The sequence below is a fragment of the Lepus europaeus genome, chromosome 10 (genome assembly GCF_033115175.1).
Source record: "Lepus europaeus isolate LE1 chromosome 10, mLepTim1.pri, whole genome shotgun sequence".
Classification (NCBI taxonomy): Eukaryota; Metazoa; Chordata; class Mammalia; order Lagomorpha; family Leporidae; genus Lepus; species Lepus europaeus.
Window position 1 is genome coordinate 88948549 of NC_084836.1, and position 72089 is coordinate 89020637.

Sequence of the window (72089 nt, forward strand, 5' to 3'; positions counted from 1 at the left end):
TTAGACCAAATCCCCATCCTCAATGAAACTACAACTTCCTAACTGTTCTGAAGCTTCAACTCGCTTGAAAATTCTTGAAATCACAATGTCGAATCTATGAATGTCAATGCTAAGAACTGGTAATATCTCAAACTCCACATTAAAAAAAAAAAAAAAAAAAAGGACCTCATTCCATGCCTTTTAAGCTCAGAAAGCCTTCAAAGAAGAGAGCTGCCTGGAATAAGTGGAGTTTGTTTTTCCACAAGGATCCAACATAGATTCATGGCTCATATCTCAGACACACACTCCCCATTATTTTGTTTTGTTTTGTTTTTAAATCCAAGAATTTCCTCCTACAATACATGTAACAGAGATTCCTCCTGCATCCATATCAATATAAAGAAACCACTAGGTAACTCTATCTGGACATACTGTCAACTGTTGCTTCAGTATGCCTTTTAACATTTATGCCCTGATGTTTAAAAATGCCACCAGAAAATGACTGAAAGCATCCTAGAAAAAAAGGTAAATAAACTATATGCATTAGAAGCATGCTCACCCAGCAGGTATAAATGTTATAAAAGAATCATCCAATATATAAAAAAAAATCAGTAATGGAAATTGGACTTCAAAAGGGCAAATAGCTACCATTAAAATAGAGGAAGCAATATTGCCTTGCGATTGGGGGAAGAAATAATCATGCGGTTACTGGTAAGCAAATATCCTATACGCAGCATTTTCTTTTCCGTATCTCCCTTCTACTCTTGGAAGAAAATGTGCTAAGGAATGTGTGTGCTGGGAGAACTGATCTGCAAGCCTAAGAAAACAACTTAATGGAATTTAAAAATAGTTATTTGTAACTAGTCAGGTTTTATTACTAGATGGCATATCAAAGCTTTGAGAATGTGTGTGGCAACCAATGAGAGAAGGTAATTCTGCAGACTTTGGATAGGATATATGGCCAGATAGATTGGAGAGGATTTAACATTAACAATTCTGTGTACATTTAAGGACTTGTTCATTCAAAATTGAGGAAAATAGATTAGATTAAAAAGTGGTGAAAATCAGGGAGGGATATGTGAAAAAAGGTTTTGTCATCCTGAATATTTCCCTATGATTTAACAAATTTAAAGAGACCTTACTAGATTGTTGTGGTACATTAGCTGGGCTAATGGCCTCAATTTATCACAGCTGCCTTTACTCATGCTCTTGAGTATCGATACCCTAAGCAGGTGACTCTGCTTACCATGTGATTCCCTTTCACCTAAGGGGCAGGAGCAGTTCCAGCACCGTAGAGGCCTGAAAAGCACTTATATGCTTTCTCTTTCTGCCTTGGGTTCCTGTCACCATCTTTTTAATACAAGCCCAAAGCCACAGGAACTTAACTATCCCAGCCTATTGGGGTTTAAACCCACAAGCGGGAGCAGGTGTTTAACCTAGTGACTATGGCACCCATGTCCTATAAAAGGAGACTTTTATAGGAATTGGAACACACGATTATGGATGTCAAGATATGCAATCTACAGGCTGGAGTCCCAGAAACCTGGTGGTGTATTTCAGTTCAAGTCTGAAGATCCAAGAATCAGGGAGCCAATGATGTAACTGCTTATCTGAGGTTGAAAGCCAGAGCATGAGAAGGTCCACGAGAGTAACCTCCCAAGTTTAAAAGCCCAACAATGAAGGGCTCCAAAGTCCCAGGGCAGAAGAAGTTGGGTGTCTCAGATCAAGGAGAGAGAGAGGATTCTCCACTCCTCTGCCTTTTTGTTCTATTCAAGTCTCAAAGCCCATTCACATCAGTGAGAGTAGAGCTTATATACTTAATCTAGTAATACAAATGTTTCTTCCAGAAACTTTCTCACAGATACACCTAGAAATTATATTTTATCAGTTATCTGGGCATCCCTTAATCTAGTCAAGTCAACATATAAAATTAACCATCACATATCAGCAACTAAAAAGACATATTTGTTGAATGAATGAACAAACGAATGAATGAGGGATAAAAAACCATGGAACCAGGTAAGGTCACTTAGGAAGAAAAAACTAGAGGAAAGATCTAAGGGCTCAATACCAAGTGCCTTAGAGATACTCCAACTTAGCAGTTGTATAGAGATGTAAGAATGTTTTTTATTTTTAGTTTTTTTAAAACTTTAGATGTCATATTTATAGACTAAGTTCTTTTATCTTAATTTATTTATTATTTATTTGAGAAACAGAGACAGAGAGCCCTCATTTACTGGCACACTCCCCTAAAAGCCCACAACAGCTAGGGCTAGGCAAGGGTCAAAGTTAGGAGCCAGAAACTCAATCCAGGTCTCCCTCATGGGTAACAGAAAAACAATAATTTAAGCCATCATTACTGCCTCCCAGGGACTGCATTGGCAGAAAGCTGGAGTGAGGAAGGAACTTGGGATTAAATTCAGGATTCTAATGTGGGACATGGGCATCTTAACTGCCCGTATTAACCTTTACATTAACTTTGCATGCCATACACTGCAGCGTGGCACTGGGTTGATGTTGTCAATAGTGTATACTCATTCAATCACCTCTATAGTCAAGCGCAGAACACTTACATTATCCCCAAGAGATTTGTTGGGTCCTATTGCCCCACTGTAAGCTATTCTTCCTATTATCATGGCTCCAGGCAAGCATGGATCTTTTTTTTTTTTTTCCTGTTTTGTCACTATAGATTAGTTGTCACTTTATATAAATAGCTTTGTGGACTGTATACCCTTTGGCTCTTTCACCCAAGATAATGAATGATTTTTGAGTTGATTCATGCTTTATGTGTATCCTTTTGTAACACATAAAAATCTCAAATATTTATGGGGTACCATATGATGTTTCAATACATGTCTACATGTCCACACTGTATAAGGTTCAAATCTGGAAAACATGACTATCTTTTCAAACATTTCTTTTGTGGTGAAAACATTGAAGATCCTTTCTAATTTTATGTGTTTTTTTTTCATATACAGTGCATTATTGTTATCTACATTGTCACAATATGCTACTATGCAAGAGAAGAAACAAACAAATTCTTCCCCAGAAGCCCTCAAATATCAGTCAAGGTACATGCCCATCTAGAGCCCATGCTTCAACCTCTGCATCATGCAGTATTTAGGACCCTGGAATTCTCTGTCCTTGACCTCAGCTGTCTTCCTTCCCAAGTACAGGCCATGCCACCAGCATATGCACTCCTAGGTCCCGAGGGCAATTCTTTGGTGGTGGTTTGGGATGGACCATGTTGAATGTAAGAGCTGGGGAGAACACACATGAGCAAAGAGATTCTTGTCCTGCTGAAGTCAGAGGTAGGAGAAGAAAGGTTGTGGGCAATGGGCAGGAGCCCAGGACATGGGGACCATCTCTCCTCAACCACCACCTTCCCAGGCGTAGAACTCTGAGGGGCCAAGAATTCAGAACTTGAACTTAGCCTTCCAGGTTGCTACAAAGTCATATTTGTCAAGGTAGAATGTTAGAATATATTTTATTTAGCCACTATTCGCTCAACTAGGGTTCTAGGACATATTTAACAAAGCAGCTTGCTAGCTTAATTTATAAAATTTTAACATTTAGATAGTATAGAGGTAGACATTTGTAGAAGTATTCTGGGTCCTATAACTGTTAGGGTCAGGCATAGATAAATGGAAAATTTGATGTGGAAGGGGCAGTGCTGCTGTATCCAGAAGTCAAACTATTTGAGACTCAAGTCCAACTCATATAAACCCTTGCTGCACTTGCAATTAAAATTTGCTAAAATTAGATTATGTTGCCACCAGGGGAACTGTGAGAATGTCCTAATGAAATCATATCTAAACTTCCAGGCTTCTCCCAGATATGATTAACAAAGATCAAGAATTTAGAATGCTTTTCTATTTAATTAGGAATTCTATGAACTAGGAGTCCTCACTGAAGCAGCTAAGCATAAATATCAGTCCTTGCATTAAAGGGGCTGCACAATTTAAGTCTGAGAATTCAGGAGTGCCGCATTCATGAAAACCCTCAGCTATGTTACACGACACCAGGGCCAGGTTGGTCACAGAGACCTCTGCATCCACAAGAATATAGAAAACAGGCCAGATTTGCTTTCAATCCTGTTCAGATGGAAGTTGTCAGAGGACTTTCTGTTAGAATTGCAAATTAAAGGGAAAAGGATCTCTACCCACAAACAGCTTATGATATATAAGCAATTTGGTGTAATCTCCATCACAATTTAAAATCATTTTTATTACAGAAATTTTCAAACATGCAGAAACACAGATTGTACCCTGAAGCCCATGTTCTCCCTCACTCAGTTCAATGATTATCAACATTTTTTTCCACTTTTTGTTTAGTGGTCATTCTAAACTGTCTCAAATCGAATGATCTTCTCGATGGAAGACGATGGGGTTTCTCTTGGCTTGGGTTTGCTCTTCTTTTTCTTTCTTTATCTTGCTACTGGAATGACAATCATCAAGAATGATGGGGACCTGCTCTCCCAGTGGATACCTGCAGATAAGTAAGTGCATTCATCCCAGTTATACATGCTGACAGCATTCATGTTTGACCACTGTTCTCCACTGATTACGGTGCAAAGGTTTCCATTGTTAGCCAGAAAGGAAAATGCTTGTGGAAAGAAATGGAAAAAAGTGACTTCCATTTAACATAGCCTTTTGGGGGTTAGCACAAAATGAAAGAACAGCAGGAAGCAGTTGAAAAAGCTTCCCCTGACAAGAGAAGCCAAATGATTCTGAGAGCTGCTCCCAATCAGACAAGGTATTGACAAGAGACCCACTCCGATAATGACCTATGAAAGACTGCATTCTGTCTGCACACCATAATTTGTTTTTCTAACCAGGGTGTCTTAGTGGGAGATTAAGAATACTGCTCCAACCCTGTGTAAATGGCAGTCATATGGTAAAGCCCAACAAGTGGCTCCTCCTTATCTAGGCTGTAAGAAGCCACATGACCTCAACCTTCCCTTCCATCTCCATCACAGTGACAACCTGGCATTCATGGGCTTTTCCACCAGTCATGTTCCTTCCTATGTGCCCACATGTCATGGAGAAGCCTTGTGAGATGTGTCTTTCTTCAAGAGAAGGGCTCCCCAACTCTGAACCTTTCCTGATGAGTGGGTTGGAAGTAAGGCAGACAATGGGTCAGGCTGCCCAAGTTCAAGGGTTGTAGTTGAAGGTCAGTGTGCAGCAGTGGGAATTCTTCAGTCCACCCAAGGAAAGCTGACCCTGTTCCCTCATCCTTCTTCCAAAGGCTTTTTGTCTCAGGGGTGAGAGTGTGGCTCTCCCTCCTGCCCACTTTGTTCTGTCTCTCCTAACCCCATTCTTTCCATGATTTATTTTGCCTGTTTCTCTCCTGTTTCTATCTAGGTCACATCCATGTCGATTTCTGGAGCTTTCCTGAGTTGGAAGCCAAGGTGACTTGCATATATGGCAGACTTGGTTTTAATGACCTAAGAACTATTTCCCTGAAAGGTAGCTACTTTCCATATGACCTCAACATTCCCTCCCTTCTGTATCACAGTGACAACTTGGCATTCATGGGCTTTACCACCAGTCATGTTCCTTCCTATGTGCCAGTTCAAGACCTGGCTGCTCCACTTTCAATTCAGCTCTCTGATATGGCCTAGGAAAGCAGCAGAAGATGTAGACGATGGCCCAAGTCCTGGGGCCCCTGCACATACATGAGAGACCAGGAAGAAGCTCCTGGCTCCTGGCTTCAGACCAACCCAGCTCCGGCTGTTGCAGCCATTTGGGGAGTGGAAGACCTCTCTTTCTTTCTCTCTCTCTCTCTGCCTCTTTTTATAATGCTACCTTTCAAATAAATAAATATTAAAAAAAAAAAAAAGAATGACAAGAAAACCTACCACAGACATCCAGAGAACACTGCTAGGTAGAATTTTCTAGTGCAGAGAGTAAGTCTATCCATATGAACCTATTAGAAATAGAAGCAGCTACCTCTGCCTGATTATGCTTTCTTTACAGGGATATGGACTCCTTTATAATGCAATGGGAGTAGGAAGCAAAGGGGAATGGGAGGCTTTAACATGCTACAGTCGGAAGAGGGCTGGCCTGCAAGTTACTCAACTGCAGCCTTGGTTTCTGATTGGAGTGGATGACAGAGCTAATCTTTGGGAAGCCACCTTGTCACCTGCCTCCCATTCACGCTCAATGTAACTGCCAATCCAGATTAATCCTATGCTCATGGAATTTGATAAAAGGTCAAAGTACTAATTGGTGAAAAAGAAAATATTTAAAATACATTACAGTCATTCTAATTATTTTGACACTTATTCATTTAAGGAAAATAAATATTAGAAACCTAAACAAATGAAATAACTTGATCTGCCTCTCTTTTAATTTCTGATAAATTTATAGGGCAAATAAATCTCATATTTGGGGAAAAAGTGGAGTGACTTAGAAAAGCTCTCAGCATGGGGTTTCTGGTTGGTTGCTAGTGATAACTAAGCATAATTCCTCAGAATGCTCCCTCCTGGCAAAACGCAGATGTTGAAATCCTAACCTCCAAAGTGACAGTATTAAAAAGTGGGGCTTCTGGGAGATTAACTAGATCATAAGAGTGGAGCCTGTGTGAGTGGGATTAGTGCCTTACAAAAGAGGCCCCAGAGAGCCCCCGTGTCCTTTCAGGCCTTCAGGACACAGTGAGAAAGTACCGTCTGCTAACCCGACAGTGGGCCCTCACCACGCACTGAATCTGCTCACCTGGTCTTGGACTTGTAGTCTCCAGGGCTGTGAGAAATCCATTTCTACTGTTTAAGCTTTCCAGGCTGTGGTACTGCACTATAATGGCCCACACTAACTAAGATAGTGAGGAAGGCCACAGCTGAGACATGCTAGCAGTTACAACTTCTCAACTCTTGGGTGGAGAAAGACAGCAAGAACACAGCCAAGGTGACCTTCTGGGGCATTCGTGATGGAGGGGTTCTCCAGAGAGAAAAAGAACCCAAGCGGGAACAAAGGCAGGGCTGTGCTTCCCCAAAGACCACAGAGCAAAGAACTGACTCACAAACGTGGATGTGAGGTGTGAGGTGACACACACTACCAGGATGTAGCAGTATGGAAAAGTGTCCGGGGGTGGTTTGGACACCTGCATCCTATAACGCGGGGTTTGAGTCCTGGCTTGGCCTCTGACTCCAGCTTCCTGCTGATGCAGAACCTTGGAGGCAGCTGGGACGGCTCAAGTCGTTGGGTCCCTGCCACCCATGTGAGAGACCTGGATTGGGTTCCAGGTTTCTGGCTTTGGCCCCAGTCTCTCTCTCCCTCTCTCTCTCTCTCTCTCTCTCTCTCTCTCTCTTTCTCTCTGTCTCTTTCTCAATCTCTCTCTCTCAACTAAAAAATAATAAACTAAAGCCATCCTGTCCTGCTTGAGGAGGGCTTGGTGAAAGGGGCACAAAATGCAGCACAGATTCAGCAAGTCCTCACCAAACAGTCCTTGGGTGATGTGCCTGGGCCACTGGCGAATGGACTTGCCCTAAACCTTGTCATGCACTGAGCTTCAGTATTTTGAATACTATGGGTCAGTCCCAAGACAATGCGTTCTGAACAGAAGAAACGGGAGAGAAGCTCCAGGCAAAAAAGAAGTTGTGTGACTAGGCTAATCCTCCACCTGCAGCACCAGCACACCGGGTTCTAGTCCCAGTCGGGGCGCCGGATTCTGTTCCGGTTGCCCCTCTTCCAGGCCAGTTCTCTGCTGTGGCCCAGGAAGGCAGTGGAGAATGGTCCAAGTGCTTGGGCCCTGCACCCGCATTGGAGACCAGGAGGAAGTACCTGGCTCCTGGCTTCAGATCAGCACAGCGCGTCAGCTGTAGCAGCCATTTGGGGAGTGAACCAATGGAAAAAGGAAGACCTTTCTCTCTGTCTCGCTCACTGTCTAACTCTGCCTGTCAAAAAAAAAAAAAAAGTTGTGTGAGATTTCTGTCTCAGAGGACCCCAACCTATCTCCTTCCTGCCAACCACTTTCTGCGGCTCCTTCTGGACACGGGTTTGACTGGGCTGTTATAGGAAAGGACAACTTTTCCTTCTGGCCCCTTGGAGAGCCAGCACTCAGCTTCCTTTCATCTTCCTGTACCTGGAAGAAGTTCAGACACTACCTAAGGTTTCCTAGGAATGCTCTTCTAAACCATGACGAAAAAACAGAGAAGAAAAGCTCATGACTTTGAATAAGCCTTGACTCGACTGTTGAGGAACAGTTTTTTTTTTTTTTTCATACTATTTGTTGAACTCTGTACCTAGTATAGAATTAATCTTATGTGTGTAAAGTTAATTGAAAATAGATCTTAGTAAAAAAAAAATAAGAATGAGAATAGGAGAGGGAGGAAGAAGAAGGGTGGGAGAGCAGGTGGGAGGGCTGATAGGGCGGGATGAATCACTATGTTCCTAAACTTGTATTTATGAAATGCCTGAAGTTTGTATACCTTAAATAAAAGGTTTTTGGGTAGAGAAAGAGAGGGACAAAGAAAGACAGAAAGAGGAAGGAAGGAAGAAAGGAATATGAGAGAAAGGAAGGAAGGAAGGAAGGAAGGAAGGAAGGAAGGAAGAAGAAAGAAAGGAAAGCTCTTCATCTCCACAACCTGTTCTTGCTTTTTAACAGGGCTTGGTTTCCTGAGTATAATTGTACAGTGATATAACAGTACAGAAGATGAGAATGGCAATGAGGCTGTGACAAGACACAAATACAACATAATAAAGTGTGCACTAACTCCAGGTAAAGGTTCTGGTTTGAGAGCTAGGATGAGGTGGTAAAACAAGATCTGATGTAAAGACCTGCAATGCCAGGAGGGCTGAAACCTGATGGACAACACTCGTTAGGAAAATCAATTACTTTCATGGGGAAAAGACAATGGCCAACAAATATCAAGATATTTAGGCTGTGGGTCTGACACATTCTTCCTCCTCTCCCCTTCACCAGTGTGTTTTGTCCAGGTAGATTCTCTGTGAGTAACAGAGTCCAGGGTCCAAGTTCAAAAAGAGCAGTGTCTATTCATAGGCTCTTCCAAGACCTGTTGCAACCAACTGAATACAAACGTGGCCCAATACACCACCGCCTCTTCATCTGCAGCCCTTGTCGTGCGACTTTGCATTCCTTCCCAGTAAAGAGGCTGAACCTGATTCCTCACCCGGCACACCTGGGCGGCCTTGTGATCTGCTTGGGCCAGTGGCAGTGATGGTTTACAAGGTCTTAGCCCCAGTCTCAAGATACTGTTTCTCCCTCTCCCCCTTGATTTTCTTGTGCCTCCTCCATCACCCTGACATTGCTGGCTGGAGGATGAAACACAACTGGAGTAAAGTTGCACTAGCAGAAGGCAGTCAACTCACACAGAGGTGAGTGAGCCCAGTCAAGGTCCACAGAGCTGCCTAGACAACCAACGGGAGCTTAAATGCACTGGGCCAATGACAGTGACTTTGGGGGCACCTGAGGTGTAGGTGGAAGGCTGGAAGTATAGGGTTTGACAAGCAGAAGCAGATCAACAGAGGTCAAGATCAATATGGAAGGGAGGCAAAGGCTGGCCTTTCTGATTCCCACGGCTTATTTCATGACTAAAGCTTGGAGTCAGCTCAGGATGCCCAGGTTCAGGGTATTAGCACCTGACTGGTTCTAGGAGTGTCAGGAAGAGGGTGCTGAGGCTGTAAGTGCACGTGAGTGTGCCAAAGTTCCAGGACTTGTCTGTATCAGAGGTTTGCAGCCTTTCACACTCAGCTCCATGTAAAAGTGATCAACCCCTCCCCAGACCTCCTAAATGAGAACATCAGGGAGCAGGGGAGTTTCACAGGTTTACTTGGGAAAACAGCAGGGAATCCAGTCCTGAAAAAGTGAACTGGAGTTTACATCCAAGACGCCAGCACCGCAGGGAACTGAGGCACCAGTACTGGCTTCAGGAGGCTGTGAGCCTACAAATGGGGCCGATCCTGGGAGGGGGAGGTGAAGTGGCAGACACCATGGGATCACCCAAACTGTGAGGGCTGCCAGTGCTCCTGGCACACCTGTGTTTAAATTAATAAAAACAGGGCTGGCATTGTGGCTCAGCAAGTTATTCCAGCAACCCATATGGGTGTCAGTTCAAGTCCCAGCTGTCCCACTTCTGATGCACATCTCTACTTAATGTGCCTGGGAAAGCAGCAGAAGATGTCCCAAGTCCTTGGGTACCTGCACCCACTTGGGAGATCCAGATGGAGTTCCAGGCTCTTGGCTTTGGCCTAGCCCAGACCCGGTTACTGTAGTTATTTGAGGAGCGAAGCAGTAGATGGAAGATCTCTCTTTCTCTGTCTCTCCTTCTCTCTCTGTAACTCTCCCTTTAAGATAAATAAACAATTCTTTTTAAAACCAATTAGTCATTCAAATATTTCCTGAATATTTACATAATTTAAAATAAAAATCAAACTTGCTTTCAACGCACAATAAATAATTTAAATATGCATTCTGATTTTAACCTCAAAGTGTCTGAACAAGGGGTTATATCCAGAATTGAATAAGACTGAAGGCAGCAAAATCAGAGCTTATTTTGACTCTAGTTGAACACGTATTATTTACCTGCAAAAAAACAGAGTCCTCTTAGAAAATGTCTCAAAACTTGTTATGCACACATGCATCCAGTTTTATAGCATAATTTTCTGAACAATCCTAGACAATTCTCTAGCAGAGAAGGTGTCTGATGTGCTAGAATCCTTCTACATCAGAGCAAATCATTTCTGAATCTCATCAACATGATACAATTGAAATATTTATTAGAGATTTTCTTAAATGTGAAAATTCCCTAGCAATGGACTGCTTTGTAGTTTTATGTACTCCTTAGCTACTGATCATAGCCATTTCAAAGAACACCAACAGAATGACTTTTTAATAAAATCACTTTTTAATTGTCTGCATTGACAACTTGTTAAAAGCATGTGTAAACTAAAGTAAATTGGTTCATATAAATGCATAGCTGAGGAAAGTACATTGGTTTGGGACCTTTTAGAATCTATTTCACTTGACATTTACATGACACTTTGTTTGCCAGATACCATTGTAAGAGCTTTAGAAAATTTAATTTAGAGGTTTGTGTTTGGCCTCACAGTTAAGATATCCACAACCCACATCACAGCGCCTGGGTCCTACACAAAGTTCTAGCTCCAGACTCCAGCTTTCTGCTAATGCAACCTTGGGAAGCAGTGTTAATGGCTCAAATAATGGGTTCCCAGCCACCCACATGAATAACTGGGACTGAGTTCCTGGCTCCCAACTTTCCCCCTGGCCAAGCTCCAGTTGTTGAGGCATTTGGACAATGAATCTCTATCTCTATCTCTACCTCTACCTCTACCTCTACCTCTGTCTCTGTCTCTACCTCTGTCTCTGTCTCTGTCTCTCTTTTATGCTCTTTCAAATAAATCAATATGATTTTAAAACACAAAAATACGAATTTATGTAGTCATCATTGTCACCCTATAATGAAGGCATGAGTACTACCTCTGCCTTTCTTGAGGGAACTGATGCTCAGAGAGGTAAAGGAACTTGCCAAAGGACCCCTGCAGCTGCAGCCCACGTTCAAATCTAGGTAGAAATCCTGCTCCAGGGTCAGAGGTACTAACCCACACTGTGCCCACTGTCCAGCTTTACCTTATTCCGGAAAGAATGTAAGGCTACAATCAAGAGTAATGAGCTAAAAACCAGCTATCTAGAGTGATGGCAAATGAAAAACTGATTTCCTTTTCTCTCCATAAGGATTAACTTAAGGCGAGGGGTTTCATTCTGACTTCAGCAAGCTCCCTTTTAACTGAACGCCAAAAAGCCCCACCGCAGAAAGAAGAGGAACACCATGGAGCAGTGTAGAAAGTGCAGCCCAGCAGTGAGCAGCGAAGCCACACGCAGATCCTGTAGCCGGGGGGCTGGAGGAGACACCAGGGTAGGAGAGCAAGATGAGGGCAGACTGAGGCAGCCCGTGCCACTGGTGATACTGTATGAGGGAGAACCCTGCAGACCACATTAACTTAGAGTGCACCCTGGAGCCCTAGTCAGGGGCAGGGTGCCCACCTAATTCAGCAAAGGAAAAGCACATTTCTTTCTCCCCATCCACCTACAAGGGTGTCCAGCAACCAGCAGGGAAAAGGCACCATCTTGACACCAGTAGAGGCTGCGGCAGCTCTCAGGCACATAACCAGAGGATTTTACCAGAGGGGAAAATCTGCATTTCTACCTGATTATGAGTTGCTGAGAGGGTTGACAGGGGGCTGGGCACCCACTTAGGATGTGAGGTGCCCCATCCTCTCAACCTATCACAGGTCCTGGGGCTCAAACTGTCAAGGTGGAGCGCCCACAGGCAGCTGGCTCTGGAAACGACTCTGCTCTCTCCATGGACAGGGTAAGCTTGCATGGAAGAGAGGGGATCTTCTGCATTCTGTGACTGTCAGAGTCTTGGGTACCATGACTGTGAGGATCCTGGGACTGTGTGATAGGGTGTGGGGTGTAGCTGGGTCTCTGGGCAATCACTGTATCTGGCATCAGAGGCTCAGAGCTCCCTGATGGCCTGGTGTGGGTCATTGCAGAAGGTTCCTCTGGACTGCACAGATCTTTGTGCCATTCATGTGCCAGTGTGCGTGAGGGTTGTACGCACTGTGGGCTAACCCTGGTCATTGATCACCTTGGAAGAGAAGAGACAAGGTTGTGATTACACCAACAGGCATGATCATATCCTCCCCCCTGCTGTCAACACAGGAGATACCAACTTGGGTATCAGCCTGGATTCTTACCCCACCCTTGAGCACTGACCAGAACTCCCTGGCCCTACCCAAAACACACTGCTGTGTTTTCACTGAAGGAGCACACACTCCACTAAGCCACGGGGCATAGTTCAAAGATAAAACCAAAGGAACTACTTCCAGTTCTTCTCAAGCTATTCAAAAAATTGATAGGGAGGGAATCCTCCCAAACACCTTCTCTAAGGTCAGCAACACAAAAAGATACGAATGAGAACTGCAGACCTGCATACCTGATAAACATAGATGCAAAAATCCTCACCAAAATACTAGCTAATCGAATCCAACAACATATCAGACAGACCATTCACCCTGACCAAGTGGGATTTATCCTTGGTATGCAGGGATGATTCAACATATGGAAATCAGTAAGTGAGATACATCACATTAAAAAGTTTAAGAATAAAAGTCATATAATTATCTCAACAGTTGCAGAGAAAGTATTACATAAATACAACATCCTTTCATGATAAAAACCTCAAGCAAAATTGGGTATTAAAGAAATATTCCTCAACTCAATCAAGGCAAAATATAAAAAAATAATAATAATAAAAAAAAAACATGGCCAGTATCCTATTGTATGGGGAAAAACTGGAAGCACTTCCACTAAGATCCAGATCTAAGCACTTCCACTAAGATCCAGATCCAGACAAGGATGCCCACTTTCACCATTGCTAACCAATATAGTCCTGGAAGTTTTAGCCAGAGCAATTAGACAAGAAAAATCATAGGGATACAAATTGGAAAGGACGAAGTCAAATGATCCCTGTTTTCAGATAACATGATTTGAGATATAGGGAAACCAAAAGACTCCACTACAAGACTATTGGAACTCATAAGACAGTTTGGTAAAGTTGTAGGTTATAAATTAAAACACAAAAAAATCAATAGTCTCTGTATACACAGACAATGTCATGGTTAAAGACTGGTCTTGTAAGATCAGTCCCATTCACAATAGCCACAAAAAAATTAAATATTTTGGAAAAAATTTAACCAAAGAGGTAAAAGATCTCTACAATGAACATTATAAAACATTAAAGAAAGAAATAGAAGAGGACACACACACAAAACAAAATGGGAAAATCTTCAATGTTCATGGATTTGAAGAATTAATATCATCAAAATGTCCATACTCCCAAAAGCAATTTACAGATTCAATACAATGATGCTACATTGTCATTGGTTCTATTTCCTTGAAAGAAATTATGAATAATTCACCAAAAAAAAGGAACCTCAACTCTGCTCTTCACATATCGCAGCAGGCTTCCTCCCTGCTTTACCCCTTCCACTGTTCTGTAGCCAATCAGGCTGCTGTGCTAGAGGGGCCACTAACTATTGGCTAACTTGGATGATTCTGCCTTTAAAATACACCCTGCATGTGACCACTCCTCTGCTACTGCCCTTGTTCCCTGCTCCCATTCTGCCTTCTATCCTTGTCAAACGCAGCAGCCAGGACAGTCCTTTCAAGAACATGAGTCACAGCATGTGATACGTATGCTCTGCAAGGCCTCGCCTGATCTCACTCCTGCTCATTTCCTGAGGGGCACACACACTCACCGCTTCTACTTCTACTTCTGTTAATTTCCACCATAGCTAATTTCATTTTCACATAGGATGGGGTATAGCTTCTTCTCTTCCTCCTCCTTTCTTTGAACTCTTGCCGATTTACCTCATCAGAAAAGGGTTCTTTCTTCCCCTTCCTTGGTGTCTTTTGTGAGCCAAGAGAAAAGCTGTATTAAATCTAATAAACCTACAAATAATTCTAGAGAGTTAACAACGTAGGGGCTCAGAATGAAATTAAACCAAGATCGAAGGAGCTGGTACTTTTGAAGTTCACCAGAATTCCACCTGTAGAGTTCGCTTAAGAATCTTCACAGATGTTTCCATTCCCTTCTTCTCTCCTATTTAAATTCACTATTCTTTGAAACCCAGCCACCTTTGAGTTATATAACCTTTCTAAAATCACTTCTTAGGATTATCATTTTTATGTTTGCTTAGGTAATAGAGAAAAATGGAATTTTCTTTTTTCTTTCTTCTGTAACAAAGGCTTTGATCATATGCATGATTAAATAGGCAATTGTGAGGCTAAAAAAAATTATGAAATTGTAATAAGAAGTGTATAGTCCTAAGTAAACGAAAACAAAACAAAACCCAACCGCAGGGACGGGAATTTGGTGCAGTGCTGAAGTCACCACTTGGGATGCTTGCATCCCATTTCAGAGTGCCTGGTTCCAGTCACAGTTCCTCCACTGCTGATACAGCTTCCTGTTAATTTACTTCCCAGGAGGCAGTAGATTATGGCTCAAGTACTTGACACCCTGACACCCACATGGGAGACTCAGACTGAGTCTGGTCTGGTGTGAGTTCAGCTTGCCCTAGTCCTGGCTGCTGCAGGCATTTGGGGAGTAGTCAGTGGATGGAAGTACTTCTCTCTGCATGTGTGTGTGTCCCTGTCTCCCTGCCTTTCAAATAAAAATAACTAAAAATTCTTGAAAAGAAGCCCTGCTCCCTACTTGTAGAGTCTCCATCCTTCTCTCCACTTCCGGCCTCATCTGCATCAGCTCACCACCCAAACTCTTACTCTTGCCTCTGATCTGATCCCGGGTATCAACACAGAATTTAGAAAGTTTCTAAAACACAAAACTATTGTCTCATCTGCACTCAAATCTCTTCAGTGTCACTGTTGTACATTGTGGCCAAAAGCCAGGTAAACTTCAGCCTTATACCTGAGGCACCTGCATTACGCTCCTGTCCCTTACATTGTCCTACTCCAAACCTGACACACAGTAGCTGGCCTCATTCTTCCACGTGTTCCCTCTACTTCAGTTGTATTGGGCTGTTCGCCACTCTTATCTCCTGTGCTACTTCTCCTCCAGAATTTCCTATTCCTTCCCCATTCTGCAAGGATGATTTGCAACACAAATCTTCACCTAGATGATTCTAAGACACCAAACCTAGCTCTAGCAAGCACCATCTCTTCCAGGAAACCTCCAGTTCCACCTCGAGGCTGATCTGAATAGCTCTTTTCCATGATCCTATAGCAGCCACAAGCATCCACCTGTCCTTACCTCTACTGATTTAAGAGTGGGGCCGGTGCTGTGGCGTAGTGGGTTGGACCGCCACCTGCAGTGCCGGCGTCCCATATGGGCACCAGTTTGAGACCCAGCTGCTCCACTTCTGATCTGGATCTCTGATGTGCCCTGGGAAAGCAGTGGAAGATGGCCCAAGTCCTCAGGCCCCTGCACCCATGTGGGAGACCCGGAAGCAGCTCCTGGCTCCTGGCTTCAGATCGGCACAGCTCTGGCCAATTGGGGAGTGAACCAGCAGAAAGGCTCTCTGACTCTCCTTCTCTCTGTGTAACTCTTAAATCTAAAAAAAAAAAAAAGAAAGAAAGGAAGGAAGGAAGGAAGGAAGAAAGAAAGAAAGAAAGAAAGAAAGAAAGAAAGAAAGAAAGAAAGAAAGAAAGAAAGAAAGAAAGAAAGAAAGAAAGAAAGAAAGAAAGAAAGAAAGAAAGAAAGAAAGAAAGAAAGAAAAAGTGTTCCCTGGGGTTGGTGCTGTGATGCAAATTAATCCTCCCCCTGCAGTGCCAGCATCCCATATGTGTCAGTTCTAGTTCCAGCTGCTCCTCTTAGGATGGGGCTCTCTGCTATGGCCTGGGAAGACAGAAGATGGCCCAAGTGCTTGGGCACCTGCACCCACATGGGAGACATGGAAGAAGCTTCTGGCTCCTGGCTTTGGATCAGCTCATCTCCAGCCATTGTGGCCATTTTGGGAATGAACTAGCGGATGGAAGACCTTTCTCTCTGTCTCTCCCTCTCTCTGTCTGTAACTCTACTTCTCAAATAAATACATAAAGTCTTAAAATTTAAAAAAAAAAGTGTTCCCCTACACACTGCTTAGATCACAGCTACCCACTGTTTTGCGGAGGGCAGCATCAGCATCAATGGAAGCCCATTGGATCTGCAGCTTCTCAGGTCCAATCTGAGGCCTCCCAAATCAGAATTTGGGAGCATGACTCAGCATGATTCCTCTACATGCTAACCATGAAGCAGCACTGCGCTGGACCTCACATCCCCGACAATGCACACCACATCTTACTGGTCTGACACCCTACACCGCTTACTGCCTGGGATGAACCAAGGATCAATAAAAGATCAATCAGTGACTCAACACTGGGTTAATCTTTTGAATGATTCATTAAACCTTCTGTCTCTTTTGAGAAGCTAAATTATGCAGGAAGCTCTATAAAATATTATTTAGACCATTCATGCCTCCACATTGTCTTAGAAATTGGAATTCTCCTTTAAGAGTGAAGACCTATGCCAGCTTTTAGTTTTGAATTGGTTAAGGCTCAATGTTCTGGTTTAATATTATCAGGGTTACTAAAATAATTTAAAGTTTAGAGGTGGTTAAGACAAGCACAAAAATGAAAATTCCTAAAGATGCCTAGAATAGCTCTCAAAAGTAGATCTTTACATATTCTACAGCATAGCACAAGTTGGTACCCTTTACTTCAAGCTCTGGAAGATTTGAGCTCACTTACCGTCATTGCCTTCATTTTGATGAGTAAACAGTTTAGAAAAAAATGCAAACTGTATGTCTACAGTAAAGACTGTTACACATCAAAATATTATCACAGACTTCTCAGGTCTAGCAAAGCAGTCTTCTTGTTATATACTGCTCATAGATTTATTGCAGTATTTCATGCTAAAATTAACAATTTTTAATGTTATACAGCCCTAATTTCATTCCCCTGATGTAAAAGAGAAAGCCTATTCAATATTTAACTGGCTGCCAGGGCCGGCATTGTGGTAAGCAGGTTAAAGCAGCTGCTTACTAAACAGCTGTCCCATATCCGAGTGCCATTCAAGTCCCAGCTGCTCCACTCCTGATCCAGATGAGGACCCCAATGCTTGGGCCCCTACCACACACATGAGACTCAGATGGAGCTCCTGGCTCCTGACTTCAGCCTCACCCAGCCCTGGCTGTTGCAGAAAGTAGGGAGAGTGAACCAGCAGATGGAAGATCCCTCTCTGATGCTCTTTCAAATATATCTTGTTTTAAAAGAGCTGTCTCCCAAAGTCACAGAAAGTATGCTTTCATTCCAAAGTAATTTTCTGTGCAAAGGTCACATGAAATGAAAGGACATCATCTTTACAGTAACTTTTAACACACCCCTACTCCAGTCACTACCAACAATAACTTAAAGAGAAATCAGTAATTAAAGAGTAACATACTAGTCACATAGCCTAATAGGTACCTAATCATGTCCTACACACAGATTTAAAGTACAGATCTGGAAGAGCAAAAAGTGGGCTGTTAGATTTTACTATCAAGCCTGGGGTTAGGAATTGTGTAGAGGTCTATCAGTATCTATTAGCAAACAGTTGGACAGTAAACATTTATGTAAATAGGTAAATAGAACAAAATGTGAATAGTTATAGGGGCTGGCGTTTTGACAAAGTGGCTTAAGTTGTCACTCAGAATGCATGCATCCCATATTGGAGTGCTGGTTTGAGTCAGCTATTCCGCTTCTGATTCAGCTTCCAGCTAATGTAACCCCAGAGGCAGAAGATGATGGCTCAAGTGCTTGGGCCCAAAACCCATGTGGCAGATCCAGATGGAGTTATGGGCTCCTGGCATCAATCTGGCCCTGCATTGGTTGTTATGGGCACTTGGGGCATGAACCAGCAGATCAAAGATATCTTTCTCTGCCTTTTAAGTATGTAAGTATATATAAACTACATAAACAGGAATTACACCCTCCTCACCACCTTCTATCCCTCCAAAGGTGTATAAGAGACAACACAGAGATGTTCAAGTTGGGGAACTGTACCCATTTTCCAGAGACCAGTTCATAATTCCTTGTGTTTTGCATTGCTTGGTATACGACATAGTCAACCATGGCTTTCATCTCTTCACAAATGCAAGGGGATTTCCAAAAGGTTGTGGGCAAACAGAATTAAAAGATATATGTTGGTGTAAAAACGTTTTGAAATATATGCATATTTTTCATACTATGTATTTTCCATAAACTTTTTGAACATGCCTCATATTTCATCTCAGCAACGTGGTAATTTCTTGGTTGATAAATGTTTCACAGGAGCTTATGTTGATTATGGAAGTGAGAAAATTCTACCTTTGAAAATTTTCCATCCCATTCATTTCGTTAGATCACACACACACGGTTGGTCCTCTGGATCTGTCTGTTGCAAACTCCTGGATTCAATCAATCATGGGTGGAAAATGGAGGAAAAAATTTGCATTTGTACGGAACCTATACAACTTTTCTTGTCATTATTCTCCCAACACAGTATAGCTCTATTTTCAAAGCATTTATATTGTATTAGTACTTAAAGGAATCCAAAGATGATTTGTATGTACATAGGACATGCAAACTGTAAGTCATTTTTGAAGTTTTTTTTTTTTTTAATGGACAAATTTCATGTACTTCACATGCAAAGATTTAGGAGCATAATTTTACTTCCCACCTTACCTTTTCATTTCCTTCCATAGTCTTTCTCTTAATTTTTATAATGATCTACTTTATTTTTTTAAAGAAATATGATCTTAGTAATTTTCTTTAAAGATTTATTTATTTATTTTAAAGTCAGTTACATAGAGAAGGAGAGGCAGAGAGAGACAGAGAGAGAGAAAATCTTCCATCTGTTGGTTCACTCCCCCAGATGACAGCAATGACCAGAGCTGTGCAGATCCAAAGCCAGGAGCCAAGAGTTTCTTCCGGGTCTCCCATACGGGTTCAAGGGCCGAAGGACTTGGGCCATCTTCCACTGCTTACCTAGGCCATAGCAGAGAGCTGGATCGGAAATGGGGCAGCTGGGACACGAACCAGCGCCTATATGGGATGCCGGAACTGCAGGCAGCAGCTTTACCCACTATGCCATCACGACAGCCCCTCAGTTTATTTTAAACTCATGAGATTAATCCTCCACTAAGTAAAGGGTTCAACAAATAATAAGAAAAATACACTGTTCCTCAACAGTACAGACAAGGGCTGTAAACAATTATTGAATCTCAAAATGCTAATTTCATTCAAATACATTATATCTTTTGGTACTCTATTATCACAGACCAAGGAAAACATGGTAGTTGTCTTTTTGGGACTGGCTTATTTCACTAAGTATAATGGTTTCCAGTTGCATCCATTTTGTTGCAAAAGAGGACTTCATCCTTTTTTATGGCTGAGTATTTTATATAACAGCCTTGAGCACCTACGGATTTGGGAATAGGGGATTCCCTGAGCCAATCCACGGAAGATACCAATGGAAGACTTTGCTCTAAAAACGAGAGGCTAAATGAAGTATGGAGAGAGTAGTTGTCCAATAAATGCAAATGGCTCTGAAAAAAATGTTGAAATGCACTATTCAGAAATCCAGAAAGCGTGGCTATCTTCTGCTGAAGCACCTCAAAGGCACTCAAAACTGCTTCAGGAACACTTAAAGATAACCACAGGTTTTCTTGGACGTTTGTTTCTTTTAGCCTTTAAGTTTGACATCATGTAGTTCGTCAGGAATGCTCTCCTCCCAGGATTAAGCCCATGGCTCTCCCATAGTAAACTGGAAAGCATGATTTCCATGACATATTGGTCCTAAGTCTCAACAATGGAGGAGGATCTTTCCCAATTGCCTTGGGATAATGCAAACAAACCCGTGGATTAAGCTTAAGTAGCAACAGAGAAGAGATAATGGCTAAGAGTTTCCTGGATTAAAGATCTTTGCAATGCAGGTTATAATTGTGACTAGGCTCATGAAAATGGGGAGCTGCAGTTCCTTTATTCCTTGGAACAATTCCAAACACCTTTGGAGCAGGTATACTATAGAAACCAAACCCATAGAAAATGAAGTGGTTAAGTAAATATACATGGTTTCACAATGAATCATAGTATGAAAAGCATCAGAAAGCTGCAAAGTACAAGTGTGTATAAATACGTATGAGTGTGTGCCTGAGTGGATGTGAACTTGATATTGGGAAATATAATGAAAAACTACTTCAATACATAAAAATGTATTTAAATGTTTGCATACAACATTTTTTATTATTTTATTCTCAAACTTAAGCTACTGTAACAGAGCAAGCAGGAGCAGCACTGGTCACATCAGAAGCCAGATGTCATTCGGTATCGACGCTCCCTTAGTACAAGGAGATCCAGACATTTGAGCAAGGATAGCTTCGGAATGCCAGGCAACCACAAATTCCGTAACAGGAATATAAAGGCATCCATTCACTCCCCCTCATTAATTTAACAGTTAGGCTTTGAACAATGCAACTGATTAACACAGTCATTGTTCTCTTATGTTTTGGCCTCAAATTTTTTACTTCTTTAGGGATCAGAGATATCTGAATACACACCAAACAAATGCTTCTGCAAAACCATCTCTGTAAAATGGAGTGACACCAAATGTGCCAAATTAACTTTTTACTGTCAAGAGAGCCACAAAAATGCTAAGGAAAACAAGTCTATGAACCAGTTTTATTTTATTATTTGCATTTAACATGATTATACACATTCATGTGTCTAACAAGATCTGCACTGTTACATTAAAAATACAGTACAATAACATTCAACATGAGGTACTTCATATTTATATATTTTTCCTTCATAAATAATGCTGTAAGCTACTAAATTCAAGCACGCTGATGCACAGGTGGCTACAGTGTCTTGAATTAGCTGAGCTTAAACACCTTAAAAAACAACAGACAGTTCAGTGCAATAATTATGTAGAAATTAGACCGTTTACTTAAATACTATTTTTAAAATATGCTTAAAGAATGTTACAATAGAACTGCTAGCCTAGTTCCCCTTGATCCCCAGAATTAACAACAACAAAGACTGCCAGATAAATTGGGAAAAGCATCTACAGCGTATTCTGTTTAATAAAGTTGTGTTTATACGCTAGAGTTGCCTGCCTTGTAAGAACAATGGTTTCTAGCTGCAAAAGCTACAAAATTCAAGATTATCCAAGAAAATAAAGCAAAGACATTAGCCTTCGTTCCATTTTGCTGAAAATGCAGAAAGAAGGATAGGGCTTAAAATATAATTTTTCTTAATCTAAAAAGAGTTTCCCAATTTTACCCACAGCTCTTGGCCGTAGCCATGCACATGGTGGGTATGTCATTTTTTTTTAAAGTAACAATAATATAAAACAAATTAGGTTCTTCCATACCCAGTGTACAGATCTCAAGCGGCTTTCACCCAGCAGTTTCTTAGGCACATGGAGGGCATCTAGCAGGAGCGCTGACAGTGAGTGGTAACGAAAGAAAGATGTTCACGCTAAGGCCAGCTATCACAACCAACTCAACAACCTGATAGGATGAAATTAATGTAAATTAACTCTCTTCTCCTCTGGCTTAAGACTGAGTGCCTTCTAATCAAGTCTACCAGTTTGCTCGGCAGCTACAAGTTACTGAAATGTTTAACCATGATTTAAAAACAAAATCCTTTGTATAAGTGGGTTTTTTTTTTTTTGTTTCCACTGAAAATGTACCCTTTTCTTCATCAATGCTTTGCCAAAACTACTACCTGTAATTTCCCTAATAAGAAATGACTGTTAGATAACTTTGGAAAGTTGTCCTGGGAGTACTCATCTATAATCACCAGTAACAGCTTCTGATCTATGCTAACAGATGCTAACAGACACAGGTAACGGCAAAAGTGAGTAAAACATTTCCCCTAATCCAGTGTTCTCCTCCATCAGGGAAGCCGGCCGAAGGCGACAAGCCCACATCTGCAGGGGGGAAAAAGCAGCCCAGAAGCACAGTAAATAAGGGCAGTCACTCAGGGGCCTTGCTGGGCCTTGCTGGGCCCAGCAGGGGGACTATTCCTGTCCCACTCTCAGCAGCCAGGCAGGGAGGAACCCGAGTTGGCGACCATGCTTGCATGCACATGGGTGCGCATGCACACACACACATACACGCACACCCCTAGACTAACCCCTGGCTCCAGACAAGCCAGGTTAGGGCTTGCAGAGCAGGAGAAGGAGGTGGCCAGGGACCACACTCTGGGTGGCGGGGGAAGCCATCTCAGGATGATACTGAGCAGACAATCTGCCCAGAAACACATGGATACTTCAACTGGAAATGAACACACTGGGCACTCCATTGTTACAGGCACTAAACCAACACAAGCCATCTCTGAAGGAGAATTTTTTAATGCACTTTTCCTTCCTTTATTTACATTGATATGGGCAAATAAGGAAGCTGGATGTGATGCTGATGTAATGAATATTAGCTATACTCAAGTGTGTCGCTCCAGATCATTTTTTCAAAACCCTGCAGGCATATATTGGCACTTTCAGATGGCCAGAGGCCACCTAGCAGTCCAGGAACAGTACAGAATTATAATGATTAAAGAAGATAGTATATGGTCAAAGAAGATCAGCTAAAGTGTATTTCAGATAAAAAAAAATGAGTAAAAGTATCATCACATTTACATATAGTGCTACAAAACCGTTACTCCATCCCTGTAAAGAAGTGTTTGGTCCTTTTTAATGGGAAAAAGGGTAGAAGAACTTTATACAGTGCAATTTACAAAAAACAAGCAGACAGAGGGGATTAGAAGCTAAGTGGTGAGAAGAGTTTGGCTTATCCAACTGTGTATGCTAATGTGGCATTAATTAAACCTCCTGTAGTATGAGACATATTTAGGCTTCCTTTTTAAATAGTTTTAGTCTAAATTAGCAGGCCTACAACTTTTTTCTATTAATAAAGCTTTATAATTTAGTTACTTCTAAAGGAAGTATATTGCAATATTTTGTTTTTTAAACAAAGCCTAAATCTGCTCGAAGCAGAAGTCATAGCGCCCAATTCTTTATTTTCCTTTGAAGTGTTTAAAATGAAACAATTTTATGAATTTAGGAATTTTTAAAAAACAAAATCCCGAAATATCAACTTTAAAAGAAATAAAATAAGAGCCAAACATGACTACCATCTACATTCTAAATCACAACTTCTTACAAAGGAAAACATCTTTTAAAACTGTACACTGAGGTTTATCTGTTTTTTTTTTTTTTTCTGGAGGGGGAGGGTTCTGCTTTAAAATAACTCTAGATGTCATTATTTTAGATTATTTACCTCTATTCATTAAATAAAATCTGAAAGGAAATCCTAGGTGATCCAAAATTGTCTTCAGAGGGACAAATCTGGAAGGTCAGTGGGGCACTTGAGAGAGCATGAAACCCCCCTTCCCAAATTTTACAGCAACTCTAAAAACTACACAGCCTAAGTAACTTGGCTCTTTTAAGCATCTAGGTAAAAGCGGATGCAGGTGCATTTTTGCTCATACATAATTTAAAAATTTAAAAGAAATTTTAAAAAAAGAAAAGAAAACTGCCTACTGCTTCATTCACTGCAAATTACCTGCACTGATCAAATATCTGCAGATGAGCTAATAAGCCTCAAGCAAGTAGGGACCAAATGTGCACCTCTAGCTCACACGCTTCAGGAAGTGAGTTTTCAAGCATAGAATATAAGTTCGGGGATCTGCCCTCCCTGTACCCCAGTGCCATTAGTGCTATCTGAGGAGCACTGAAACTGGACAGTCACTTTGCCGCATTGAACTTCCGTCATGCCTTCCTGTCCAAAGTAGCTGAGTTCATTGCCATCCAGGATCACACTGGCTGTGTAGAAGGTGTCTGGCTCTATCTGCACTGGGTACTCAAACCACACGGGGAAGGTATTGCTGGAGCCGTCCGAGAAGTACTTGCTCAAGTTCTGCCCCAGGACGACCCCCTGCCGCTTGAGTTCAATCTTGGCACTGTATTCTGCAGAGCCACAGCTGGAGCCGTACAGCCCAAAGCCAGCGATGAACACTCTTTTATCAACTGCAAACTGGATGCTGTCACAGCGACCCCGGTAGCGCCACTGATTGCTCCGATAGGCACACGACTGGAAACGGTGACAGCGCTGGGGAACCAGTCCCTTGCGGGCTTTACTCACAAACTGCAACTCGGGCTTTTTGGCTGCAGTGTACCAGAGGAAGATGTCATTGGTCTCGTTGAGAGTTAGTACTCCAGACTGTGCAGCACCATTGGCAAAGTCATCAAGGGCCATTGTGGGTATGCGGATCAAGTAAAGTGCCTTTCCTAGGACTTTGCGTTTATTCTCAATGCTCAGGGCTAGATCTTGTCGCTGGCATTCTACTTCAGCCCAGTTGAGAGCTGCCTCAAAAACCACAATTTCTTTGGCATTCAGGGTTTCCCTGCGGAGGATACTTTCTAATGTCTGAAAGTCAATATCACAAAACCCCTCGGACTTGAGGGCTAACTCAGCCTGGGCGTCGATCACCTCCCAGCAACGCTGGGTCAGGTCTGGCTCTTCAAACAGGCAGCTCTGGGACAGCAGCACACAGGCGTTCTTGGCGCTCAGGCTGGTCTCCAGGAAATTAACACAGGCTCTGGCAAGGTGAGGGACAATGTACTTTTTGGCAGCATAAAGTGTGGCCAGCACTGTATCAGCAGCCAAGTCGATTTCATCACAATAAATATATCTGAAAGAAAACATGCAACACATAAATGCAATTTTCGCCAAACAGGCATATCTAACAGGAAGCAAAGTAACTAGTTTCAAGTTTGTTACAAGAATATCAACTTATATGACAGTTATTACAACATGTTTAGAGATTAAAGAAACATCCGAAATATAGTCATAAATTATTCATATTTCAACTTGTATAATGTAAGCTTGTATAATTAAAGACATTAACTTTCTGCTACATAGTAGCTTCTGCTTTATAAGCTACATTCAGTGACTTCCGAACAAAGATGGAAAACATTGGAACTATTTGAAAAAGTATTACATATTAGAGATCATCATTAGGGAAAGAAATACCAAAAGTCTGTTACACATATTACATTATACGTAATCAGAGAAAAGTAATCCTGGGGCTAGTGTCCTGGCGCAGTGGGTTAAGCCACCTCCTGGGATGCCAGCATCCTACATAGACACCAGTTTGAGTCCCAGATGCTCCACTTCTGATCCAGCTCCCTTCTAATAGCATGAGAAAAGCACTGACAGATGACCCAATTATTTGGGTCCCAGCCACCCAGGTGGGAGACCTGGAAGAAGCTCCTGGATCCTGGCTTCAGCTTAGCCCAGCCCTAGACATTGTGGCCATCTACAGAGTGAAGCAGCAGAAGGAAGATGTCTTTTTCTCTTCTCTATCACTCTCTATTTCTCTGTAACTCTCATTTTTAAATAAATCTTTAAAAAAAAAAGTTGTCCTTAGGTTGTGGGAGCAGCTTATATATCTTTTACTATAAATATTTTCCTGAACATTCAGGTAAAAATGAACATTACTATTATAATGTCTGGGGCCAGCACTGTGGCATAGCAGGTAAAGCCACTGCCTGTAGCGCCTGCATCCCATATGAGCACCAGTTTGAGTCCTGGCTGCTCCACTTCCAATCTAGCTCTCGGTGGTCTGGGAAAGCGGTGAAGGATGGCCCAGCTCCTTGGGCCTCTGCACCCGCAAGGTAGACCAGGAGGAAGCTCCAGGTTCCTGGCTTCAGATCAGCCTAGCTCCAACCATTGCAGCTATCTGGGAAGTGAACCAGAAGGAAGACCTCTTTCTCTTTCTCTCTGCTTCTCTGTAACTCTTCCTTTTAAATAAAATAAAGAAATCTGTGAAAAAAATATTATAGTATCAGCAATGACTGCATATTGATGTTCCTGGATTTTTCCTGAATACAAAATAAAACCTGAGATTAGAAAAGTATTTTTCAAATAATTCTAAGTGCAAAAGATTACCAAATATGGACTTCAATGGTAACTTCCAGTGAATTTTACATAGAATCTAACAACTTTGTATCTATGTTTTTTTAACTCTAAACTTTGCTCCCACACATATCTTTTTTTTTTTTTTAAGATATATTTATTTATTTGAAAGGCAGAGATACGAGAGGTGGGAGAGGGGTTAAGATCGATCTTCCATCCACTGGTTCACTCCCCAAATAGCCACAATGGCTAGAGCTAGGCCAACCCAAAGCCAGGAGCCAGGAGCTTCTTCCGGGTCTCCCACGTGGCGATAGGGGCCCAAGCACTTGATCCATCTTCCACTGCTTTCCATGTGCAATAGCACAGAGCTAGATCAGAAATGGAGCAGCCAGAACTCAAATCTGTGCCCATATGGGATGCCAACACTGCAGGTGGAGGCTTAACCTTCTATGCGACACTGCCAGTGCTGTTCCACACATTTCTCTTAACTTCAGAATTAAATAAGACATTATTTCCAAATATATTTGATTTTTATTCAGCACACACATCCAGCTCCTAACTTCAGCTTCCTGCCAATACATACCCTGAGAGGAGGCAGTGATGGCTCAAGTAAGTGGGCTCCTGTCATCCACATGGGAGACCTGGACTGTGCTCCTAGCTCCCGGCTTTAGTTCAAACCACTGCAGGCTGTTGCGGGCATTTGGGGAATGAACCAGCAGTGACCATGAAAAGGCCCTCTTTCCCTCTCAAATAAATTTTAAACAATAAAAACAAAACAGGGAGGCTTAAACATGTACTATTTCTGTACTTCTATGAACTATTCCTGTTTTAGAGATGAGACACTTCCTGGTGTTCTGGGGGACCAGGGCAGTCTCCCAAAATGGTACATAAAGGTAGATCTCATCTACTTCCCTTACATTGCTATGGCTGACATAGAGATAGTGAGAATTACATCTGGGTAAAAAATACTGGTAACACCTTTAAATTTTTCTAACTTTTCTAAGTTTCCTTAAGTTCTTAGATGTCACCTTGGCAAAACACACTTAAGAAATTAGAAATAACTTTTCATAAGAGAGTTCAAAACTTTCTTTGCAAACAAAAAAAATGTCCACAATCACAAATGGGACTTCTTGCCCACAGGAAGCCTTTCTCTTTTCTAATAGGCTAAGCCAATTGCTATTGGCAAAGACACTAAACAACATACTTGCAGCTCAGGGATGTGGCAACATGGTCAGCACTTGGTGGCCCTTTCCTTAGAATAATCAACTGAGCAGTCATCCTCTTTTCTTAACAGCCCTTTTTCCAGTAGTACTGGCTATTCACCCAGGACCCAGGAGGAAGGAAATATGGCCACCACTATCTCCACTAAGGCATGACAGCAAATGGCAGCTCACTGCATTTCTAATTCTTGCCACTTTACAGGGAACTGCGTGTAAAATTTTAAAAGCTGTATGAATAAATGCTCTAGGCAATGCATCTGTGAGAAAAGATACTTGTCAAATGATGAAACAAATGACTTCGGTGAGATGTAATTCTTTGCCATTCTTGCCCATATTTCCTAATTATGCATGTATCTGGAACGAAACATACAGTACTCCACTTGACTGCAGTAAAGCCAGAATGCTCAACTAGAGCTGCATTCTCCTCACCAACAGATAACACCAGATGCAAAAAGTTGACCTCACAGGTCAGGTACAATGGCACAGACTAAAAATTCCCAAAGGTTCAAGTGGCAGATTCGTTTATGTTTTGCTACTTTACAGGTTCACTGCCTTTAATTTTCCTATATTTCACTGTGAAAGTTCTAGTCAGAAACAACTAGATTTCAAAACTATAATATGAAGAAAAAATAATTTTAAGTTCTAGAACTATAATACTGATTTTCAGTAGGTAGCAAAAAATGCACATCACCATTTTAACCATTTGAGGGGTTATTATCCAACTTTTTGACTCACTGGATAACTTTTTCAACATTTGATTTATTCTAATGAAATGAAATCACTAGAGCAGAAGATACCCTTAACTCTGAAATACTTTGTGTTAGAATAAGGATTAAGAAAAGTCACATAAAGATTAATAAATGGATTTTAATCATGATAGACTATCACATTGTCTAGCACATGGTAAGGAAGCTGATCTAAATTACCTAGTTAGCATATTTGGGAGCCTGCAGAAGACCTATTAGATATAAAACTACTCTTTAACAAATATGTAACACGTCATAGTTTTGTATTTGTATATTATCAATTAAAGTTCTCTGTACAAAACCACATGAAACTACAGGAAGCTTTTCATGTCTTTAAAATAATATCAAATGCAAATGTTTCTCATCCTTGAAAAAGGATCTGATTTTACCTAAGAGGATGAAGATAGGATTATTTTTATATTGTAAAATCAGGACTTGCTGTTAAAAGACAGTAAGTCTTAGAAAACTTAAATTTCCCAACTGGTGATATTTAAATAAGTATCTAATTTCTAGAATTGTGAAGTAAAAACCTATTTTTTTTCTTTGAAGACTTCCTCACACAATGCTTTCAAAAGAACATCTTTGAATAAATAATGCTTAGACTGAAAAGTTTTTTTTTAAGTTGTTAAAAATCAAATTACTATACCTGTCACTTGCCCCAAATCTTATGTCAAGGATTATAAATGCCTGCACATCATTCCACATGCTTTCCACTGAAACCTGGACAGGTTTTTTTATTTTTTTCCCCAAAAAACATTAACAAGGCCTGCAGCACCACCTTCTGCAGCACCACCTTTCTTCATCAGAGTCTCCTTTTCTGCTACACAGAACTTATATTTAACTGAGAAGCCAGCAAAGTACAAATATAGTATAAACAAACTCTTTCCTAACATACAAATAATGCTTACTTCAGCATAGCGAGAAAAGCAGCAGGTTCGACATCTGGTATACGGATTTCATCTTTGTCCTCAGCAAGTTCTCCGTAAAACATTGCATGGAACACAGAGCTCCCAACAGCTAAAACATACTGTGGAAAAACAGAAATCTTATTTCATGCACTAAATTGAAAGCATTTTCAGCAAACCAATCCAGAAAAACAACTCTAAGCAACCAGGGTCAGTAGACATAGAGTACCTACATCTGTTCTTCTGAAAAAGCCAAGGTACAGGGTTATCTTGCCAGGGAAGCCTAAGACGTTCACAGAAAACAGTCTTTAGGCTGCTAATTACCTCAAGGCTTTAGGAGATTAATGCACAAGTTCCCTCATTATGAAAAAAATATAAACTTATCTAACTGACTTCCAGGAGAAGAGTAAACATATGACTTTCCCAACCTGTCACAACAACTTCTCATGACTGGAGAGTGAGAGGGCATGTTTTTGTGTAAGATACAAGGCAGTGCAGAAGGAAACAAAGAAAAAAAAAAAATTAAGCATAGCTAAAGCCCTTTGGGGAGGGTCCACTTTCTGTGTAATCGAGTGAAACATGCACTGCCTGCCCCAGGCAAGGCAAGTTCCCACACCAAGTTCCAGGCTCACGGAGAGGGTCCCTCTTTGTGAATCTCAGGACTAAACCCATAATGCAGCTGTTGCTTACTTTGTGTCCTGGCAACCGCTGAGTCCCACCTGGTGGCCCAACCACAAAATGTACATCTGCCATCAAATCATTATTGAACATCACCGCATTTCTATAAACAGAGATAATTCATTAATTCACAGAGGCCAGCATTTTTAATATCCCCTTCCCCAACATACAAAACCCACAGAAGATTTGCAAGCTAAGCAACAGTTTAGTAACTTCAAGGCAAAACAAATATTCTAACTAAACAACTGTGTTTTTCATCAGTGCAACCACATGGTCCGTAATTAAAGTAAAAAAAAAAAAAGTTACACAAACTTTTCACAAGGCTAAGGGAAAATAAAAGCTTTCTATATTTTATGGCCCATAGACACATCCCTGTCACTTAAATGTTACAGCTTGCAAAAACATTTTTATCTAAGAGGAAAACAGCTGTACTGTTTTGGAAAAGATACAAGGCAGTTTTCCATTACCAATAAAGCTTCTGGGAAAAAAGGAAACATAATTTTGCGCTACAATACATTACAGGTTGTGCAAAAGCAGAAACTTCAACACAGGAAAACTTTTAAAGTAAATACACTGGCCCGGCACTTACCTTTCTCTAATGGTGGGATAAAGACCTTGCCAATTTGGGGCTGGGATAAGGTTGTTGTTGCTGAGATTCTGCTGGTGGTACTGCTGGACAGTGGTGCTGCTGGAGTTAGCTGGTTTTTTACGGGGGAATATATCAGCAGCCATCTTCTTCTTCTTTTTAGTCTTTAAAGTAATTATTTCATAACAAACTGGGGGCAACTTGCTGCTGCTGTTGCTGCTGCTGCTGCTGCTGCTGCTGCTACTGCTGCTGCTGCTGCTGTTGCTGCTGCCGCTGGTATTTGCTTTCTTCGAGCTTTTCTTGGACCTGTTCTTTACCGTCTCTGGAAGCATCAAGAAGAAGGTGAGACATTTCATGTTCTTTTCCTTGTCATCTACCATGAGTACAGTATGTCTCTCTTTATAGCCAGATATCCCAAACTGGTTCGAACATCAAGGCAAAGAGGCTAGCCCGAGCTAAGATGTTAACAGAAACCAACAAGCCGATATTTTGCTTCTTTTCTCAGCCAGGCAAGGTGACCTTTTCACTATGTTGAACAGAAACTGGCTTTTAAGTTTTATCCAGTGCTGGATCTGTAAAATACATCCCCTTCATGATTCCTGTTTTTCTTATTTGTTCATAACAATAACTGTTTCCTAGATCACCTGAAAATGCTACACTGAGCGAAGACGACAGGCACAGAGCTGTAGCACTTGTTTTCTGAATTAGGCTAGCAAGATGTGCTGGAGCCGAGCGAGTCTGTTGAGCCGGCTGAAGTTGTGTGGTGAATGGATCGGAGGAGAGTAGGTATTACAGCCCTGCAGATGGAGTCAGACAGCCAGTGCTCTGAGCCAATAGCTGAAGTCACCAATCATGATTGGACCAAGCAAAACAGTGACACCTATTGTAACGTGCACAGTTCTGATATTAAAGGAACAGCGTTGTATTCTTTTGACTACTGTATATTTAAATAAGATAAACAACATATGAAATACATTTGAAAATAGCAAGGGAAAAATTTACACCCACAGATTTCACTTCAGTTAGATGTACATTTTTTACCCAAACAGGATCAACTGACAAAGGGTAGGGACAGATATCTACTGTATATTTCTAGTAAAATCTTTTCACAAGCAGCACTTAATTTCAAATATTTCAACTACAATCCTCCAGTCTGTAAGCTGAAAAGGATCATTAATCATAGCAAAACCATACTTAACATATTTATTATAGCTTATGAGGGAGGGATGCTATTTTTATTTCTTTTTCAGTCTCTCTGAGTGCAAATTCTACTCTAGTGCAAAAGAAGCGAGTTAAGGCTATGTTTAGTTTACCTATCCATGTTTGTATAGCTCCTAAAATGACCTTTGACAGGAGTCTGAGGTAACAAAATGCTGTTAATTAAACTAATAGAATGCTTAGCTGCACTGAAACATAAGATAAATTCTAAATGTAAAGAAAAAAAACAAGATTCAAATGAGACAAATCTGGTAATCAGTGTTTAAAGGCTGTAATTCACTAAAAATATGTCAGATGGGGCTCTCTTCCAAATCTCAAAATCCAATTCAGCTCTTACAGTGACACTGAGTCTTGTCCTAAATTTAAAGAATATAATCCACAACTTCTAACGCAGAACACAGCGAGGCCATTCAAAACGATACATCTCTGATGCTGCCTAGTAAAATGCAAACATGTTCTCTCTACTTTGAAATCAGAGGAATATAAGCTACTGCAAGGTTTCATAAATGTAGATCCTCCAACAATTTCAGCTTTGGTAAGTGAAAATAAAACCCCACAAAAATGCCTGAGACAGGTTCTACTCATGCTTATTTTCTGGGGAAAAGGGATAATGTCTGGATTACTCTCATTTGTTAAAACTTTGTGTGCTATCCCAATCTAACGCACTCCTCAGGACCACAAGTCTGCTTGTTACAGAACAGCAGTCTGAATAATGACTGCCTGACAAAGTGAGGGTACAGCAGACGAGAGCTATGATTTTTATTATCATTAATAATCTACTGAAGACAATACACCAGAAAGCAATCTTTAAATCCCTAGAATCTTACATCACTACACTGAACCAGGGAATATCCTTGTTATGGTCATCATCATTTTTTTTTTTAAACCATTGGCAAAGCCACTGCAAAACATAATGTATAAGAGAACCATGGTCTTTAACACAAGGTTACCCACCCCGTTTTAGACGCACCCTGAGTGCTGATTATTTATTACAATGATCATATTCCTAATCACAGGACCGACATCTATAAATATATGCTTCCAAATCACCTTCAAGCACACTTTAATGCACAATGTTAGGAAGAGAGAGCCAGCACGCACATATGCACTGTTGAATCCAGATTAAAAAGTACATGCAGATAGCCATGAAGAAGAAGCAAACAAGCTCATTTTTGAGCTAACTACTCATAATACAATTAAAACCAAAGGATTTTTCTCCCGTTCAAATACCATGCAACTTTTTTACTTTCTATCTCCTCAAAAAGCCCCCACACTGGGCAGGTCCTTCTAACTGGGATTAATCACATACATATTTCTGACAATCTACTATGAGGCTTTTTTAATCAATCAGAATGGAAAGGGAACCAGCCTCTTTGCAGATGTATTAATAATTGGCAGCTGACTGAGAAAAAAATTGAAAAACACAAACTGAGACACAAGAACTCAGAAAGCTTTGTGGTTTTTATTTAATTTGCATATAGCTCAACACCTACCACCAAGAAAGCCTCCAAAAACATGGCTCTTAGAACCACCAAATTAAAAGGGAAAGGAACATGTATGTAGTAGTTTTAGAAAGATAATTTAACACTTTTAAAATGCTCTTTCTGAAATTAAAAAGTATGGTTATTTGGAAAATTAAGTTTGGTACAAAAGCTTGAAAATACCCATTAAGTGAACTGGTAGTACGTCTGAATCACCAAGAACAGTGCTGCGGAGGGGTATTATCACTAAGGGTATCTGGGACTGAGGAATGGGGCTGTTTACAATCAAGGCAATGAGAAAATTACCTGAGAGAAAGATCCTTTCTTAACACAGTAATAAGGCAGGTAAGACAGGTTCCTGCTACTGAAAGGTGCAATTCAAACATCAGCAGCATCTGCTGGGAGCTGTTAGAATCCCAGAGTCTGGATCAGAACCTGCACTTTAACAAGTCCCTTCACATTACCTGTACGGCATTCAAGTTTGAGAAGACTTCATAGAGGTAACTAAGGACTGTTATATGGTCTTTCCTATGATCCAATATCAGTATCTGGTGCTACAATTTGCATTCGATTCTCAAGTGAATCGACCAGTAATTCAAAATAAGTTTTGTGAAAACTTAACAACCTCTCATATTTTGTTCTAAAATTCTGATTAGGCCCTAAATGTGAAAATTCCAGGATCTGGGTATGCAGACAGCCAATGGAGAGATCTTTGTCCAATCTCTGACTATTAAAAAACCCAGATTATCTTAGAGAGAAATGAGACGAAAATAAATGAGAAATGAGACGAAAAATAAAAGGATTAAAAAAATGCCAAGAGTGATGCAGACAAACCACTTATATGTTTACATAATCTACTTCCCAATCCTATTTTCAAAAATTAGCCATGCTGTGTGGTAAAATCAAGTACTCTGGTTAATTCTGACTGGGCCACTTAAAAAAGGGACAGGTGGGGATTGAACAAACCCATTTAGCCTTTAAGGGCATCCATTTCTTCAGCTACAAAATAAAGAGTTTTGTAAATAGAAAAGTTTCTCAAACTCCACACCAAGAAAGGCATTTTGCATTCTGACTTAGTACTAACACACATAAACACATGAGTGCACATAAATCCAAAAGAGACAGTTGAAACTTAGTCCTAGCATGTTGTGATGAACTGACATTTTCTATTTCATTCTTCTTTCTTGTCATTTTAATGTTGGTTTTGATGTATTCAATTAATATAATGACCACAGCTTAAGAAACATGGCCCAGGGGCTAGCACTGTGGTGTAGAGGGTTAAAGCCCAGGCACTGTCGGCATCCCATATGCGCAGGTTCTAGTCCAGGGTGCTCTACTTCCAATCCAGCTCTCTCTGCTATGGCCTGGGAAAGCAGTATAAGATGATCCAAATCGTTGGGCCCCGCACCCATATGGGAGACCCAGAAGCTGCTCCTGGCTTCGGATCAGCTCAGCTCAGCTCTGGCGTAGCGGTCATTTGGGGAGTGATGAAAAGAGCAGATGGAAGACCTCTCTCTCTCTCTATAACTCTGTCTTTCAAATAAATAAAATAAATCTTAAAAAAAAAAAAGAAAGAAAGAAATGCGGTCCAAATGATTTGTAAGGGCATTTAAATTTTAACATTTCAGGTTTCTTTTCTATCAAGAATTTGGACCACAGACCACCAGAGAGATAGGAAGGTAACACTGCACTGACTTTGTGGGATCTGTGAAGACCCCTAAAATTGCCTAAACAATTATTTTTCTTGAAAGAGAAACGATCTTTCATTTGTCCTTTTGAATAATCCACAACTCAAAACACAACAAAATGTTATGAAAAATATCTGAATATGCAAAACAATAGTATTACTTTGCTTTCTGCTTTCATTTCTACAGTCTACTAAATACAAATTATGACTTCTATTCTCTCTTGATTAAAGGTAACTACTTACAACTTCATCTCTTGAGTCTATAACTTAGAAAATATCAGCCAATAGGCTGAAGGACAAAAAAGGACACCAGCCCAATATCTGTTGTTAAATTTTATCCCTAAAATTTCTTTCCAACTAGCATTCTAACACTTGTTTCTACAACTCCTAAATTTTATAGCTGTTTGAGACATGGTCATTCTGTCCAATGAGGTAAAAGGTCAAGAAGTCCATCAATCTCTGATTAAAGTATTCCAAAAACACAACATGCTGATCATGCATTGTATTACAACAGTGCCGGGCATACAATTTGAGCAAGGTTGGGAACCATGCTCAAAATGTTAGCTAAATGTGAACATCAGTTGATTTTACAGTTCCCAGAAAACGGAATCACTATTAACTATTTTCATTCAGTTTCACTAACAAAATTAACACAATTTAGGCTTAGATCATCTCTTTCACTGCTAGAAAGTCTGCCATCCAACCTGTTATTTATTTACATATATATTCAGTTTGAGGAGTTGAGTGAGGTCAGAATTGAAAGGGACCTTAGAAATCAACCCCTGTCTCATCTACAGATAAGGCTAGAGGGTGTATAAAGTGTAAGGTGTTTGTGAAAAGTTCACAGTTAAGTTGTGGAGCTCAGCCTGGACTAGAAGGCAAATCTGCTTGCCATGGTCTGTTTGTCACACTCTCATTTTTACCCAGTTACTACCCCACATTCTTAGAAAAAGCTCTACTTTTGTATGTCTAATCTACTGTCTCAGAAAAATGTATATGAACATACACAGGGTGTAGTGTGCAGGGGCACACTACAGGACAGAATGCTGAAAGGAAACTTTCTGAAAAGAAAAAGAGAGGAACTCTAACAGGAAAGAAAGCTGCTGCTCAAAAACAGAAGAGGCTCTTCAGGTAAAATGAAAGTCAAAAAACTAGCCATTCCTGGTTAACTCCAAATTCTAGGTCAACAACTAATAATGCCAGCAACTCCTGTTAAGCTTGCTCTAACTTCTTGTTTGGACTTGTACATGGTTTACTACAATATACCTAAAAAACTACAGCAGTGAGGTTAAATGAGGTTTAAGCCAGGTAATGTGGAACCACTTCCAAAAATGACAGAACCTAACAGAGGAAAGCACTTTAACCTGGTCAGTCATAATGAACTAATGTTTTGTTTTTGCCTATTTTTCCTTTTAATAACTAAGCAAAATTTATGCTTGTAATTTGGGAGGTACAAAAATAAGCTGCAAAATGTTGGCGGGCCCTAAAGATAGCAGCAGCTGCTGGAAAATAGACTATATGCTTTCTAAATTTGGAAATAAATACAGAGTCAAGCATTGGCAGCATGGCATAATGAAAAAAGCAGGAACCAAGAAGAGACCTTAAGATCGGTTACTTAGCATGAGTGAGCCTCATTTGTCTCTTCTGCTAAATGGGGCAATTATATCCAGCTCACCCCTCTCAGGTTTATTGCAATGGCAAGATTATATGTTTGTGAAAGCACTTGGATAAAAATTGAGAACACCCTAGAGTTAAGCACTACAGAGACAACTGTACCCAAAGCAGGAAACATAATTTGTGATGCAGTCATTCAAAACACAAAATCCCAAGATTAACAGGGCTACCTGTCCTTCCACTTTTCCCGGCTGCACAGCTACCAACATTTCATTCCATCTGCATGACTTGCTCTAATCCCACCGAGGGCCAAGCAGGTTTGAGTTGCTGGGAATCTTATTCGGATTTTGCAGATGAGGGTCAATGATCAAGATTTGCTTTGTGTATTTTGATCAGGTCCTCACTCAATGTTTGAATTCTGCAGCATTATTTCCAAAACTGCACTTAGAACCCACATTCCAGTTTGGGTGTCTACTGTGGGTTTCAAAGTTCCATGAGGCCACCTGTTGGCTGATGCCCTGTTGCACCTTGCTCTTGTGTCTGAAGCCACAAGAAGTTTGGCTAGAAACCAGGCAATGTCTACGCTAGCAATTCAATTTGACCTCTCAATTTAAATTCTAGTACCAAGGAGATGACTAAGATAAGCAATTTGGGTAAGGCATGTCTCAGTGCTGTCTAAAAGGCAGTTTCACTAAGTCACCTTCTTTTTACCACATATGAACTCCAATTAACCATGAATTGTATTGTATGTTTAGAACAAAACACCCGAAGTTTGAATGTGACAGTTCTCAGAAGGTAGGAAAATGATTCCTTACAATTATTTGAATATGGGATTTAACAAGATATTTGATGCTTACAGCTCTGAAACATACTGTGTCTCAGTGTGCACTCTGGAACACTGAGCAACTCATATACATCCCAAATTATCCTCTTTTATACGCTAAAGTTATCTTGAAAAGGAGTAAAATCTATCGTGTGATACTCTAAAGATGACTATTTAAAGGAATACAACTAAAACTATTTTATAAAGTTTAAGATATTTTGATTAAAAAATGTAGTAACTGCTTTTACATACTTCAGATGATTTCATTCTGTTTTCTCATGTCTAAGTGCTGACTACAACATAATCTCATCTTTTCCCATTCTCGATTTCTAGGATTTAAAATTTTAAATATTTGTCAGAAATAATTTAGTTGACATACTTTTCTTTGCATTTTGTGATTATGACCAATACCCATCTAAAACTCTACATGTAAAGACACATATCACATTTTACTGATTGTAAGATTTATTTCCCCTCCCTCATTTTAACATTTATGAAATTGGGTTGTATCCTGTACTTGATGGTACCTCATTAATTTCACTATTAGGTATTTTTCCCTTTCTTAGTGGTACATAAAATAATGGCATGTTACCATACATATAAATATGTATACCATACATATAAATAAGATATATACAAATAAGATATAATGTATATATATGTACATATATTTGTATATATGTATACAAATAAGATATAATTCAACAAAAAGAAAGCAATCTCTTCTTTAGGTTGGTTAATTATTCTCTTAACTAGGAAAGAAGATGGCTCAGAATTCTGGCAGAACTACATTGAAATAATTGAGTTTTCATCAGTCATTTGATAACGTACAACATCACAATTCTCAATTGAGACTGCTACTGTGACAATGATTGGTATGGTAGAAAATCTTATTAGAAATCTCAAAATGAGAGCTTAGTTCCAAAAATGGTAAGAATTCCATCATTAATACTTTTCTAATACTTCGTCATGGCATACTATTACACATATATACATGGACCAGACTAGAAGTCTGTAACGCTCTGGGTAATATTTACTAAAAATATTTATTAATCTAAGAGTAACACCACTTTATATATAGGGTAAATCTGGTGCTAAATGCTCCTTAGAAATAACTGTTTACTTTCAAGCAAATACAATCTATATTAAGATGTTAGTTTAACAGGGACAAATATTATCAATATTACATGATCCTGTTTGTGTGTGTCTGTGTGTACATGTACTTGAAAACAGTTAATTCACACAAATGTGAAATCACGGCTATTAGTTCTTTTCTGAAAAGGCCTGAAAGGAAGCTATTCTAATGCAACAGTGGACTTCAACAGAACAACCTCGCCCAACCATTGCTGTGGTTTTCTCCAGGCAATCCATTGAATTTAGATGACAGAGGAGGAAAATACCATTATGCTGGTCAAAGAAAAAATATATTTCTAAATATACATATGTATACACACACACACACACACACATAAAACTTTGGTTGGTGGTATCTTCTTTTTCTGGTACTAGCATGATAATCACCAAGAGTATCTCCATAATCAGATCACCAAAATCCAAAGCCCTTCTCATTTATATACTTAATCTCAATTAAATACTTAGTCAAAGAACATCTTACTCTATTTAGGTAAATCACCCTTTAAGAATGAATGCATAGAATTTTTTTTTTTTTTTAGGAATCCAACCCCTAAACCAACAGATAATCTGTATCAGTCCTGATTATAAGTGAAGCGTCAGAGTGTCACAGTCAAATTTCTCCAATATCCAGAACTCTTAGTGAAAACCTGTACAAGAAATTGAAAAAAAAAAAAAATCCAAATACAGATAGGTGCCACACTCTCAGTCACCCAAGGATGATTAGAAATAAATGTTGCTTTTCTATCCTTCAATTTACAACCTCCCTCTCCACCACCAAAACAACTGAATGATATATACTGCCTTGGATATTAAATTATTCTCACGACAGAATGAACAGGAAAGATTTAGGAAAGGCAAGGCCAGAAAAAAAAAAAAAAAACTTTCCAAACTCACTTTGTTTATTTTAGCAAAACTACATAGGAAAGACCAATCACAATTTTATATTTTAACTATCCTACACACATCCACAATGATCTCAATTAACACTCAATGAAACACCTTCCTCCATTTTACCTTATATGTGAATAGAATAAAATATAGTTATTCCAGGCAAACAATACAAGATCTAAAACTAAGGGGTCTGCTATCCTAAGCAAAGTCTCAGAAATTCTACTGTGGGAAAACACAAACATCCAAGCAGTCATAAGGCCCCTTCTCGTTCAATTTCTAACTTCTTCACTACCACATGAAAATGAAAAAGGTAGTCACACTTCTAAAATAAGTAACATATAAAAAATTCAAGTAGAATTAGAACCCTGTGACATAAAGTTATTATAGAAACAAGTTTCTGGGGGCCAGCATCGTGGCGTAGTAGGTTAATCCTCCCCCTGTGGCGCCAGCATCCCATATGGGTGCCGGTTCTAGTCCTGGCTGCTCCTCTTCCAATCCAGCTCTCTGCTGTGGCCTGGGAAAGCAGTAGATGATGGCACAACCCCTTGGGCCCTGCACCCACAAGAGAGACCAGGAAGAAGCTCCTGGCTCCTGGCTTCGGATCGACGTAGATCCAGCCATTGCAGCCATTTGGGGAGTGAACCAACGGAAGGAAGACCTTTCTCTCTCTCTCCTTCTCACTGTCTGTAACTCTACCTCTCAAATAAATAAATAAAATCTCTAAAAAAAAGAAAAAAGAAACAAGTTTCTGGCAAAAACGCAAAGTAAAATCCGTTGTTTTTAAGTTCAAATTTAAAAATGGTTTATGCTACTGTTAATTGGCTTTAAGTACACAATTCCCTGTAAATATTGTTGTGAAGGGCCCAATATAAAGGCACAGTGCACCAAAAATGTTGTCAATCTTAACTTAATCAACACCAAGTAACATTTAGAAACGCCCTCTATTTGCTACAGGAAATAATAATTTGGCACTGATAAAGTATCCCTTTGTTGCTTCCATTTCTCATGCTGTTGTAATCAGAATAAAAGTAGAGGAGGTTCTATATTTAGCTTGATCTCATGTGTCAAGACTAAGAAAACAGGGTTATTTCAGAAATTCTAATAATATATTTAGCAAGTGTTTTTTTTTTTTTAAATAAAGAGTGACTATCCAAATAGGTCAGTGACTGAACTGTCCAAAGGTACAGAATAATCTAACTGTTCATAACATACTGCTCAAGTAAGTTTCACTTAGAAAGTCAGGACTACTCACAGAAATATATTCTTAAATTTGGGATTTTCCATCTCTGTATCACATGACGATAGGCAAACAACATTTATGTGTGGACCTTAATTATAATAAGCAGACTAAAAACATTAAAGTCAAAATACATCTTCAAAGAGTAGCAACTCAATCATTAGTTAACTTTTTTTTAATAACACATAGAGAAACAAAATAACACAAAGAGAAGCAATCATTTCACCAATATTAATATCTACATGGATTCACATAGATATGATAACTGGAAGACCAAGGAAGAAGTTTCTGAAAATGATCAAAATTTATATCTGAGTCAGGTGTGTATAAGGATTTCACTAGCCCGCTGTGGGGATGCCACGATCCACTAGGAATTCATAAGGGAGACCTGGTTGACTGAAGCATTTGTTTAAAGTAACATCCTCTTGTAAAATGTAAAATATAACATCACAAAGGAGATGAAAAGAGGTATTAAGTAACACATGGCGAAATCTTAACTACACCCTGGGATCCTCTAGGAAAGAGGCTATCATGTGAATTCAGGATGGTTTTTCTACATGCAGAGGAATGCAGATCAACCATCTCTCCAGGAAGAAGAGAAACTGTCTCAATTTTTCTCAGTGAGAGGAAGCTGCAGGGCTTGCTATGAGTGAGGAATATCTATTACCTGGATGTGCCTCAACTTAACTCTTTTGATATGTTTCTTCATTCACCCATCCTGTCTACAAGACTATTCCCACATTACCACAGGGTTCACTGATTTCTGCCATTTTCAATGCCCTTTCTTCTCTACAATCCTGTCCATCAAAAGCCTACCCATCCTTCAAGATATAGCCCAGAGTTCCCTTCAGCAGGTCCTAGCGCTTCCAGCCTCTACGTGCTCAATTGCAGTACTTGCTCACATGCTTATCTGGCATTATGTTGCCTGATTACAGTGTGCATTCTCTGAGGACTACATCTTGTTTCTCCAATAAGATCTAACAATGCCACACCCACACACCTGGCTTTCCATGGTTACGTAAAAGGCAGATTCAAGCCCAATACTTACAAGTCCAATTAGCACTCTAGATCGCATTTATGGAGTGCAACTGGTCCTGGAATAAAGGAGTCAGCGACCAAGGTCCACAATATTTCTAATTGTCTCAGATACAAGCTTAGACCAGGTACAGTAGCAAAAACTCTATACACCTATTAAATGTGCCCCCGGGCTCTACTGAACATGTCTAAGCACAAAAGTAATAGCATAATACATTTATCTTGCAGTTAATCCAAATGAAAATACTGAAGCTCAACTTAACAGCAAGTTTCTACATGCACTCAAAGTAAGATTTTGCTTCATCAGAACTCTAAAATTTAATCTAATGTAGATAATTCACAGAGAAGTGTGGGTTAACTAGGAACAAGGATCAGTTAACAGGACAAAGCTGCCTTTATCAACCAGCCTCACTTAATTCATGGCCTGGCATATTTATTTATAACGTCAATAGAGAATTTCAGTGATTTAATGAACTAGAACGGATGATAAATTCTCAGTAATTCAAAGGGAAGGAGGTAAGCAGTCACATGAATAACCCAAAAAAATGGATAATTCAGATTTTTTTATGTAGCTCTGAAATGCATTTCATCTAAACTTGACACTGAATCAATGAATTTCTACTACATTAGACACACCCAGTCTTCAAACAAAGTAATGAAACAGGGCTGTGTGTACATGCAGTTAAAAAACACAAGCCTGCCCCACAAACAAACCACAGAGCTAGGCTGGGCAACGTCACATTTTCAAAGTCCTGTAGAACAAGAGCACCAGTAGGAAAGTAGACAGATGTGTGTGTCTCTGTGTCTCCATTCAGTAAGATCCAGATTATGAATGAATCAGGTATGTGTTTTCAGAAAATAAGGAATTCTCAACTTTTATCCAAATATCCCCTCACAGTAATGGAGCTGGTAGTACCTGCAGTGGAATGGAATACTGCAGCCACAGCTGGAAAGTTTCTTGCTGGGCCGGTGTGTTTATGAAAGCAAGTTTACACCCTCAGCCATGATTTTAAGAATTATTAGCAGTGCTGAAAACAAAACCTTTTATTTATTTATTTATTTATTTAGACAGGCAGAGTGGACAGTGAGAGAGAGAGAGAGAGGCAGAGAAAGGTCTTCCTTTACCATTGGTTCACCCTCCAATGGCCGCTGTGGCCGGTGCACGGCGCTGATCCGAAGCCAGGAGCCAGGTGCTTCCTCCTGGTCTCCCATGGGGTGCAGGGCCCAAGCACTTGGGCCATCCTCCACTGCACTCCCTGGCCACAGCAGAGAGCTGGACTGGAAGAGGGGCAACCGGGACAGAATCTGGCGCCCCGACCGGGACTAGAACCTGGGGTGCCAGCGCCACAAGGCGGAGGATTAGCCTATTGAGCCGCGGCACCGGCTGAAAACAAAAACTTTTAAAAATCAGTTTGAGCTTTGTGTTAGCCAATTTAAAAAAAAAAAAAAAAAAAACTGAATTTTTGAAAAAAAGAAAGAATTCAACTGGTTATAAAAGTGTACTTCTAGGAAGGTAGGATGAATTAAATACATGATTCAAAAGTATTAAGCTATTCTGAATTGCAGTAGTTAAGAAAGTATTTGCAGTAAGCACAAATGACTGAATCCCTTTGCAACCTCCCAGAGAAATCTGGCAGTGATGATGCAAAACCAAAAAATCCTCCCAGGAGGGGTCATTTGCTCCAAACAGGAAAGATAGGGTTTTCTCCAGGAGCTCCAAAAATGGAAGGTTTGGTCTACAGCCTGACTTCGTGACTTGCTTTCCATGACTGATATTCTTAGTTTTTAAACCAACTGAAGGTCAGTCACCCCATGGACCCTGAGCAACTCAAAGGAACACCCACTGAAGGACCAGTCTAATCACCTTATCTTCTCCATTCCTCCCCATCCACACCTGGATGATGAGGATTTAGGCACAACCTTGGAGCGCTCTGGGGGGATGCAGATTAACTACCATGAATTCCTTTGCTACAATCAATGCATTGCTTCATGGGGATTCTGAAAGATGCAGTAAAAATTTTGACTTTGTTAAACCTCAACCCTTGGGTACACACCTTTTTTAATATTCTGTATCATGAAATGGGAGGTACCCATAAAGCACTTCTGATGAAACTGAAACAGAATGGTTACCTTGAGGAAAGAAAGACTTGTGCAATTGTGTTATAAGACAAACCAGACGCCTTTTTTTCTTGAAACATCACTGTTATCTGAGAGAATAAGCATAGTAGCTATTCGGACTTAGGTATTTGGCAGCATTTTCTCAAAAATGAATGAAGTGATCCTGTCACTTTCAAGAAAAATTGACTATTTATTGCTGATGATAAAAGTCATGACTTTAAGCAAAAATTAGAATCCTGGAAACTTTGATTACACCACTATGAGCCTGACAGCTTCCCAAAAGACTATACTGATGAGAGCAGTGATATTAAATGAACGTGAATTTTTGATAGCAAACAATGAAATGTGTCAGCCTTTGAAAGATCTGTATAGTTCAGTGACTCCATGTTTTCTAATAATGCAATTATGGTGCAAAATCATGCATGTTACTGACAAAAGATCTATCCAAACACAAGTTAGACCAACAGATTATACTATAACAGAGGCACAAAAAGTTCATTAATATGACTTTAGATTCCATGTGGCAATCAGCTTGTAAGAAACTAACAGGATCCAATTTTGGTATCGAACATCCACAAGTATCTTTTTTTATTTTTTTTACTTTTTTTGACAGGCACCGTTGGTTCACCCCCGAATGGCCGCTGCAGCCGGCGCACTGCGGCCAGCGCACCACGCTGATCCGAAGCCAGGAGCCAGGTGCTTCCTCCTGGTCTCCCATGCGGGTGCAGGGCCCAAGCACTCCTGGGCCATAGCAGAGAGCTGGACTGGAAGAGGGGCAACTGGGACAGAATCTGGTGCCCCGACCGGGACTAGAACCCGGTGTGCTGGCGCCACAGGCGGAGGATTAGCCTATTGAGCCGCGGTGCCGGATAAGAGTTTGAATCTTATGTTAAGCATTAGAATCAGCCTTTAGAGGTTATTTACAACAATTCTTAAACTATACATGATCTGAGCCATACCTGTTTTTTTCTCTAAAAAAATCAATTCTCAGAGTTAATTCTCAACTTTTGCTACAAAATATTAATATGCACATTGTAGAAAGAATGGAGAACAAGAGAAACATGACAATCTGCCACAAAAATGAATAGCGGTCAAGGAGATAATAGTCTGTTCTATGACTCTGTTTGGCATCTTGGCATTGCCTCAACCTCAGAAAATTTACAGAATGTAAGGTGCAAGGTCATAGTAATTGACATCTTTGAAGGCTTTAAGAAAAATTAAAACGAGCTTTCAGTTCACAACTGTCCTAGAAACTTCACATAAGCCAACAAGAAACAAGTATCTCTGAAAATTCATTTTCTCCTGTGTCACATTTCCTTAGAATCAGAAGTAGCAACCCTCTGTCTCCCCAAAGATGGATGCCAATGTTTAAAGGAATTTATTGTTCACGTTTTTCCTTTTATTTAAAGACATAAATTGTGCAGAAACTGCCTTCCCCCAAAATGCCATTATAATATCTACTTAAATACTGTATCTATATGGTAATATACAATACCAAAACTTTCCTATTTGCTAAGCAGAAGACAATGGTTTGTTGGAAATAAATTTGGGTTAAGATTTTTACAGAAGTCTAAAGGAAATATTTACTCCACCAGCAATAACTTTTTAAATGAAAATAGTCAACTACAAGAGTACAAGAGAGCTGGTAGCCAAACAATTCCTTGGCTTCTTTCTTAAAAAGATTTTAGAAGCTGAGCATTTTAGTAGGATTTTGATCCTCATACCTCACACCCAATAACTGTGCTTCATACAAAGACTGTAAGATCAAAATATGGGTTGTCCCAATCTTGACCATCTCCTTTTCCTATAAGCCAACCCAAACACCATTATATATTGACATCCCTAACCCTCACCTATCCAGTCAAGTACAACACTGCCTAGTAATGATTTTGAGTACATGCAAGAAGTTTTGGGCTAGCCAAGAGTTCAAGATCAACTTCTGGCATTTTTGAGACTTCACTAATAAAGTAATTCGAAATTTCAAGTAAGCATAGGCTTATCCCACCCATGGGTCCTACAGAAATACTTATCGAATGGTATTAACTAGAAAATTCACTGTAGCAAATAAGTTATACAGCAATATGAAGCACATGCTGAAATAACTGACCAGGATGACAGAGTATAGAGTCGGCCAAGTCACTGACAGTGACTGCCCAAGATCAGGAGCAACTACACATGTGCACTCTCCCTCTGCTACTGGCCACATTTGGAGGGCAGCCAACTCGCCAACAGAAGGGCTCTGGCTTCAAGCACTTATATAACCCCATCTCCCAAGACCACAGAAGAGGGTGAGAGTTGAGGGAAGAAAACAACAGAAAGGGAGGGAACACTCTAGGATATACCTACCCCCACCCCCAAACCCTGCCACCTCTACAAAGAATGAGGGCAAAGTGCTGTCCAAGAAAAAGTAATGGCTAAGGACAGTTGTCTAAAGCCTGAACCTGCAAACTGTGCAGAAGGTGGTGTTTGTGGGTAGTGGGTAGCTTCTCACCATTTTTAACTTGGCATAAAATTATTTTGGAAAGAGTTCCTGGTTGTAACTCCAGTTAAGGACTGTATCAATTTCCAGGCTCTCTAGGAATGTAGATCATTCTCCAATAACACATTAAGTGCAGGTTCACTTTATTACACATGAATTTTCATTCCATTTTCCATGAACAAAGGTACAAACATAGGTGATGATCTGTATTAGAAGTCCTTTTCTATTCAGAGAGACTTAAAATATAATAGTATCTGAGTGTCTCAGCATAGGGTGTGTATGTTTGCTGGTGCTGAGTAGGCAAGACCACTATCTCCAAAAAAAACTGGATGAGGAGGAGAATTGAATGGTAATTAACAAAATAAACACAAAAATCTTAAAAAAAAAAAAAAAACAGCAAATACAGGGATCTCTAAACCAAGCATGAAACTACAACAAGTTATGTTTTTAACTCAGCTATCCATTAACTTACACTAAGGGAAAGAGATTTATCATCAGAAAGGTAGGTAGGTCTTTCTATTTAGTCTTGGCCTGTAGTACTGAATACATAACATTCAATATAAAAAAAAGCTGTAGCAATGTTATTTTCAAAAGAATGAGTCTTTACATTTACAAAACCAGATCTAGTCTAGGCTTCAAAGGGAAGGCAAATTCATCAAGAAAATGCATTCAAAACAATGATACTAGTGCAACTTAACTTTCTTAAGATGGCAATAATGGTTAAAATGTTTATACCCTCTAATTGGATAAGGATATTGCTCTTGCTCACACACTATTTTTTTTAACTTTTATTTAATGAATATAAATTTCCAAGGTATAGCTTATGGATTACAATGACTTTCCCCCCATAACTTCCCTCCCACCTGCAAACCTCCCCTTTCCTGCTCCCTCTCCCCTTCCATTCACATCAAGATTCATTTTCAATTCTCTTTATATACAGAAGATCAGTTTAGTATATATTAAGTAAAGATTTCAACAGTTTGCACCCACATAGAAACACAAAGTGAAAAATACTGTTTGAGTACTAGTTATAGCATTAAATCACAATGTACAGCACATTAAGGACAGAGATCCTACATGAGGAGTAAGTGCACAGTGACTCCTGTTGTTGACTTAACAAATTGACACTCTTGTTTATGGCATCAGTAATCACCCTAGGCTCTTGTCATGAGTTGCCAAAGCTATGGAAGGCTCATACACTATTAAAGCAGAGCTACAATGTACATAAGGAATTAGATACAGCTTAAGAATATAAACAGAATTGGGCCAGCGCCGCGGCTCACTAGGCTAATCCTCAGCCTGCAGCACCATCACACCGGGTTCTAGTCCCGGTCGAGGCGCCGGATTCTGTCCCGGTCGCCCCTCTTCCAGTCCAACTCTCTGCTGTGGCCCAGGAGTGCAGTGGAGGATGGCCCAAGTGCATGGGCCCTGCACCCTCATGGGAGACCAGGAGGAAGTACCTGGCTCCTGGCTTCGGGTCAGCGTGGTACGCCGGCCGCAGTGGCCATTGGAGGGTGAACCAATGGTAAAGGAAGACCTTTCTCTCTGTCTCTCTCACTATACACTCTGCCTGTCAGAAAAAAAAAAAAAAAAAGAAGAAGAATATAAACAGAATTGAAGAAAAATTTCAGTTTTGTGTATAAGTAGCAGCTATTAAGTTCACAAATTTCTAAAAATACATACATCATGCTTTCATTTATTGTCTGTCCTTTACTTGTGTAAGCAATCTCTAAAATGACCTTTTTTCTTGTATATGGCTTTATTTATTTGCACTGCAACTTCAACAGTACAAATCATTTAAGTATTTCTTGCTCCATTAAAAATAAGAGAAGGAATGACAATCTGATATTTATGAAATAACCTTAGATCTAAAGAACACAAAAGACAAAAGCTTTGTAAGTAAAATTTCAAAATATGTGATATAATGACTGCTGCAGGGGTGACTGCAATGTCTAGGAAAATGAAGGCAGAGGATTGTGATTCTTCAATTTTATGGATTTAGTATCATGTTCAGTTAAACACTTTTCTGTGGTTCTGAAGGATTTCAAAATCACCTTATAGGAGAATACATTTCAGCTAGAACCTCGGAGAAAAAACACTTAAAAGGTACAGGAAAGAGTCAAGATAGAATCAGAAAGAGGGAAGAAAATGTTTTCCCTTTAAGAGACAAATACTTGTAGACTGCTTAAAGAATAAGCCATAGTAACAGTTCATTACTGGTACTTACCAGGGAACTCAGACATGTTCTGAAAAGCCCACAGGCAATACCACTGTCTATCCTTGGTTAAGAACTGAAATCCAAAAAGAGCAAACTCTGGGCTGGCGTCGTGGCATAGTGGGCGAAGCCTCTGACTGCAGCGCTGGCATCCCATGTGGGAGTCCCAGCTGCTCCTCTTTCCATCCAGCTCTCTGCTATGGCCTGGGAAAGCAGTAGAAGATGGCCCAACTGCTTGGGCCCCTGCACCTGCGTGGGAGATCAGGAAAAGCTCCTGGCTTCAGAGAGGCCCTGATCCAGGGAGTAAACCAGCAGATGGAAGCTCGCTCTTTCGATCTCTCTCCATCTCTCTGGATCGCACCTGATCGCTCGCTCGCTCTCTCCCTCCCTCCCTACTTCCCTTCCTCTCTTTAGCTCTGCCTTTCAAATAAATAAAATCTTAAAAAAAAAAAAAAAAGCTTAAAAAAAAAAAAAAAAAAAAAAAGAACAAACTCCAGACTACAATTCACATTATTAAGATGTTAGCAGGGTAGGTAAGGATGCTTTTTTGACAGCTGAGAGTTTCTACACAGTAGCACAGTTCAGTATTTTACAGACAGTGGTGCCCTACTTAATTCCCATCACCACTCAATATTAGTATCTCCCCTGTAAGTCAGACATATTCTGGAACTCCCCCCTTGCTGGTGGGATGCTAAATCCGTGTTGAATTCACAAATGCTGAAGGACAGTTTTATGAAAAGTTTACTGAAAAACAAATGGGAGAAGGCAGACTATATTCATTCATTGAAAAATACTGAGAGCCTTCTATATCTTAGCCACTTGGGACATATTAATGAACATGAAACATTTATCAACATGGAACTTACAGTCTAGGAGGGATAGTGGAGACAGGCAAGTCACAAAAATATAAAATTAGGGGCCAGCTCACTTAGTTAGTGAGCTAATCCTCCGCCTGCAGCGCCGGCATCCAATATGAGCACCGGGTTCTAGTCCTGGTTGGTCCTCTTCCAGTCCAGCTCTCTGCTGTGGCCCGGGAAGGCAGTGGAGGATGGCCCAAGTGCTTGGGCCCCTGCACCCGCATGGGAAACCAGGAGGAAGCACCTGGCTCCTGGCTCCGAATCGGCATAGCTCCGGCCGTAGCAGCCATTTGGGGGGTGAACCAACAGAAGGAAGACCTTTCTCTCTGTCTCTCTCACTAACTCTGTCAAATAAAAAAATTATAAAAAATATAAAATTAATATATAGCAATTTAGAAGGTAATAGATGATATGGAGCCTTGCTAAAAAATAACTAAACTGCAGATGGTAACAGGCATTTGGTGTGGAGAAACAGTAGCACACTGCAAGGAGGACACAGGGTGCAGCTGCAATTGTAAATAAGGCAGACGTCACTGACAGTGATAATATAGTGAATATCTGAAGGAAGTGAGGGAGTTAGCCATGGATATCTCTGTGTGGTGGGGGTAGGTGAATCATTATAAGGAAGCTGGCCTTTATTCTGAGCAACATGGGTAGCCACTGAAGACTTTTAGTATAATCTGACATATCTGTGAAAGATCACTCTTGCTGCCATTATGATAACAAAAAGAAGTCAAGGAAGGAAAAAGGAGACCAACTGTTTGTTAGGTCATTGCAGTAATCCATGGAAGAAATACTGGCGATCTGGACAGACTTTAGTAGTAGAGGTGGAAAAAGTGTCTGGGTGTATTCTGAAGGCAGAATTCTGGATACATTTTGAGGACAAAGCAGCAGAATCTGCTGACAACCTAGATGTGGAGAAGGAGAGAAAGGAAGAAAAATAACTCCATGTTTTTTGACATAAACAATCTGGAAAACAGGGCAGGAAGCTTGCAGAGGAAGACCTGAAACTAAGTTTTGTTCCTGTTAATATTGAATTGTCTTTTATACATTTAAGTGACAAAACCAAAAAATTAATTGGAGCTGTTTATACTGGAAATACATATTTGGGAGTCTTAGGTAACTACATCATATTTTATTAGCCTTGGGACTATTTGTGACAAGAGACTAGTAGGAATTAAGATTTGTTGCACTCCAAATAAACAAGTCAGTAAGAAATCTAGGACTAAACAACTGAAAAAAAGAGACCAGTGGGCCAGTGATATGAAAGGAAAGGCAGTAGAGTATGATATCCTCAAAAAGTGATTGCCAACTTGAAATATTGTGAAAAAAAAAAATCCTAGTGACTCTCTCACCATACTCAAGAAGACATAATTAGGCATTGAATAGTATTATCTTCTGATGAATTCAATTTGTTTTTCTAAACAATTATCCATGAGTAAGACTTTGATCTAATTTGATATTTGAGACTCAAATCAGACCTGTTAAGAAGTAACAGTGCTAACCTGCAGATGTTAAGTCATTTGCTAATACCCTATTCCCTTCCCTTCTCAAAAAAAAAAAAAAGCTCTAGGTAAATTGGAAATAAAAGGACATATTTCCTTTGACCTGATGAGGAATTATAATAAGCCAAAAACCAATATTGTACTACTCTTTTTCTTATTAAAATAAACATGATTTTGCACATTATTGCCATTATTATTTGATAATGTTCAGAAGCATTTTATAACATTCCGGAATGCTAAGTCTAGTGTAACAACCTGCCATAAAACCAAATAAAAAGTATAATTATGTGAAAGAGGTATCTTCAACTGATTATATACTTAAGAAACTCAAGAGAATAAACAGAAAAACTCTTAGAATTATAGGCAGCTGTAAAATAAACAGAAAAAAATCAACAACCACCTTACACCAGCCATAGCCAATTTGAAGAATCTATCACAAAAGCAACAAAGACATAAATACCTAAGGACCCTAACAAGAAATGAGGAAATGAAGAAAACAAAACTGCTGTGAGAGATAAAAGGTCTGAATAATCTTTCATGTCCCTTAATAGAAACACACTCTACAGATGGCAGTCCTAGGCAAAGAGATAAAATGCAACATGATCTGAGATGTTTTAGTTCTAAGGATTCCTCTTTGGAGCTTTCCAGAATAAGATGGCAGATTGAACATGCACATCCAATTACATCCTTTTTCTAAGCTCCACTAAATGATACATCTCTTAGAGACCAAAGGACTTAAAAGAAATATAGTGGAAACTACAATAAAACCATGAAAGTAGAAAGCAGATGGACAAGTGGAAACTGTCCTAGCTGACCTGAGAGTAAACAGCACACCAGCAAGAGGAAAGCCAAGACCAAGCACAGGAAGCTTCTCAGAAGTGACACTACACAAAGAGGATGCTGAGACCCCAGCCAGATGAACACTAGGAAGAGTGCAGGGCTTTCCTGAGTGCAGGACCCTAGAAGATACATGTTCCTGAGTGCAAAAACAATGACCTTACAGATGGAGAAACAACAGTCTCTAGTGCACCACTGGGAGGGAGACTAAGGCTGGAGACATGCGAGGCCACTTATTTTACAATAAGCCTCTTAACACTTTTAAAATAGCACGCATGTATTAAGGTAAACACAATGTTCATTATCTGTGGGTGGTGTTTTGGTTCAGTAGGTTACATTACCGTTTGGGACCCAGCATCCCACACTATTGTGCCTAGAGTCCCCAGGTACTGGAGCTTCCAACCAAGCTTTCTGCTACAGGGCATCAGAGGCAGCCAATGAGGGCTGGGGTCCCTGCCACCCATGTGGGAGACCAGGATGCAATTTCCAGCTCTGGGTTTGTTGGGTGCCTTTATGGAGTGAACCAGTCCATTAATCATAAATCTCTCCAAACCCTCTGCACATCTCTGTCACACTACTTTCCAAATAAAATAAGAATCTTTAAAGATAATATTCATAATCTGAAAGGACAGATGAATAGGAGCAGGGTTCTGTTAGGGTTCTTCTTATGTGTGTGTGTGTATTTTAAAAGAATAATGTGACTTGTTCTACCAGATACTTTTGCAAATTCTAAATTTATAATTTAAAAGATTTGGCATTAAAATTAGAGATTAACAAATAAATGAGTAAGGCCTAAAACAAAAACACACTAAAGCCAGTAGAAAGGATGGCTGTTTAACAAATGTTGCTGGTAGAATTAGCTAATTCGAGGGGAGCAAGAGGACAGGAGAACATATAAAATCAATTCATACCCATGTACAATTACAGAATTAAATGTAAAAGATCTAACACTTGTTTATTTCTGATTCTTTTTTTATTTTATTGACTTACCTCTGAGCTTTCCAAGCATGCAGGTTTACAAGGAAAAACCATGAAGGACAAGAAAGAAACCTGACAATACAAATATGACACTTTTTGTTGCTTGTGAAATATTACACAGTGAATTGAAAAGCAAATAATGAGACATGGGGAGGGAAAAAAAAAAAAAAAAACAACTACAAGTGGGCAAAGTACCAGAAGAGAAAATCTCAAAAGGAAAAACAAATTATTAATTTCACTGCTTACAAAAATATGAATTCAAATCAAATTACATTTCTATAGACAACCGGTTAAAACCAAACACTGTGGTACTGACACACTGGGATGAGACCAGAATGTGACATGGAAAAAGCAACTTGGCCAAAAGCCTGAGAGTCATAAAAGAGTTCACCTCTGTCCCAGGAAACTCTTCTGCTATAAAACCAGCCTAAGCAAGTCGGAGCTAAGTAGACCTTCAGAGCAGGGCATTTACCTCAGCCCTGCCTGTGTCTGCTCTTACTTACTGAGCCTATCTCCCCAGCAAGGCTCTGATCACCTTCCTTTATATAGCTCATTCCATCTCATCAAAACTCTACCCTTATACCAAGGAAGCACAACTAAAAAATTAGGTAACAATAGTCACTCAGGCAACAGCCAACCAGACACAGTGTAAAACTATGCAACTACTAAAAATATAAATACTTCAAACTAGAGAAAGCTAGTTACACTTAGGCATATCCATCATTCAAAGCCCACTTTCACAAGATTTAAGGGCAGAGGACACATCTGTGATGTAACATTAAGTATTTAAAAATTCAGGTGAAGATTACAATGCCAATTTTGTTTACATCTATGCAGACAAAAGAGGCTAAACTGAAGTACACAATCCAATTTTTTTTTTTTTTAATTTCTGAATGAAGTGTGTGTGATCTTTCTGTTATTTCTTTCAGGCATTCCCCAAATACCTACAACAGTAGGTATTTTTAACTTTTAAATGTTTCAAAACCATAGAAACTATGGTTACTTAATTTAGGGGGGGTCATATCAGTAACTGCACATTAATACATTTTCAATGGATGTGTTACTGACTAATCAAGTTCAAAGAGATACTAATTTGAGAAGGCATAACAGTAATATTAAATGTGTAGTGGGAAGAGGAAAGATCAGGTCAAAAGCCAATACCTCAGCAACACAACATCATTGCTCTAACCACAGCCACCCATCAAATGAGGGGTCTCCACCATTATGCCCTTGCCATGGTGAAATGCGGAAAATTAGCCTCACAGAATCTGCATAACAGCTTAGTTAGCAGTACTTTAACCAGCACATAAAACAAACGATATTAAGAGAAAACCAGTCCAATTCCCAACACTTTCAGAATCACTGGATTCCTAGAGGCATTCTGGAACTGACTTGGCAAAGTTCCAAAGGTTTCCAAAAAAACAAAATAAAAAGTCTAAATCACATAAATTATTTATTTCTGTTCTATTTTATTCAGAAGGTTTTTTTTGTTTTTGTTTGTTTGTTTGTTTTTAAGATTTATTTTAACAGTTTCTTGCAAGGCAAACTGGAATTCGATTGCTACAGATACTTTCTTTGAGCATACCGGAAGAAACTTTTTAAAACTGGTTTTTGGATGTGTGCACTGGAGTAAAGGAGAAATAGTGTAGATTACTAGCACTTTGCCTTTGTTATTCTAAAGCAGTAAGTTTAAAGTTTTGTAAACGAATTCCAGTTGAGCACTTTCTAGGAAGAAAACTTCAAAGCTAAGGCATTTTTTGCCACCAAAAGTTTCTGGCACCGTTGTAGGATTAATTCTTCTCAAGTTTCTTGAATACGTCCTAAGCCTTTAAAGGAATGTGATAGGATTCTTAGGTTTGTGTGTCGCAGAGGAAATTGTGTTTTTGATGTTTCCATGTCACTTTGTTAAAAGTTCTCAGCCTAAGGACTGGGGAAGAATTCGGGGAGAACCACACAGCCCTGAGCAGTTAGCAGCGCTGACATTGGATTCTGTAATTATCCTACCAAGAAAACCTGGAAGTGCTTACGTCGACCCTAACCTGCGCAGGGACAAGTGAAAAGCTAACTGGAAATCTTCACAAAAGGAAGAGTCCTCTATAGAAACCCCGGGTAGGAGGTCACGCCCACTTCCCCAGGGAGGACCCGTTGCTATGGGAACGCTGCGTAACCCTTTCGAAGCCGGGACCCTGCGTGCGGAGAGATCGCTCCAGAGGCTGGGGTCTGAGGAAACGCAGGAAGTCGAGGCAGGGTGAGGAGAAGCGACCAGCACCAGGCTGTAACGGGGAGGGAGAGGAGGCGCGCTCGGCATCCCCGACAGAAGCTCACAACATCACTGTACACAGTGGGTGCTACAGTCACGTTACGGCTCGCCAGAAGTTTGAACCAAGAGAGTCGCACCCCTCCCGCCCTGGTGGGAAACAAACCACCCATTGTGAGTTCCCGTCTGGGGAAAAGGTACCGGTTTCAACCCACCCGTCACAAACCGGACGCTGCTACTCCGTAAAACTAAAGTCCGGACTTTCTCCCACTAAACCAGCCGTTTCCAAACTCTGCAGCGCGTGGCAATCACCTGGTCTGGGACAAACTGCCCTGTGTTTTAACTGCAACGTGGGCAGGGTGAGTTGTAAAGCTCACCAGCGATCCTCCTGGGCGGCCAAGTTTGCGAACTATTGTGTTACAGGATCGGGCGCGGTGGCGGGCAGTATTTAAAACAGAAAAAAAAAAAAAAAAAAAAAAGCACAATTAACTCCCTTTGTCTTTTTAAAAACTATTTACAGCATCAGCCAGCTTTCTCTAAGCACCACCAGGACAATAGGTTGCTTGATAAATAGGAAACTCCAGCACAATTTAACAATACTTTTCTTTGAGATTTAAAAAAAAAAAAAAAGACCAGGCAGTACGAGCCTTTCCTTGCCTAGAGAGCACACACCTCTTGCACCAAAACACCAAACTTCTACATCAATTTTAAGAGCGAATGGACCACGAATGCCACTCTGCACTTCACGGGCAAGCTCCAGCACCGGCCAGAAACCGACCCCTGCAGTCGCCATGGGTCCCCCAAGCCTGGGGTGTCGGTCCCTGCAGCCCACAGCCCGGGACCCGCCCCCTGCCCAGGCCCTGCCAACGGCGCCTCCATAAAGTTACTTGGGGGAAGTTTGCTCCTTTGCCAACCGAGAACCTCCGGAGCGAGGGGCGCGGGGCGCGGCCCCCTCCACCTGCCGGCGCCAAGGCTGCCCTGGCCGCGCCCCCCCGGTCGGGACCTCTGCCACCACCAGGTCGCGCTCCCAGCGGGCGGCAGAAAGGCCCACCTGAGCCCGGACTGGCTGGCCGCGTCCCTCCTCAGGTCCCTCAGCGGCGGCCGGCCCTGACCCTCGGCCCGGGGCGCCCCACCTGGAGCCCCCTCAGGAAGCCCGCCCGCGAGGCCAGCCCCTCTCAAGGGCAGGTGGGAGGTCCCAGGACCTCCAGCATCCCCCGGCCCGAGGCCGGCCACACGCTCCCGGACCCCGACTCGACCCTGCCCTGTTCGGCCCCTCCGGCCGGTGGCCGGGCGAGCACCCCTGTCCGGGCGGTCCGGCGCTGCGCACGCGCAGAGACGCCGGCCCGCTCGCCCCGCGGCGCCCTCACTCACCGCCCGCGCTCCTCGTCGCCTGGGGCGCCGCCGCCACTCACCGCCTCGGCGCGGTGCCCGCTCCTCAGGCCCCGGCCCGGGCACTCGGGGATCCAGCGCCCGGCGGGCTCGGCGAGCACCCGCACGCAGGACACGCTCCGCGGGAGCGCGAGCGCGCGTCCGAGCGCCGGAGGGGGCGGGGCGGCGCGGGCAGCGCGCCCGGAGGCGCCCGCGGATACGGGGCATGCGCAGTGTCTTTTCCTTCCGTGGCTCTGAGTGGGCGGGGATCCTGGACCCGTGGGAGACTGGAAGGTGAATTCTCGCTTTCTGAGCGAAGGTGGAATCTTGCTTGCCGCGGGATTCTCGCTTCCTGAGCGGCACCCTCGCCCTTGTGCCACAACTGTAGTTCTCTTGTCTGAGTCGTCGGGTAGAGTGTTGAATAGATTCAGCACCTGTATTGTCAGGGCCACTGTGTGAGATACAGGACACCCTCTGGGAAGAGGGGACCCATTGCATTTGGCTTTGGGGCTCCTTCTCAGGAGGCCTGTCTGATAAAGAAATTGCATAGACAGATTTCATTCAGTATCTAAACCACCAACCTTAACTACACCTGTCAGCCATTTGGAGAAGGAGAGTAGATGCTTCTGAGGCAGTAAGAAAATAAGTTAACCTTGGGGGCGGGGGGTGGGGGGATGAGCACAAAGCCTAGGTACCAAAAAAAAAAAAAAGTAAAAGACTATGTGAGCCCATGTACCTTCTCCAGGACATGGCTGGACGGATAGTGGAAGCTGACTCTGAAACGCTCTTGAGCACTTAGTTCAAGATTTAAGCTTCCTTCAGTGGGTAATTGACAGGCATTGAAGATGGGAAACAAGAGAGCCAGACGGTGACCTGGTTAAATGCAGAATTGGTAAATTGAAGAGGAGGCCAGAAACTTGAAATGTTACGGGATACATTCTAGGAAAGAGGTAGTAAAGTCCTCAATTCCAGAGTTGGCATCAGGAATGGAAAGGTTTCCAGAGATTGTGAAGGGAAAGATGACTCCCCTGCTTTTGCCGCAGCCTCTTGTAAAGAGCTGCTCATCATGGGGCTGGCGTCGTGCCATAGTGGGAACCACTGCCTGCAATGCCAGGGTCCCATACGGGCGCCAGTTCAGGATGCCAGTTTGAGTTCTGGCTGCTCCACTTCTGATCCAGCTCCCTGCTAATGTGCCTGGCCCCTCACCCACATGGGAGACCCTGAGTTTGTGACCATTTAGGGAGTGAACCAGAGGATTGAAGATCCCCCCAACACACACACACACACTCTGACTTTTAAATAAATAGAATAAATCTTAACTAAAAGATCTGTTCATCTAGATGGACACCTCTTCATATTGTCGCATCATCCTTAGCAAATGGTCAACAGTAGATAAACCAGACCCAGAGGGGACAGTGTTTGGCACAGTGGTGAAGTTGCCACTAGAGATGTCTGCATCACATCTGGGAGGGCCTGGTTGGAGTCCCAGCTTCCTGCTAATGTGCACCCTGGAAGGCAACAGATGATGGCTCAGGTACTTAGGTCCCTGCACCCATTGGGAGATCCAGGTTAAGTTGCAGGCTCTTGGCATCAAGCCTGGCCCAGACCTGGCTGTTGCAAACCTTTGGGTAATGAGTGGATGGATAATCTCTCTCTGTCTATTTCAGATTCTGTGTCTGTCTTTCAAATAAAAATGAAAACATTAAAATTTTTAAAAATCTGGAACCATAAAATATACAACTATGGTCACTAACTGATCCCATTATTGTAAATTTTACCCTGAAAGAATATATTTCTACTCCATTGAAAAACCATTCACCTGAGAGACACTATAGGACTGAAAGATACGTGGGCTTTGAAAAGCAAAGACCCCTCTTAGAAAGTCTAGATGCCCCATAACAAGCTGCTGGTATTGTACATGGTGCTGAGATACTGGGTCAACCAATAGTCTAGATATTTCAAGAAAAGCATTTTCTTCGATGAGATGAGCAGTTAAGTCAATAGACTTCCCGTAACGCAGATTATCCTCTGTGCATCTGGGACTCATCCAATCAGTTGAAGGCCTTCATGAGAAAAGACTGACCTCCCCAATCAAGAAGGAATTCCCTCAGCACACAGATGTGGACTGCAACCCTTGCCCAGGGCCCCAGCCTGCTGGGCTACCCAGCAGCCCTGAAGATTTTGAAATTGCCAAGCCTCCAAATTTACTTAAGTCGATTCCCTAAAATATCACATCTCTCTCGCTCTCGCTCTCGCTCATACATATATGTGGGTTTGTATTTTTTAAAAAAGGTAACAAGTGCAAAATAGAGTCATTCATGCTAAAGTTCAGTGTCACAAAACCAAATTCTAAAATGTTTACTTGTAAAATCTGACCTTCTGAGAAACTGGGAGAGAAGTGACAGCCAAATACCATTAAGTCAATAAGATTTCACAATCATCCCTATAGGAAAGGATTCTGAAATGGCCAATCCTCTACTTGTGCCTTGTTCCTACTTTTCTCTGCTTTATTCTGCCTATGAAACTCAAATGCTCGGGGCCTGCGCTGTGGTGTTGCCGGTAAAGCTGCTGCCTGCAGTGCCAGCAACCCTTATGGGAACCAGTTCATGTCCTGGCTGCTCCGCTTCCGATCCAGCTCTCTGCTATGGCCTGGGAAAGCCAAAGAAGATGGCCCAAGAACTTGAGCCCCTGCACCCACATAGGAGACTGAGAAGAAGCTCCTGGCTCCTGGCTTCAGATCAGCGCAGCTCCAGCCATTTGCTGCCATCTGGGGAGTGAACCAGTGGATGGAAGACTCTCTCTCTCTCTGCCTCTGCCTTTGCCTCTCAATAATTGTGCCTTTCAAATAAATAAATAAATCTTTTAAAAAAAAAAAAACTAATACATTCTGTTTAGCTCATCAGAATTTCTTTTTGTGCTGTAGAATCGATACTACCCAGTTCATGAATCATGAATAAAGCCAATCAGATCTTTGAAACCCAATATGTTGAAATTTTGTTCTTTGATGTATTTATATAATACATACATAAATATGTATAATTTTTAAAGATTTATTTATTTATTTATTATTTGAAAGTCAGAGTTACAGAGAGGCAGAGAGAGAGAGAGAGAGAGAGGAAGGTCTTCCATCTACTGGTTCACTTTTCACTTCTCAAACAGCCACAACAGCTGAAGCTGGACCTATCTGAAGCCAGGAGCCAGGAGCTTCTTCTGGGTCTCCCACATGGGTGCAGGGGCCCAAGGTCTTGGCCCATCTTCTACATCTTTCCAAGATCATAGTTGATCCAGAGAGCTGGATTAGAAGTGGAGTAGCTGAGACTTGAACCAGCACATCATATGGGATGTCAGCCCTGCAGGTGGCAGCTTTATCAGCTATGGCCCCCAATATTTTTTTATTAATAGCCATTTCTCAGGCCGGCGCTGTGGCACAGCGAGTTAAAGCCCCAGCCTGAAGCACCGGCACCCCATATGGGCACCAGTTCTAGTCCTGACTGCTCCTCTTCCAGTCCAGCTCCCTGCTGTGGTCTGGGAAAGCAGTGGAGGATGACCCAAGTGCTGGGGCCCCTGCACTCACGTGGGAGACCCCAAAGAAGCTCCTGGCTCCTGGCTTCGGATTGGCTCAGCTCCGGCCCTTGTGGCCATCTGGGGAGTGAACTAGCTGATGGAAAACCTCTCTCTGTCTCTACCTCTCTCTGTAACTCTTTCAAATAAATACAAATAAATCTTTAAAATAAAAAGCTATTTCTATAATCTTTTTGAAGCTCCATTGTAAGTACAGATTTCAAAACAGAAATCGCATCAAAATAAACTTACAATTTAATTCTATTTTTCCATGAAGTGTTGGAGGATCCCTCATGTATGTTTATAGTAATGTATATCCTTATATATTCTGTTAGCTCCAGCTCTTTAGAGATGCTAGTTAATATACATTGTAAATAAGGTTATGAAGATTACATAAGATATTTCTCAGTAGAAAAATAAGCATTATAATATTTAATTTGTGGAATTATGAAAAATTAAAGTGAGTCTATCATGCTGCACATAGTTGGACCTAAATAAATGGCAAGTACTATTGTAAATGAGTACTAGAGGCAGAAACCGAAAGAGAAGAAGAGTGGATAGTGGCCACTTTCTAGATTCACTGGCTAATAAATATGTAAAAACTAGCTTTAAGAGATAAAAGAAAATGTCTGTGTCCTTAGCTCTGAAACAGTAAAAAGATATTTCTGGAATGGGGATTTGACAAAGCAGTTAAGATGCCACTGAACTGCATCCCATATTAGAGGCCTACATCCCATATTAGAAAGCTTACATCTGAGTCCTGGCTCTGCTCTCTATGGGAGCTTCCTGCTAAAGCACACCCTGAGAAGCAGCAGGTGATGGTTCAAGTACTTGGGTCCCTGTCAGTCATGTAGGAGGCTCAGACTGAATTCCCATTGCTTGACTTCAGCCTGATGCAGCCCTGTCAGTTGGGGTGTTCTGGGGAGGAACTAGCAAACTGGAGCTCTCCATCTGTTTTCTTCTCTCTCTGTTTCTCCATCTCCTCTCTCTGCCTTTAAAAAAAATCAAATAAGTACATTTTAAAAGAAGGACGGCGCCGCAGCTCAATAGGCTAATCCTCTACCATGCGGCGCCGGCACACGGGGTTCTAGTCCCGGTCGGGGCGCCAGATTCTGTCCCGGTTGTCCCTCTTCCAGGCCAGCTCTCTGCTATGGCCCGGGAAGGCAGTGGAGGATGGCCCAAGTCCTTGGGTCCTGCACCCACATGGGAGACCAGGAGAAGCACCTGGCTCCTGGCTTCGGATCAGTGCGATGCGCCGGCTGCAGCGGCCATTGGAGGGTGAGCCAACGGCAAAAAGGAACACCTTTCTCTCTATCTCTCTCTCTCACTATCCACTCTGCCTGTAAAAAGAAAAAAAAAAAAGATAATACATATATATATTTCAATCACTTGTCAGTAAATGCCTCAATGAGCTAGTGACTAAAGATAGTTGTACTCAAAAACACTGAATATGCAAAACAGAAAAATGAATTCACATCTGGATATTTTATTCCAATTTAAGTTCCAGTTCAATTCACTCTATTTGCTCCTAGGAAGTAGGAACCTAGGAAGAGCTTACTTTTAAAATAATTACCAGTCCCACAAAGTAGCGGTGTGATATAGCACTCAATCACTGTGTTGACTGACTCCCTTCTGGGGAAGCCTATAGCTGCAGGAAGTATGCAAAAATGGTTAAAATATTACATTTATTCTGTAAGTTTGCCATTTGTTATGTACTAGCCAATGTCCCTGCCCTTAAGGAATTTATCAAATAGCATAGAAAATAATGAATAACATAGCTATAATTTTAGAGAGACTGTGACAAGTGCCTTTAGAGGAAGATGAATGAATTGGCCAATTGTAACGTGTTCAGTTAATTAACGCTGGTGGCACATTCTCATAACCATGCTTTCATTGTAGTTTCTAGCTTTGCATATTTTGGTGTGCTGTAAGCCCTGAAAGTACTCCAGCATCTTTTAAAAATTGTTTGAGCAAAGTTGGTAAGTATCCCATACATTAGCATTCTCTTTCTTTTTCTTTTTTTTGACAGGCAGAGTGGACAGTGAGAGAGAAACAGAGAGAAAGGTGTTCCTTTGCCGTTGGTTCACCCTCCAATGGCCACCGCAGCTGGCGCGCTGCGGCCGGCTCACCGCGCTGATCCGATGGCAGGAGCCAGGTGCTTCTCCTGGTCTCCCATGCGGGTGCAGGGCCCAAGGACTTGGGCCATCCTCCACTGCCTTCCCGGGCCATAGCAGAGAGCTGGCCTGGAAGAGGGGCAACCGGGACAGGATCGGTGCCCCGACCGGGACTAGAACCCGGTGTGCCGGGGCCGCAAGGCGGAGGATTAGCCTAGTGAGCCGTGGCGCCGGCAGCATTCTCTTTCTACTGACTCCCTTGCTTCCAAGTTTATGGTTATAGTTAGGGAGGGTGAGCTGGAAAGGCACAACCCATCCAGATGTGGAACTCCTCTTCTCCCTTATTGTTTTGGAAGTGTTGTTTAAAGGAGGATTTAACTTTGTATGTTAAAAAAGAAAGAAGCAGATCATTTCCCTGAACTTAATGGAGTTTGGTGAGGGATACACAAACTAATGTGAAAATAGCAAAATATGGGGGCTTGGGACTGTAAAAGGACAATGAATGGTTGAGTTGGAAAGCATGAACCAGGTGGATGGAGATGACCATCATGTTTGTCCTGTGATCATTGCTGTCACAAGGTGATATTTTTTTCCTTTTGACTGAAAAAGAGATATTCCACCATGGACAAGAGTAAAACAGCTCCAGCACTGACAGAAGCAAATGATTTGCAAAAATACCAGCATTTTAGTAAACATCAATGGGATGAATTGGGGAATGTATTCATTCCATGAGTTTTGCCACAGTGATTAGGAAAGAAATTAATCTGGGATTAAAGGAAATCCTGTGCCAGAAAAGGAAGAGTTTTAATAAAATTGAAAGGAATGGCCTCAAGCCATGATAGTAATTACCATCTGATGAATAATAATGATGATAACAGGGGATGTGAAATAAGTTAACATACATCCTAGGCCAGATTTTTTTTTTTTTTAATTACAACCCCTGGAATGGTGCCTTACAAATGTAACCAATGTGCTAGCTCTAAATGGTTTAAAATTAGACTTAAAACGCCATTAGAGCTACTATTCAAATATAGGCCTCTCCTTTCCATGATCTCTGTTTTTATCAAAGGATTTCAAAAAACTTCAACCAGATCATTATCACAAGTAGTATTCTGCTCACTCAGTAAAAATGGCAACAGTATAGGTGTTTCTTACTAGAAGAGTACTTGATCATGAAAGAATTGAAATTTAACAAAATGATCAGCAAACACAGTACTGATTATTCTTTATAGGTTGTTCCCTCTTCTTCCTCTTTCTTTTGATAATTCACCCCATTGACAAAATATTATTGATTTATTGACAATATTCCAATAAGATACCTTTTACACAATTTGATTAGATCTGTATCTGGAATCCTATCTAAACTTAACATCACTAAAACATTTAAAATATTAAATTGAGTATAATGAGGAAAACTAAATTCATATAAATTATTTGCATAGGCAACAACAAAATAATACAAGAACCCTTGTATTATGTAACAGAGTTTTTTCCTTTAAAAATGAAATTTGTAAGGTGGGTGTTTAACCTCATGGTTAACATTCCCTTAAGTTGAGTTCTTGGCTCTGTCTCCTTACTCCAACTTTGTGCTAATGCTAGGAGGCAGTGGTGATGGCTAAAGTAATTGAGTTCCAGCCAACCACATGGGAGACCAGGATTGCTTTTCCAGCTGCCACCTTGGGCTGGGCCCAGTCCCAGCCACAATGGGCATTTGGAGAGTTAATCAGAGGATACGAACGCTATCTTTCTCATTCGTTTTTTTTTTCTTTCTGTTTCTAGCTCTCTGCCTCACAAATAAGCAAATAATTAAAAAAAAAAAAAAAAAAAAAACCTTCCTGACAAATATATCTAATTTTCTGGAATGTAAACATATTTCATAAAGCAGGCTTTTATAAATTTATATGGATATTAAAATAATTATTTCAAACATCTATTGTAGTTTAGTGGGACAGTTTAAGTATGAAACTGGTTGGCCGGCGCCGCGGCTCACTAGGCTAATCCTCCACCTTGCGGCTCCGGCACACCGGGTTCTAGCCCCTTTTAGGGTGCTGGATTCTGTCCTCATTGCTCCTCTTCCAGTCCAGCTCTCTGCTGTGGCCCGGGAGTGCAGTGGAGGATGGCCCAGGTCCTTGGGCCCTGCATCTGCCTGGGAGACCAGGAGGAAGCACCTGGCTCCTGGCTTTGGATCGGCGCAGAGCACCCGCCGTAACGGCCATTTGGAGGGTGAACCAATGGAAAAAGGAAGACCTTTTTCTCTGTCTCTGTTTCTCTCTCACTGTCTAACTCTGCCTGTCAAAAAAATAAAAAATAAAAAAGAAACTGGTCAGTACTGTATAATAGAAAGAAGTATAAGCCACAAATGTGAGTTATATATATAATTCATTAAAAGATTTCTTTGGGAAGAATAAATGGATTTCTAGGAGAATCAATAATATAATTTGTATTTGGGTGAACATTGTAGCTTAGCAGATTAAGTCACCACTTGGGATGTCTGCATTCCATGCTGGCGTGCTGGTTTATGTCCTGGTAGCTAGCTCCCTTATGATCCAGCTTTTTATTAATACTCCCTGGCAGGCAGTAGATGATGGCTCATGTGATTGGGTCCCTGGTACCCACATTGGAGACCCAGATGGAGTTTTGGGCTTAGCTGTTGCAGGCATGGGGGAGTGAACCAGTGGATAAATCTCTTCTTTCGTCCCACTCTCTGCCTTTCAAATAGATGAAAATAAATAAGTAAGTGTTTGGCAAAAAGAAAAAAAAAGGCCTGTTTTTGCAGGTGCAACTGGTGTTTTCTGTTTTTTTTTTTTAAACTTTTATTTAATGAATATAAATTTCCAGTGTACAGCTTATGGATTACAATGGCTTCCCCCTCCCAGAACTTCCCTCCCACCCGCAACCCTCCCCTCTCCCGCTCCCTCTCTCCTTCCACTCACATCAAGATTCATTTTCAATTCTCTTCATATACAGAAGATCAATTTAGTATAAAGATTTCAACAGTTTGCACCCACATAGAAACACAAAGTGAAACATACTGTTTGAGTACTAGTTATAGCATTAAATCACAATGTACAGCACATTAAGGACAGAGATCCCACATGAGGAGCAAGCGCACAGTGGCTCCTGTTGTTGACCCAACAAATTGACACTCTAGTTTATGGCGCCAGTAACCATCCTAGGCTGTCGTCATGAGTTGCCAAGGCTATGGAAGCCTTCCAAGTTTGCCAACTCTGATCATATTTAGACAAGGTCATAAAAGACAGAGTGAGGATAGTAACCAATGATCCTAAGAGTGGCATTTACCAGGTTTGAACAATTATACAGCATTAAGTGGGGAAGAGGACCATCAGTACACACAGGTTGGGAGTAAAGCCATTGGTGGTAGAGTAGAGGTTATGATTACAAAGGAATGAGGCCCAAGTGCACTAGACAGGGCCTAGAACAAAGGACAGAGTCATTATTAGAGGAGCTAAGAAAGGTGCTGTCTAAGCTACAAGTAATTTTTCTGATTGAGAGGCAAATAGAACCTGATAGAAGGGGCTTGATAATAATCTGGTGGGCTTTAGGCCTTGTAAATTCAGAGGCCCAGACCTATCTATCTCTTCACATGGGGTATATCCTAAGGGAGGTGTGAACCTCCTAGGGGAAGGCACTCTGTTGACTTTCATTACTTGGCTGGCCTGGGAGGAGAGCTGGCCAGGTAAAGGCAGTGGGCATCTCTAACAAGAAATGTACAGTTCTGCCTGCAATGTTGCTGACCCTACTTGACCATACCCTCAGCTGCAGTGGTCACTTTGGAAGTTGGGCTGAGTGAAGGGCTTTTCAGCTTAGAGCCAATAAGATCTGTGGCTCTGACCCGGGCATCCTTCGACTCCAGGGCAGGTCCATTTCCAGTGATCCAACTCTTGGTAGAGCTGCCAGGGCTCTTCACAAGCTGACTTCTGCTGAAGCCCAGGCTTACCACATTGAAAGCCACTGCAGTGGACTGGCCTGTTGGGTCTCCTTGAGGGCAGATCACTGTACAGATCAGCCATTAATAGGCCTGCCACCCATTGCTTCTGATGCCTAGCTTTCTTTTCCTCCTGGTTTGTGTTTTCTGTTTTTTTATTCATGGCCATAAAACACCCCCAGTGGGGAAGGGAGTTCATAGCAACCTCATTCCTAGAAGTTTCTGCCTTTACTGTGATAACAGAAGCTCCAAAAATGCTTCTTTCGCCATTTCTTAAATTTGAAATGCCTTTTAAAAAAAATACTATTTGTATGAATACCAGGGACTCAAGCAGTTTTCAGAACTTTTAACTTTATATTTGTTTAGCAAATTTCCTGACAAAGTGCCTAAAATAATAGGTCATGGAACCTTTCTGTCATGTCTATATTTTTTTATGTGTTAACTCTTTTTTTTTTTTTTTTTTTGACAGGCAGAGTGGATAGTGAGAGAGAGAGACAGAGAGAAAGGTGTTCCTTTTTGCCGTTGGTTCACCCTCCAATGGCTGCTGTGGCCGGCACATCTCGCTGATCCGAAGCCAGGAGCCAGGTGCTTCTCCTGGTCTCCCATGTGGGTGCAGGACCCAAGGACTTGGGCCATCCTCCACTGCCTTCCCGGGCCATAGCAGAGAGCTGGCCTGGAAGAGGGGCAACCAGGACAGAATCCGGCGCCCCGACCGGGACTAGAACCAGGTGTGCCGGCGCCGCAAGGCAGAGGATTAGCCTGTTAAGCCACGGCGCCGGCCTGATGTGTTAACTCTTGTTGTCCAAAAAGGTGTACAGCAAATCTAACAGCCAACTTGTATTCATGATGGATATTTCCCATCTTATTTTCTGCTAATTAGTGATTACCTGTACCTGATATATGAAGTATATCTGATACTGCTGAGTAACAAACCACTCCAAGATTTAGTTACTTTAAAACAACCACTTCTATTGAGATGGATTCATTCTGAGAGGAGGAGTCTGGTGGGAGCTAGAGGCACAGAGTCACCACACAGACCCTAGGAGTCGGGTGAAAGCAGGCCAGAAGCGAGCAGCCTGCGGACTCATTTATTTCCATTGCTACAGCAGCTTATATAGCCAAGGCAGCCAATCTGGTCAAGGGGCGGTTTATGCCCTAACCAATCACAACCTGTTGCCAGGCAATTTCCAAAGCCATCCAATCACAGCCTGTTGCCAGGCAGGCTCCATTGCCAGGTGGGTTCCAAAGCCATTCCTGAGTAACTGATGCTTGCTTGCTAGTGGCCAATTGGCATGGCCTTCTCATTCCACCACACACTTCTATTTCTTCCTTCACTCCACGGACTGCTGCTGGTTTCATTTCTGGTCTGGTGTCCACGAACTCTCATGGGCTCTCTTCAGCATTCTCTTTTAGCTGCTAGGTTGCCTGGAGGTTGGTTAGACTAGGGCAGCCTCAAATGAAATAAATGAGCTCTGAGAACAAACCTGGGCTAGCCTGTGGAAGATGAGAGCCCGCAGACAGCAGAGATGCAAGCACACGCTCAAGCCTTTCATTGCTTCAAGCTGCCACTGTCTCACTTGCCCAAAGCAAGCCACGCCACATGGATAAGCCCAGAGTCAGTGTGGGAGGATGCTACTGAGGCTCGATAGTACGCTCAATCCACCTTGCACAGTGTTTTATTCTATTAATCCTATCATCTTTTGTTCATTTCCAGTTTCTTTCACCCTTTATCACTATTTATCTATCTCAGTTATTGCAGTATTGGATATCTCTCCTTTAAGTAAACTGCATCTCTTTTGAGTTTTTATCTAGGATTGTTCTTTGTAGTTCAATCAGTTTTACACTGTTAAAACCCTCTTTAAACTTGATTATATGGATAAATAATAAAATCTTTTATCTATTAAACATTAAGTAAACAGATTCAATGTGTTTAAAAGACTATGTTGTCTTGAGTTCTAAAAAGGCTTTAAATGCTGTAAGATTTGTCAAAGTTCTGAACCTGATTTGAAAAAGATTAAACAAATGCCCAGCTGCACACAATGTTTGTAAAGGTCCCCTTCCAACATGTCCATTGTAAACTCAATGTTTGCAGTTTGCACATGGGTTTTTCATGGCATTTTTCATCAGTAAATGGTCATTTCATCATGTAAAATCACTGCTGGTTGAATATTGCAGCAATTATCTGGAAGAGTTATACATAGATTCTTTATCACGGACATTAGAGTGAAATGTACTTTATCAGTTGGGAATGTAACTTGAGAACATGAGTATGCTATGTTGTAAGAAAAATGACAGGGATAGCTTTGTGGCACAGCAGGTTAAGCCAAACCTGCAATGCTGACATCTTGTATGAGTGCCGTTTGAAGTCCTGGCTGATCTGCTTAATGTGCCCGGAAAAAGAATTAGAAGATGGTCCAAATAGTTGAGCCCCTGCCATCCTAATGGGAAACCCAGATGGAATTCCTTGCTCCTGGCTTCAGTCTGGCCTAGTCCCGGCTGTTGCAGGCATTTCGGGGTCTGAACCAGCAGGTGAAAGATATCTCTCTCTCTGTCTCTTCTCCTCTCTGTTACTCTGCCTTTCAGATAAGTAAAAATAAAAATAAATAAGGTTTGTGGAAAATGGCACTAAAAGTTTTGTTTTTTAAAAGAAAGAATACAAGCACACTTCTTTTTTTATTTTTATTTTTTTCTTGACAGGCAGAGTTAGACAGTGAGAGAGGGAGACAAGAGAGAAAGGTCTTCCTTTTTCCATTGGTTCACCCTCCAAATGGCTGCTACAGCCAGTGTGCTGTGCTGATCCAAAGCCAGGAGCCAGGTGCTTCCTCCTGGTCTCCCAGGCAGGTGCAGGGCCCAAGGACCTGGGCCATCCTCCACTGCCCTCCCAGGCCACAGCAGAGAGCTGGACTGGAAGAGGAGCAACCAGGACAGAATCCAGCACCCTAACCGGGGCTAGAACCTGGGGTGCTGGCACCGCAGGTGGAGGATTAGCCTAGTGAGCCATGGCGCTGGCCAACATTTCTTTCTCTGGGATTACTTATTTGGCATCTGTGGAATTTCAGAATACTGTAGGATTCTTTTTTTTTTTCTTTTTCTCTTTAAACAGGCATTGCAAATTATTTGTTACTAGATTATAACCTTATAAGAGTAAATTACAGTTCATGGAGTTTTGAATTACCATGCAACATTTTGTGCCTACATGAGTAGATGACAAAAAATAGACCAAGAAAACACTACCTTGTTATGTTACACTGTTTGCCCTTTGAAAAGGTTTATTGCTGTGTAAATCTCAATCCTCTCATGTGTAGCTGGAGAAGGTATTCTCTCTGATCCAATAATCACTTGCACCAGGAGAAGCCTTGCAGATTTGAATTCTTCCAAGATTAGCTTCATGGCCTTGGGTTAGAGAAGAACCCAATGTGTCAGCAAAAAAGCTGCTTATCCCACCAGACCCTCTTGCTTTGGTTTTCCTAAGAACCAATTCTCCAAACAGGATTCAAGTGAAAGTAGTATATTTGGTAATGATCCAACAAAACACTGGCAGTGAGGTAAGGATGTGAAACAATGAAGGGGAGGCAGCCAAGTTAGCACTGTGGGTAGCTAGAGTCCAAGCCCGCTGGGGAATGGTGGGAAGAAATGCAAAACATGCAAGTCAGGGGATTTTTGATGAAGGGTTGAGGGAACTGGAGTTGTTATGTACTCACTCCTCCTCATCAAGGGACAGGAGGGCCAGAATGGCTATCCATCAGTTCCCATGGAAATACACCTTGCTCAGAGAAACTAATTTCCCGGGGCTTTCATTCAGCTCCTGTTTAAGTGTTGATCATGGGTCTGTGCCCAGAAAAAAGGTCGAAGGATCTCAATTGCTAGTGGTTGGAAGTCAGTCCCCTTCTACCTGCATGGATAAGGTACTATGGGAAGCAGCACCAGTAAGCACCAGGTATACAGAAACACAGCAGCATCCTGAAGTCTGTTTCCAGTCAGACCTGGATATTATTCATATTCCCCTGAGGGGCTGCCTTCTTTCCAGTGTTTTCTTTTACTGCCTGCCTTCTCTGATGCTCTCATAATTCAGCACTCTCAATAGAGGTTTACTCTAAAGAAATACACAGCAGACAGCAACCCACCATGCTCAGCAGCCAACTAGGCAAAGTACAGGGTTTGCTCAACCACCAGGCTATGTGCATATCCAGACCATTTCCAGAAAGTCAGGGTGGGAAACTGTATGAAGGTGAAGATGTCTTGGAGCACATCTGAAGGCAAAGATACAGAAATGCATCTGGAGCAGTGGCTCTCACCTGGAGGAAACACCGTACCCTGCCCCTTCCTGCTCTGGGACATGTGTAGCAATAATCGGAGATACTCTGGTCTTGTTTGTCACCGCCAAGGTAGCAATGCTAATGGCATCAGGTGCTTAGAGGCCAGGGATGCTGCCAAACATCCTGCATGGTATAGGATGGCACACCCCACCCTACAAATAATTACCCAACCCCACACTTCCATGTGATGCAGTTGAGAAAGTCTCATTTAGAGAAAGAACATCAGGGAGAGGAATTGACTGCAGGGCATGCATCTCGCTTTTCTCCTCCTTATCTTTACTCCCAAATTTTTACTCTAGCAAGCAAAGTTTCCAGTGATTTCTAAAGGTGATTCTAAGCACACTGGGAGGCACAGAAGGGAGGCTAATCAGGTTTTTTGAAACTTGACTAAAGAGGAGAAGGGAGAAGCAGTCTGACCTTTCAAAATGTTTCCAGATGCTGAACACTGGATGGAAATGCTAAGTGGAAAGAACCAACTATTACTGATTAGGAGTGCTGTGGCAAAAAGGACAGTTTTCTTTTGATGGACCGAGTCATCAAGGACAGAAAGATACTGACACTCAGTGATTAATTTCTGGAAATGTGGTTGAACGAATCAAATTATGTATCATTAAATTTGAGTTCCTGCATTATATGTAGACCTTTCACTTTTCAGGCATTCTCAGTGTGTGAAATTGAATGTGCCATTTACAAGCTATCATGTAATTTTCTGTTTTCTGAAACAAAAGCAACAATCTGGGTACATTAAAGACCATTATATAATTGACAAACCTGCTTTTTAAAACTTGATCCAAAACACTTAAAATTACTATCATTTACCAAAGGGAACTATTTCTTAAGAGTGCAAAATCATTTAAAAATTAAAATGAAAACCCTCTTTCTTTTGTTCCAGCAAGAATACCTTCTATGTGTACACATTTCCATAATTTACCAAGTTCTTTTTTTTTCAATGCCCATTAACTCATTTGATTTTTTTAAATCAACCATGGGAATAGACAAAGCAGATATCATTATCCTTATTTTTAAAATGAGGACACTAAAACTCAAAGATTGCAATTTACTGAGTCGGTAATGAAGACAGAGTGTTGACTACTTGTAGGACAACCACATTTTCATCACATCAACGTACTGCAACTTGACATTTAATACAATTTTTAAAAATTGTATTGAAGTATAACACACATAGAGATAAAAATACAAATCATACATGTGCAAGTCAATGAATTTTCTCTTTTTATTCCCTTAGCCCCTGCTTTTTACTCTCAGGCACCCCAGTTCTCCACACTCACTCCCCAGTCTTCACTCTGCACAGTCCCAAGTCAATGAATTTTCACAACTTAAAAACACCTATGCAACCAATCAAAAATCAGGTTAAGAATCACACAATGACCTTCAACCTGAACAGCTTCTTCTCCTTTTACATGCTGTGGGATACCAGTGTCTTTACTTTTGACAGCAATGATTCATTTTGCCTGTTTTTAAGGATTTAAAAATATTTATTTATTTGAAAAGGCAGAGTTAAATAGAGAGAAGGACACACACACATGCACACACACAAAGAGAGAGAGAGACAGAGAGAGAGAGACTCCCATCTGCTGGTTCATTCTCCAAATAGTCACAACAGTCAGGGATTAGGACTGCGTCAGCTGAAATCAGGCACCAGAGCTTCATCCAGACTCCCACTTGGGTTCAGACACCCAACTACTTTGTTCATCTTCTGCTGTTTTTCAAGCACATTAGCAGGGAGCTGCATCAGAAGTGGAGCATCCAGGATAAGAAATGGTGCCCATATAGGATGCTAGCATCACAGGTAGTGGCTTAATTTCTACA

General features: G+C 41.3%; 1 protein-coding gene across 2 annotated transcripts; it reads right to left on the reverse strand.

Annotated features, from left to right (window-relative positions):
* Positions 1 to 20847: 20847 nt before the first annotated feature.
* On the reverse strand, positions 20848 to 56433 carry BTBD3 (BTB domain containing 3). Of its 2 annotated transcripts, XM_062203866.1 has the most exons (5): positions 56367 to 56433; positions 30592 to 30910; positions 30015 to 30105; positions 29328 to 29446; positions 20849 to 25227 (listed from the first exon to the last, which is right to left on the reverse strand). In XM_062203866.1, exons 2-5 carry the CDS (start codon positions 30732 to 30734, stop codon positions 24195 to 24197), a joined length of 1386 nt encoding a protein of 461 aa, XP_062059850.1. In that variant the 5' UTR covers positions 30735 to 30910; positions 56367 to 56433; the 3' UTR covers positions 20849 to 24194. The 2 variants fall into 2 exon arrangements, with proteins under 2 accessions (XP_062059849.1, XP_062059850.1); XM_062203865.1 differs by lacking the exon at positions 56367 to 56433 and having other exon boundaries at positions 20848 to 25227; positions 30592 to 31470.
* Positions 56434 to 72089: the final 15656 nt, after the last annotated feature.

Bases quoted from the DNA above. Each gene is read 5' to 3' on its own strand.
- BTBD3 (XM_062203865.1), bottom strand. From the start codon at position 30,968: ATGGTAGATGACAAGGAAAAGAACATGAAATGTCTCACCTTCTTCTTG. The intron at 30,106-30,591 runs GTAAGTGCCGGG...CTCTGTTTATAG, and splicing joins TATCCCACCATTAGAGAAAG to AAATGCGGTGATGTTCAATA. The intron at 29,447-30,014 runs GTAAGCAACAGC...GTTTTTCCACAG, and splicing joins AGCGGTTGCCAGGACACAAA to TATGTTTTAGCTGTTGGGAG.